The 70,269-nt window shown below is 36.4% G+C and overlaps 7 protein-coding genes across 14 annotated transcripts in view; 2 read left to right on the top strand and 5 right to left on the bottom strand.

Moving 5' to 3' along the window:
• Nucleotides 1-5,774: 5,774 nt before the first annotated feature.
• Nucleotides 5,775-7,845, bottom strand: LOC128019087 (vasotocin-neurophysin VT 1-like). Its single transcript, XM_052605084.1, has 3 exons — nucleotides 7,547-7,845; nucleotides 6,094-6,295; nucleotides 5,775-5,985 (listed from the first exon to the last, which is right to left on the bottom strand). The coding sequence occupies exons 1-3, from the start codon at nucleotides 7,670-7,672 to the stop codon at nucleotides 5,846-5,848; spliced, it is 468 nt and encodes a 155-aa protein (XP_052461044.1). The 5' UTR covers nucleotides 7,673-7,845; the 3' UTR covers nucleotides 5,775-5,845.
• Nucleotides 7,846-10,799: 2,954 nt separating this feature from the next.
• Nucleotides 10,800-16,434, bottom strand: ubox5 (U-box domain containing 5). Of its 3 annotated transcripts, none has more exons than XM_052605082.1 (5): nucleotides 16,370-16,434; nucleotides 15,533-15,617; nucleotides 13,405-14,494; nucleotides 11,239-11,358; nucleotides 10,800-11,059 (listed from the first exon to the last, which is right to left on the bottom strand). In XM_052605082.1, the coding sequence occupies exons 2-5, from the start codon at nucleotides 15,584-15,586 to the stop codon at nucleotides 10,857-10,859; spliced, it is 1,467 nt and encodes a 488-aa protein (XP_052461042.1). In that variant the 5' UTR covers nucleotides 15,587-15,617; nucleotides 16,370-16,434; the 3' UTR covers nucleotides 10,800-10,856. The 3 variants fall into 3 exon arrangements, with proteins under 3 accessions (XP_052461042.1, XP_052461041.1, XP_052461043.1); XM_052605081.1 differs by lacking the exon at nucleotides 16,370-16,434 and adding an exon at nucleotides 16,258-16,365; XM_052605083.1 differs by lacking the exon at nucleotides 16,370-16,434 and adding an exon at nucleotides 14,647-14,704 and having other exon boundaries at nucleotides 15,533-15,619.
• Nucleotides 16,435-16,845: 411 nt separating this feature from the next.
• LOC128019085 (leucine zipper putative tumor suppressor 3-like) lies at nucleotides 16,846-27,612 on the bottom strand. Of its 3 annotated transcripts, none has more exons than XM_052605080.1 (6): nucleotides 27,409-27,612; nucleotides 23,292-23,803; nucleotides 21,786-22,304; nucleotides 20,629-20,949; nucleotides 20,149-20,379; nucleotides 16,846-18,873 (listed from the first exon to the last, which is right to left on the bottom strand). In XM_052605080.1, exons 2-6 carry the CDS (start codon nucleotides 23,730-23,732, stop codon nucleotides 18,259-18,261), a joined length of 2,127 nt encoding a protein of 708 aa, XP_052461040.1. In that variant the 5' UTR covers nucleotides 23,733-23,803; nucleotides 27,409-27,612; the 3' UTR covers nucleotides 16,846-18,258. The 3 variants fall into 3 exon arrangements, with proteins under 3 accessions (XP_052461040.1, XP_052461037.1, XP_052461038.1); XM_052605077.1 differs by having other exon boundaries at nucleotides 27,413-27,612; XM_052605078.1 differs by lacking the exon at nucleotides 27,409-27,612 and adding an exon at nucleotides 27,187-27,394.
• A 1,926-nt stretch (nucleotides 27,613-29,538) lies between these two features.
• LOC128018079 (sepiapterin reductase) lies at nucleotides 29,539-33,220 on the bottom strand. Of its 2 annotated transcripts, XM_052603460.1 has the most exons (4): nucleotides 32,857-33,220; nucleotides 31,204-31,494; nucleotides 29,795-30,025; nucleotides 29,539-29,675 (listed from the first exon to the last, which is right to left on the bottom strand). In XM_052603460.1, exons 1-3 carry the CDS (start codon nucleotides 33,185-33,187, stop codon nucleotides 29,835-29,837), a joined length of 813 nt encoding a protein of 270 aa, XP_052459420.1. In that variant the 5' UTR covers nucleotides 33,188-33,220; the 3' UTR covers nucleotides 29,539-29,675; nucleotides 29,795-29,834. The 2 variants fall into 2 exon arrangements, with proteins under 2 accessions (XP_052459420.1, XP_052459419.1); XM_052603459.1 differs by having other exon boundaries at nucleotides 29,539-30,025.
• Nucleotides 33,221-41,914: 8,694 nt separating this feature from the next.
• Nucleotides 41,915-43,076, bottom strand: LOC128018078 (fatty acid binding protein 1-B.1). The gene is made up of 4 exons (XM_052603457.1): nucleotides 42,929-43,076; nucleotides 42,311-42,483; nucleotides 42,132-42,224; nucleotides 41,915-42,055 (listed from the first exon to the last, which is right to left on the bottom strand). Exons 1-4 carry the CDS (start codon nucleotides 43,029-43,031, stop codon nucleotides 42,002-42,004), a joined length of 423 nt encoding a protein of 140 aa, XP_052459417.1. The 5' UTR covers nucleotides 43,032-43,076; the 3' UTR covers nucleotides 41,915-42,001.
• A 3,400-nt stretch (nucleotides 43,077-46,476) lies between these two features.
• LOC128019082 (zinc finger protein 366) lies at nucleotides 46,477-57,963 on the top strand. 3 transcript variants are annotated; one of them, XM_052605076.1, is made up of 5 exons: nucleotides 46,477-46,674; nucleotides 48,243-49,293; nucleotides 50,855-51,046; nucleotides 56,903-57,012; nucleotides 57,109-57,365. In XM_052605076.1, exons 2-5 carry the CDS (start codon nucleotides 48,283-48,285, stop codon nucleotides 57,224-57,226), a joined length of 1,431 nt encoding a protein of 476 aa, XP_052461036.1. In that variant the 5' UTR covers nucleotides 46,477-46,674; nucleotides 48,243-48,282; the 3' UTR covers nucleotides 57,227-57,365. The 3 variants fall into 3 exon arrangements, with proteins under 3 accessions (XP_052461036.1, XP_052461034.1, XP_052461035.1); XM_052605074.1 differs by having other exon boundaries at nucleotides 46,499-46,674; nucleotides 56,838-57,012; nucleotides 57,109-57,963; XM_052605075.1 differs by lacking the exon at nucleotides 46,477-46,674 and adding an exon at nucleotides 47,308-47,482 and having other exon boundaries at nucleotides 56,838-57,012; nucleotides 57,109-57,963.
• An 11,868-nt stretch (nucleotides 57,964-69,831) lies between these two features.
• The window catches only part of LOC128019071 (prostaglandin E2 receptor EP4 subtype-like), a 2,547-nt gene continuing 2,109 nt past the window's right edge, over nucleotides 69,832-70,269 (top strand). The window contains exon 1 of the mRNA XM_052605042.1: nucleotides 69,832-70,269. This exon is cut by the window's right edge and continues 538 nt beyond it. Coding sequence (XP_052461002.1) covers nucleotides 70,031-70,269 — 239 coding nt within the window. The 5' untranslated portion in view covers nucleotides 69,832-70,030.

Below are 70,269 nucleotides of genomic sequence, written 5' to 3'. Positions count from 1 at the left end.
TGAAGGAAACCTAATAACACAATATAATTACATCCACCTGAGAAAATGTCTTCAAACAGGACACGAGAGGAAGTTACCTGACGAGGGGGCGGGGTCTCGGGGTGGGCGGGTCTTGGCGGCGCGGAAACTGTCTCTGATTGGTCGAGTTGAATGCGGGTAGTTTTAATATTCAAGGGGAGTGAATTTACTCACAAACCCATGGAGGCTTTACAAATGCATCACGAAATGAGAAAACATGGAGCATAAGAGAATCATGAATCAATTATTTTCAAATGAGATATTAACTAAATTAGCCACAAAGCAACTTTAACTTCTCTAACATAAATATATTATAATTATATTTTTAAACCTTAAATATGTCTGCCTTTGGTTTAATATATTAGAAATTTTTTGTACCAAAGGTTTTAACCCATTCAATCCCACTGGTCACAAAAAGTGACCACAGAGAAGTTTTTAATTTATAAAGCTCTAAAAATGTTAATGACTGGTGTTATAGTGCATTTTCTACAAATATGGTAAAAAAAAAAAAAGAAGATTCTCAGTTAAATATGTGCAGTGTCACGTGACCAGAGCAGTGTACTTCCGGTTTGCTGCCTCATAGCTCTTAAACAAAAGCTAGGAAAGTATGTTAACATAAAGTTTCGACAGAGATGTTTGGTGCATGTTATCTTTAAAGTGTCTAGCATTAATAAATGAATTCACAATAATTCAGCTTTGTTGCGTGTGCAGAATGAGTAAATGTTGATGGTCACAGTATTGACCGCTGGGATAACATTGCATTTATGGAAACATATAAATCCAGATGCAGTTGTTAGTGAAGGCTGCACTAAAATGTTAACAATATTGCACTTAATTAAAACGATCCCTCCACTAGATAGCGCTCGATGGCCTTCTCCTTCTTCTGTAGAGGACTTTATACTTTACTGAGTTTATTTCTGAGTTTCTGTTCAGGGCTTCTCAGAGATCTCAGATGTTTGGAGGTTTGATCAGAAACATTTCCTCTCCTCGGGCTTTAAATATGACTGATATTGACAGAATGACCATTCTTATGGAAATATGACAATGTTTTGTAATTATCATTTAAATCTGGATAATTTTCAGATTGTTTGTGGTAAATAAACATCTCATAAAAATGACTTTATGTTACATTATAAGTTATAAGTTATTACTCCCATTATTACACTTCTTTTTTATTATGGTTTGCCCCAAGAACACATTAATATTCAAATTAGTTGATATGTAAAACAAATGTGTTACTTGAAAGTAATACAGTAATTTTGTTCAGTTGTGCAGTTCATGAAAAGTGCAAGTGTGGCCAAGACAAACCAGTGTGTAAAAAGATGTTTTCAATATAGTTTCTGAAAAGTGTTCAGAATATACAAGTCCAGTGCTGCAATATCATTCAAAAGCACTGTAATAAAAAATTTATACAGGTTTATTTATTTATTTATTTATGTGTATGCATGGATTTTATATATTTGTATATGCATGCATTTCATTTATTTATTTGTGTATGCATGCTTTTTTATTTATTTATTTATGCATGCATTTTATTTATATATTTGTGTATGCATTTTTATTTATTTATGTATATGCATGGATTTTATTTAAATATTTATGTGTATGCATGCATTTTATTTATATATTTGTGTATGCATTTTTATTTATTTATGTATATGCATGGATTTTATTTAAATATTCATGTGTATACATGAATGTTTTATATATTTATGTGTATGCTTGCTTTTTTTAATTTGTGTTTATGCATGCATTTTATTTAAATATTTATTTATTTATGTGTATGCATTTTTATTTATTTATGTGTATGCATGGATTTTATATATTTGTGTATGCATGCATTTCATTTATTTATTTGTGTATGCACGCTTTTTTATTTATTTATTTATGAATGCATTTTATTTATATATTTGTGTATGCATTTTTATTTATTTATTGCAGTTTGCCATTGGGTTTTATACCTTCTTTCCCAATTCCTTATCAAATCATGTAAAACTAATTCAATCCACATTATTTCTATTAAATCATGGAGCCATTTAATTCGTTGGGGTTCATGTGAAAAATCAACCAACTTATAGCCAAATATTAAGGGGGTGGGGGGGTATCATACAGAGCATACAAAGCAGATCAAGCATACAAAGAATATATAAAGTATATTGTTGTAAAAAACTGTAAAAAGGAGTTTTAATACATGCAATGCAAGAAATACTGAAACTGCCGATAGATTAATGCATTATAAGTCAGATGATGATGTTCATTCAGTCCTGGCTAGAGTCCGCTTGGGTTTGTGATTGTTCAACTTCTTGAGTTTCTCCAATTTTTCTAGGACTTTGAGATCAGCACAGATCCGCTTATTTCCGATGTATAATCTGTGGAGCAGTAAACACAGTCAACACAGGAGCACAGGACTGATTTGTGTTTGTGTTTGTGTGTTTAACACTCACACCAATGCATCAATGTCACAGCCTCCAGATCTGTCCTGGATCTTGTGTCTTGAGACCAATCGCAGCATGCGTTTAGGGATCCTTTTAGTATTCAAACAGCAACTGCGAATGGCATCCACTGCAACAAAACAACATCTGCCACTGAATAAGAGTTAAATTCTCTCCTAACAAAACCACACAATGTTGCAGGATGTTTTCAGAATAGAAGAATGTCAGAAACAGAAAGACCTGTTTAATTATAAAGGGCATGTTTGATGTTCTGATAGAGCAGAGCGATGCATGTCACGACAAATGTTCCTGCTGTCCATCTATTCAAGCTGCTTTATAGGAATGTGTCTCTGGGAATCAAACAAACACAACTCTACTGACGCTCTTCTGAATTACTGATGATATATGCAATGCTATAGGTTTGATTCCCAGGGAATGCATGAGAGATAAAATTTCTCTCTTTGATACTGATTTATCTGACCCTATGCGTCTCAGTTTTGGAGTGAAAAAGCATTATTTGAGGATCATTTTGGCTCAAAACTGAGGTGCATGAACTCAGATCAATGAAGCGTATTAGAGTTAAATTGACCTGCAGAACACTTGGAAACTTAAAAGTTTAAAAAACAATTTTTTTAACTATAATATACATTTTGTTCTGATATATAAAATATAAAATGCAGAATCGCAAGATGCAAACTCAGAATTATGAGAAAAAAAGTTTATTCCTTACAGTTATGACTTTTTACTCTGAATTATGAACTAGATTTTTTTGGTTTGTTTGTTTGTTTCTGGCATAAAAACATTTATTTTTTATTTTTATTTTATTTTTTCTTGTTTGCAATTCTAAGTTTATATCTCACGATTCTGAGAAGAAGAAAAAAGGTCACAATTGAGATATATAAATGCACAATTGCAAAAAAAAAAAAAAAAAAAAGTTGCAAGGGTTAATAAAAATGTGCACATTGCGTTAATGTAATCAACACCGAACTGATCTTGTGTTTCCGAGCTTCTGGAGAACAGAATCTGTATCGTGTGAAGCGTTGGAGAAATAAATGTGACTGCAGTCGCTTTAGGAGAAAGAAACAGATGCATAACCCTAAACATAAAGTTATAAATATTACATTTACAAGATGCATCAACAACCTATCTTACTTAGTATTTATATCTGGTTTCTAGTCAAAAGATCTTAGAATTCGTAAATCAAGATACTTTTACTAGACAAGCCAAATGCCTGTTTTTTAAGCATAATTTTACTTGTTTTAAGCAAAATGCTCTTCATTTAGTTTTCTTTCTCTTGAAAACAAGACTAAATATCTTAAGTCATTTGGCTTGTCCAGTAAAAGTATCTTAATTTAATAAGTGCAAGCTATTTTGAATAGTAACCAGACATAAATAATAAGTAAGAGAAAGCATGGAAGAGCATCATGACTCTGACCTTCATTGCTGGTGAGGATGACGATGGCGAAGCACACGAGAATCAGGACAGATGTTGCTTTGAGCTCCATGGTTGAACAGCATCGAGTGTGAATGAACACAACACAGAAGCACGTATTTAAACCCATGCATGCCAGTCCTGTTCCGCCCTCGTCGCCCGGCCTGCCCCAACTCATCACCCATCTCACCAAAGAAAACAATCCTCCACATCGCTTGTGAAATCTCTTTTGTAGCAGATGAAATGTTCCCCGCAGCGCCTCATTCAGGTGCACGTCAGTGTGAACGCAGGTTATGCGTGACATTAGCAGGCTTTCTCAGGGGTGTGTTGATTTATGTTTGCTCGTTACGGTCAGTTGCGTGTCACCGGGTGTGTTCAAGCTTGTCTGTTTGAGTCTGTTTTCGGATACAGTTACAGGAGCAGAGCTGCACTTATTAGAATAAGATCATCATTTCAGTGCCACAGAAGAGTGAGTCATCTGAAGGATCCTTTCATTCATTTAAGAACAAGGGTTACATTAAAGGGATCATTTAAGTTAATAGAAGATTAATAATAATAATAATAATTGTTTTAAAAATGTATTTACTATAGCAATTCTTGAGTGAAGATTGTTCTACACAATTTTTTTCATTGTATAATTAACTTTATATATATCAATATTTTATAATGGTTTAAAAAATATATATATATATATGTAATAAATAATAATTATATATAATATGATATAAGAAAAGATAGAATATTATTTGTTTTTTTCCAATTATATGTACATCATAATTACATGTAATATAATTAAAAAAAGAAAGATGTAAAATAAAAAAATAAAAAGTTTTTGATTTATTAATAATATTTATCATCAGCATTATTATTATTATTATTATTTTATTTACTATAGCAATTCTTGAGTGAAGATTGGTTCTAAACATTTTTTTTTCATTGTATAATTAACTTTATATATATATAAATATTTTATAATGGTTTAAATTATATATATATATACATGTAATAAATAATAATTATATATAATATGATATAAGAAAAGATAGAATATTATTTATTTTTTCCAATTATATATACATCATAATAACATGTAATATAATAAAAAAAGAAAGATGTAAAAATATTTTTTTATTTATTTATTAATAATATTTTTCATCAGCATTATTATTATTATGATTATTATTATTATTTTTTTATTTACTATAGCAATTCTTGAGTGAAGGTTGGCTAAACAAATGTTTTCATTGTATAACTAACTTTATACATATATATATATATAAATATTTTATAATGGTTTTAAATTATATACATGTAATAAATAATAATTATATGTAATATGCTATCAGAAAAGATAGAATATTATTAATTTTTTCCAATTATATATACATAATAATTACATGTAATATAATAAAAAAGGAATATGTATTTTCTTTTGATTTAGTAATAATATTTATCATCAGCATTATTATTATTATGATTATTGTCATTGACCTAAAGAATATCGTGTCATATACTAAAACAGACGGCACATGTTTGGCTTCAGTTCTTTCATGTGCTTCTGTCGTTTTTTCTTTTCTTTTGTGTGCAGCTCTTTCTTCTGTTTTTTCACATCTGTGGTTAATCATCGGAATGACTTTGTTTTCCAGACGTTCCAGTGATTAAAGCGTAAACTATAAATACCATGTGTGCTAGATGCGTCTGGAACCTGATCAGCAGGATCTGTCAGAAAACAGAAACAGTTGGAGCGTCGAGAAGGGCAGATTACATGTTAGATGGATAATAATTACTCTTATGAATCTCTGAATTATCATCGCACACAGGCAGGAACAAATCAGACAGCTTCTGGGACAATGAACTCAAAGCACTTGAAATAACAAACGAGACAAACACGATCACTTTCACATCCGTTTACTACATATTTACACAGCGCTGAGCAACATGTGTGTGTGAATGAAAGACCGGATCAGAAGGGTCTTTGTCTCCGAGACGCCAGATTGAGCAAACGCAGGAGCATTTCTCCAGAAAAGCCCTTCAGAGCCTCGCCGTCCTCAGTCTGATGAGATCCCAGGTCTTCAGGACAGTCTGGATCCAGAACACATCTCTCTGAGAGACACAACACACGCGTTACACACACACACACACGTCTGTCAGAGAGTCTTCAGGAGCTTCTGGTCACGTTCATTAACGTATCGAAGGAGATGTTCTTCTCACCCGAGTCGCAGCAGACTCCAGGAGCGGCGCATCGGCCCCGGGCCCCGCAGGACGCCCCGAATGTGTCACAGGGACCCGGCTGCAGATTCTCCTCCACACAGCTCAGAGTCTCTGGAGATCCAAGCAGACAACCCAGAGCGGCCCCGCAGCAGATCCTGGGGCCGAAACAACGGCCCTGACTCCCCGGACCACACGCCGGACACTACACACACACACACACAGACACACACACACACACACACACGCACATAGACATAGACACACACACACACACACACGCACATAGACATAGACACACACACACACACACACACACACACACATGCACATAGACATAGACACACACACTTCAGTACAGACTGTTCATTGTCATATAGAGATGATTCAATGGATGATGTTAATAATAATATAATATAATATAACTGTAAAAAATATATGAACATTTATTATACATATAATAATATTTATATTTAAAATTACTAATTTAATTCTAAAATTTTAACATCTAAATTGACCATAATATAAATTCCAGTTGTATTCTGTATATATGACTAGTTATTTTATTTTCAGTAATCTATTATTTAAATTTTATTAATGTTAGTTTGCTCAAATAGCTGGTAAATTAAATGGAAAAAACGACTTTTTTTCGAAAACAGTGTTATTTAAAGTATCATTTAGATATCAATAGATTTTATTTTTAATTATCTGTTATTTCTATATTTTATATGATTGAGTTAAAGTTTTGGTAATTTTGGTGTGTTGTTTTTTTAAGTCTAGTTTTTGTTATTTTTTATTACAGTTTTTAAGTTTTTGTTATTTTAGTAAATCAAATCAAATTAAACTAAATTAAAATTAAGTAATAATTTTTTTTTTCACTTAACGGTTATTTAATTTCAAGTACTAAATTTTCTTTTTTTTTACATTTTGAATTTGTTTTTATATAGTTTTTTAATAATTTGTATTCATTTTTAAAATAACTACAGTTTTATTTCAGTTTTCAAGTTTTACTTATTTAAGTGTGTCAAGTTAAACTAAATGAAAATTAAGTATAATATCTTTTTCACTTTACGATTATTTAATTTCAAATACTGAAAAATATATACATATACTTTTTGAATTTGTTTTTATAAATATATTTTTAAGTAATTTCTATTTAATATTCTGTTTTTAAAATGTCATATCATTTTTATTTTTTCAGTTTTAGTTATTATATGCATCAAGTTAATCTAAATATATATGAGAAATGTTCCCCGTGCAACTAGCTGAACTAAAATAAGTTTAGAAAAAATGTTTAAATTAAATATTTCACTGCACACAGCACAAATGTTTAGCAGATGAACTTTAAAACAGAGAAATTCTGGAAGTTGCTGATGTAGATGATGAAAACGAAGCTCCTGCTGATGAAGATGCTGATGAAGCTTAAGCTGCTGCTGATGAAGATGCTGGTCTGTACCTGTCTGACGGGCTCTGGCGGGGATCTCTTGCCTCCTCGAGGGCAGTTCTGGATGTAGCAGGCGGAGGAGAGCGCTGAGAGCGCCAGCAGACAGAGGACACAGGCGGGCAGCAGAGAGTCGGACATCTCGACACACACTGATGCTCTGATGCTCTCGGACGCTTATATAGAGCTGCAGCATCAGCACCAGAAGAGCTCCTCCTCATCCTCCACAGCATCACACCATCATTTTGTTTCAGGCAGTGAAAACACGTATTTTTCCAAATATTTTGTATCTTTCATTTTTATTTTTATTAAGGTTTATATATATATATATATATATATATATATATAGAGAGAGAGAGAGAGAGAGAGAGAGAGAGAGAGTTACTTTACTTTTTTATTTATACCTGTATTGTTTTAGTTACTTTAGTATTTTCAAATTAAACTAATTAAAAAATAAAGTAATTGCATCTAATTAAAATCTAATTATTTAAATAAGTTCTTTTTATTTTTATTTTACTTCACATTTATTTTGTTTCAAGTAATTCATATGGTTTTATTTATATTTTTATTAGTTTTTCATTTTTTTTCTTTTTGTATATCCCATTTTCATTTTAATTAGAGTTAAAGTTGAAGGCAATTTTGTTGTTTCTTGGGTAAAATAAATGAAAATAAGAAAAATATTGTAAGTTTTATTTTATATTATTTACTATATATATATATATATATATATATATATATATATATATATATATATATATATATATATACACATACATAAATTTTTTCCATTTCCATTTGATTTTGGTTAAACTTTTAATAATTTTTTTGTCATTTTTGTTAGTTTTATTTTTTACATATTTATTTTTATATGTCTCATGAGTTTTAACTAAATGTAGTACATCATTAAACTAAATAAAAATTTGAAATGTAAATAAAAAAGTTTTTATAATGTTTTCATATTTTTTTTCAGTTTATGTTTATTTTATTTAAAGTAACAGTTTTTAGTTTACTTTTAGTTAATCATAATAGTAACCCTGTTCAGAACATCATTGTTTCTGCTTGAGAACTCATGAAGAGTGACGTTTAATAAAAATTCAGTTCATCTGACAAACTATGACTGACAGAATAAATCACACCTTCACTTTAAAGAACACGTTGCAGCAAAAACAACCTTCTGATGCACATGAATTATTAAATTATAAAGTAAGTCTGAAACGTTTGTTATTACCTTAAAACTGGAATATAATTACTCTCAATCTTTTTGTTCCAACATGAGTTACACATCCATACACAAGGTCAAAGGTCATGGTTTGAACATTCATTCCTCAGAGGGTTAATATTATACTGTACTGCCACGAAAGAGACGTCAAATTCAAAAATATACTTTGTGGTTTGATTTTAAAACTAAAAAGTTACACACACATTTATTTAATATAATAATTAAAAAAATGCACATTCTTTATTTTATATAAATAAATAAAAAATAGCCTAGACATTTATTTTAAATAAATTGAATTCTATAAATGTTATTTTAATATATTATAAATTATTCTTAGTCAACTGAATTAAGAAACACAACTAAACTACGGAACAAACAGTTCAGTTAGTCTGAGGACTGAAGGGGTTAATGTGTAATACGAGCGGGTGAGGAAGGTCAAAGCTGAGAAATACGCAGGAATAAACAGCAGAAATGCCTGATCGGTATTCTCAGCTCACAAACACTAATAAAAACCAGCATTTCCATATTGTTTATGCGCATGCAGGCCAACAAAAGAACAATTTCATCCAATAACAGCATGAGAAGTCAGTCGTGCTTTGAGGAACATCATGCACAAAAATATGAGTGATAATAAACTCATCAGCATCCCGACACGAATCAGTTTAATCACCTCATTTAGAATCAGCACATCAGTAATCGTCATAATGAAATGCTGCACGTACAGTAAAAGGTCAGAAAGACTTTCAAAGTTCCTCATGAGAACATCGTGCATTCGCATTTTACAAAAGCACACTTTCTATATTTGCTTCGAAATATTTCGTGACACCTAGAATAGATTTTTACGTTGTTGAGCATCTGTACATTAATGATTTGACACGTTTAGACGGGTCTGATGATGTTGCAGTCGGTGTGCATCAGTGTGTGTGTCCTTCAGGAGTGTGTGTGTGTGTGTGTGTGGAAGACTTGTGTTTAGCGTAACAATAGAGCTGTTCAAACACACACACAAAGAGAGTTCAGCCTTGCGCCGCTTTATCAGCCTTCTCTCATTCAATCTCACCGAACACAACGAGCTCAAGGATCCTTCTTTCACCCAACAGCAGAATCACCGGAGCGAAACAATTCACCGACTTCAGATGGGAAAATAAAATGTGCAAAATTAATACTTTTATCCATCGATTGATTAAAAGTGAGGAATCTCTTCTGCTCAAGGCTGCATTTATTCAATCAAAAATACAGTAAAAATTGGTAAATATTATTAGAATCTATAATAAGAGTTTCTGTGTGAATCTGTGTTAAAGTGTAATTTATTTCTGTGATGCACAGCTGTATTTTCAGCATCATTCCTCCAGTCTTCAGAATTGGTGGAAAGTATGTAATTAATTACTGTATTTTGCTACTTGAAATTTTTACTGCGATATTATCAGCTTTTACTCTCTGCTTACTTAATTTGTTAATCGGTATATGTACACTTTACTATTACTTTTTTTTTTTGATAGTTCATGCAATTACTCATATTTTCTATGTTGTGAGTTCACTGGGGTCTAGTGCATAAAACCATTGACTTCTTCATTTTACTGTACTTTATTGTGTTTATCCGTCATATGGAAGAGAGCTTTTTGAAGGAAATTAATACTTTTATTCATTAAGTCTGCATTCAATTGCTCAAAAGTGAGAGTCAAGACATTTATAACATTATAAAAGTGTTCTGAGTTCTATTTCAGATAAATGCTGTTCTTTTGAACTTTCTGTTCATCTGTGAATCCTGAAAAACAAAAATGTAGCAGTTTCATACAGTTTTCATATTTTCATGATTTCTGAAGATCATGTGACACTGAAGACTGGAGGAATGATGCTGAAAATACAGCGGAGCATCACAGAAATAAATTACACTTTAACACAGATTCACACAGAAAACAGTTATTTTATATTATAAAAATATTTCAGAATTTTTACTGTATTTCTAGTGAAGGCTTTCAGAAATGTAAAAAAAATCTTACCCACCCCAAACACAAAGTGCTTTAGATATGTGCATATTACTACAAAACAAAGTCCTTTTTCACAAACTTTAATGAAAGCTATACACAAAATCTGCCATGATGAACGTGTTCAGTGATGCACTCGAGTGACGTCTCTGCTGAAGGCCTTCGTGCCGCACGCTGGGCATTCGATCTCCAGTCTCCGGGAATCAGACGGATGTTTCTTCCTCAAACACGCTCCACACATGAGATGAGCGCAGGGCAGAGAGTACGACGCCACGCTCGACGAGTAAACCGTCAGAGAACAAGAGCAGAACGCACACATGTGCCCAGCTGGAAAACACAGGATACAAAAGAACTCATTCATCTTTATTCGGTACACTTTTGAGATTAATATCACATACCGTAACATTCATAACTCAAACCACACATTGCTAGCGCTGAGACACTGCTTCCGAAGTGAAATATATTCAAACATGACCTGCAGTAATAAGTGAAGGTGCTTTATTTACCAGAGGAAGGGACACAGGAAGTGGTTTCGCTCGGCGAGGTGAACACGGGCAACCCGTGAAGAGCAGCGGTCAGAGCCTCGTCTAAACTGTTGGCTAACCGCCGCTCGTGTGAGTCCAGCTCTGAAACACAACAGACCCAAACGTGAGCAAGAAATGCACCAGAAACCAATCCGACACCATTAGAGGAATTATAAAGAAAGAGACGTATCCCAAATAGCACAGCGATAGCACAGAAACCTCTGATAGTTGTCTTTAAAATGCTAGTTTTACATGCAATTTTATTTTACGGTAAGACACAGTTTTTGGAAATGAAAAAAAAAAAAATTTACAGCAGAAAACGTAAATTGACATTCCCAGAATTCTGTTACATTTCACATTTGATCTAAAATGATTTTTCTTGTTGAAAAAACTGTTTCTAATTAGGTTTAATTCTAACCATTGTATGTCACATCTAATGTTGTTTAATTAATGTTTATTGCATATTTCAGCATAAGAGTATTAAACAAATCCTAAACAGATTTCAGTAGGTTGGTATATTAACATTGTATCAATAAGGTTTTAAATGTAAATTTAAGTAAAATTTGTAAAATGCTGCTACCGTATTTTTAACGGTAGAATTCTGGCTACCACAACTATAAATTTTACGGATTATTTTTTACAGTGCGCTCGAGTTCGGTAAATCCCACTTTTTTAATTATATTGTCAAAAAACTAGATTGTTAACCTTTTATCCTAAAAACAAAGCAGAACATTACATAATAGAAAAGCATCTTCAATAATGGTGAATATTATTGAGTGATTTTTAAGCTGCCCAGTCAAAAACAATAAAGTTTAGTGGGAGATTCAAACAGTTTTTTTCTTCTTTTTTTTTTAAAGCAAGTTTATATTTTCCCCAATTTATGAAACATTCAGTAAATAGCTACTAAGTAATGCATGTTTCTTGAAACCACATAAAAACCCAGTTCTTGATGTTTAAGTGTTGAGACTTAAGTCCTACCGTGTGTTCAACCATCCAAAAACTAACTTTTACCATGATTGTTCATTTCCAACCTAGTTCACTTATGACTACCGTATTTTTCGGACTATAAGTCGCACCTGAGTATAGGTCGCATAAGTCCAAAAATACGTCATGATGAGGAAAAAAACATATATAAGTCACACTGGACTATAAGTCGCATTTATTTAGACCAAGAACCAAGAGAAAACATTACCATCTACAGCCACGAGAGGGCGCTCTGGGGTAAACTACAGGAGAACTGAGCAGCATAGAGCGCCCTCTCGTGGCTGGAGAAGGTAATGTTTTCTCTTGGTTCATTTCTCTTGGTTCATGTCAAATTAATTTGGATAAATAAGTCGCACCTGACTATAAGTCGCAGGACCAGCCAAACTATGAATAAAAGTGTGACCTATAGTCCAGAAAATACGGTAATAAAAAAAATATCGTATTTTGGTACTAAATGAAAATTTGTTGAACAAGACAACTGAAGTTTTCTTTATGAATATATTGGCTGAATGATGCATTTAGTAAACAAACTAAATTAAACTGACAAATCAAAGTACCGTATTTTTTGGACTATAAGTCGCACCTGAGTATAAGTCGCATCAGTCCAAAAATACATCATGATGAGGAAAAAAACATATTTAAGTCGCACTGGACTATAAGTCGAAATTATTTAGAACCATGAACCAAGAGAAAACATTATCGTCTACAGCCAGGAGAGGGCGCTCTATGTTTTCAGTGTAGGCTACAGGAGCACAGAGCAGCATTAGAGCACCCTCTGGCGGCTGGAGACGGTAATGTTTTTTATTGGTTCATTTCTCTCTGAACATGTCAAATTAATTTTGAAAAATAAGTCGCACCTGACTATAAGTCGCAGGACCAGCCAAACTATGAATAAAAGTGCGACTTATAGTTCGGAAAATACGGTAATAAAAAATATATCGTATTTTGGTACTAAATTAAAATTTGTTGAATAAGACAACTGAAGTACAACTGAAGAACTATTGGCTGAATGATGCATTAAGTAATAAAAAAAATATAGAAAGAAGTTTTCTTTATGAATATATTGGCTGAATGATGCATTTAGTAAACACACAAAATTAAACTGACAAATCAAAGTACTGTTATTAATACAGCTTTTAATTATGTGGCAGCTTCCGTACAAACCTGAGGGAGTTTCGGGCGCTTTCCTTTGAGCAGGATCATTGCTGGTGGAAGGAAAATTGCAGTCGTACTTCCTTTTAGCAGAATGCCTCGGTGTCGGTCCAGTTTTAGACTCTGAAGCCGATGCGAAGGACTGTGCTTGTGAAGTGTCTGTTTGATCACAGTTTGTACGAGAGTCTGTGACTGAATTATTAGGCTCCACTGTGAGTCTGGATGGCTGTGGTTTGGCTGTAATGTTATTCCTGCTCCTGACTCCGGTGCATCCCGTCTGTAGAGACATGCGGTCAATGCGGCCTTTGAGCAGAGGGTTAGGAATTGGCTTTGCGTTCTGTGTAAAAGGGACGCCGGTGAACGGGTCGTTGGGCAAACGCCCCCATGTGGCTTCTCTCTTCTGGTACTCTTCTAACGTGCTGTTATCGATCACCATTCCACTGGGCAAGATCATTGGGAAAACCATGAGCTCTTGTGTTAAGGGATCGAGAAACTCCTCTGGAATTGGGATGTCGTTTGGGACGGGATCTAGTTTGGGAGGTACGACCGTCAGGTGGACTGTTTTATTCAAGCTGTTTAGATGTGCATCCCAAATCTTCTCCAGTTCTGATGCAGGACAGCAGCGAGAAGGCAAAGCCCAGATGGCGAGGGTTTTGATCCCGAGCGCCGATGCCGCGCCGCTGTAAGGAATACTGACTCTAAGCTGCGCGACTGATCCGAGCGACCCGCGCCTCCAAAGCTCCTGCGTTCTCGCACAATCCGGCGTCCGCGGCGGAGCATCGGAAAACGGCGCTCGGGGTTTAAAACCAGGGTTGAGGAAACACACCTGCAGCTCCTCTTGCAAATCACTACGAGACACGAGTTCGAACCGATCGCCGTCTCGCTCCGAACACGTCAGGATCTCCAGCCTTCGCGAGCTTCGTCCCTGATCCATTCCCCACGGCCAAAGCTCGACGTCCAGCCGACACAACTCCATCTTGACCTGGAAGCTCAGTGTGACGTGGACTGGAGGCCGGAGGAAGTATTCCAGCTTGAAACCCCTCCGGCGTGCGACCGGATCCACGGAGACAAGGTTGGAGACATCGTAACCGTCAGCACACAGCTGTCAGCACAACAACAAAAAGATGTTGAAGGACCAATGGCGATATTAAAATACATATCGAATAGTCACAGACGCGTGTTGTTGGTAGAGAACATTGCAAGGTCGGCTCAGACGCACACAAAGCAGTCAGAGCTGAATCCTCTGTTACTCACCTTCAGGTCTTTCAAAGGAGTCTCCGAGAGGGGTTTTAAAGGAAAAGTTCACTGAAAACTGAGAAAAACTGTCTATGGCTGTCTTTCTTTCTTGCATGGAACATTCTGTGCTCCTTTTCATGCCAATAATTATACATTGAGTCTGGAGGATTTTGTTTCAGGAGAGACCAGGCTTTTTAAAGATAAGATATAGAAAATAAAATGTTTGCATATAAGAAAACAATTCATTTCTGTTTAGTTTAACTTGATGCATTAAAATAGCTAGCATTTAAACTAGAACTAATAAATATGCAAAAAAAAAATACGTTTGACATATTCAAGTCAAAGCAGAAAATAAATTTAGTTCAAAATATTATCAATGTACAACCATTTTTTTTAGCAATGCTTGCTAGTTGCTGCTGTCATTTTATCTCATGATTGTGGGGTTTCATGGAATATTATATGGGATATGGGATATCTCTTAATTTTTCTAGAAAGGTTTCATGGGATTTTGTTGTGTAGCAGTTTAATAGAACGATACATGTTGCAACTGTTTAAAATACAGTTAAAATACTGGTTTTAGAGACCAGACAAAATTTAATACAATTTAATCTAACATTTTTTTTTTACTCAAAAGCACTATTTGCTTTCTAAAGACTTTGAATGAAGCATATTTAAATTGCTTTTACTGGTAATCATGCCAATGGTCTCCTATTGTGTTAAAAATAAGAAAACAATACAAAGTTGACAGAATTTATCTTTTTGTTTTCTTAAAAATTTCACTTTTCAGAAAAACAAAAACTGTATTATTTGCGGTACTGATGTTCAGAACAGCTCGTGTTGTTGTGATAATGTCTCATTTCCGTCTGTATATTAACATGAGGTCGGGTTGTGATTTATGTGGTACCTTGTTGCATTGAACGGCGGTCTGAAAGTGAGGCGAGCACAGGTTGAGCACCATGACCCCTGCATCTACAGCACTGACCGAGAACCTGTGGATATCAGAGAGTCAGAGACATTCAGCACTACAAATTCAAGAGATCTTGAAACTAAAGCTTTAAAGTAAATATACACTCCTGTATATGCACACTGTACATGCATACAGCTCATTGTTGTACATAATACAAAAATGCACAAGTATTGTATGTGTGTGTGTTTGTGCATTTGTGTGTTTGTGCGCGTGTGAGACCCTGGAGCACAAAAACCAGACTTAAGTGTTTGCATCATCTGAAAGCTGAATAAATAATCTATCAATTGATGAATGGCTTGTTCGGAGGACAATATTTAAAAATCTTGAATCTGAGGGACTAAATATTGAGAAAATCATCTTTAAAGTTGTTCAAATGAAGTTCTTAGCAATGCATATTACTAATTAAAAAAAACGAGTTTTGATATATTAACAGTAGGAAATGAAAAAAAAAACATTTTGACCCATGCAATGTATTGTTGTCCATTGCTATAAATATACCCGTTCTACTTATGACTGCTTTTGTGTTCTATGGACACAGAAATATGTATGTATATGACTGATTAACAAATTGATGTAATAAATAATTTACGAAATAGAATTGGAAAAATACAAGAGCAGTTTCAGTGCAAAAAATAGCCTACAGTCGTGTGTTTGTTACTGACCAAACTGACATCAAACAAGCCGAGCGATCATACAGACAGAAAGCGTTTGTTAGCTCGAGAAATGCGTGAATAAAGCAAATAAGATTCACGCGCTGATCAAAACAAAACTCACCTAGAGTCGCGGCGCTGACGTCACAGTTGCGTCCGGGATCAAATGCGCATGCGTCTCACTGCTGCCACCTGCTGGCGGGAAACCACTAGATTTTTTTTATTTGAATTTTTGCGTCATTTCCGTACATGAGCTCATTAGTATTGGCTTACGTAAAATATTTTATATATTTATAAATTAATTTTTTTTATCTAATCACTTAAATTGTTAACACCAAAACAATAGTGCTGACAGTGTCGTGCAAGAGGAACAGACGAACCGATTCAATTGAGTGAGTCATTTGAACAGCTCTGATTGATTCAAATCCAAACTCGATTCACTAGCAGCAAATGCCAGATCAAAAGAGCCACTGATTTCGACATCACTTGCAATGATTTTAATGGTGAAACAGATCTTGTCCGATGCCAAAATCAAACCTACATCCTTAGACACACCAAATGTTTTTTTTTAATTAATCATCTCGAAGAAGACTTTGCCGATTGATTTGTGTCTTTATCATTTAATGTGTTTTTGATCAGATATGCTTTTACGCAAGTCATTACAGTAACATAAATACAAACAACAGAGGTATAAAAACATAGCATTTGATCTCTAACTTAATTACATCATCAAATCACATAATTACATCAGAACTACATCAAAAGGAATATGGTTTTTGGAAACTGTTGATGCATTTGAACAGTGAAAAGTGTTACATGTCCTGTTACAGAAAAACAAAGCTAAAATATCGTCTTTATTCACAATAACCATCATATTCACAGTCTGCCTGTCTACCCACAACACACCAGAACATAGCAGCATCTCTCAGAGTCTCCCTTCCAGAAACAGAGATGGAGGAGAAGGAAAGCAAGTTTGGTTTGGGTTTTAATTTAAGAACTGGGACAAAAACAGGTTTTCTTCTTTTCAAATAATTCTACCTGAAGATAGGAGCCCTCTGTTTGTCGTCTAATGACCTCTGGTGTTCACGTTTAGTCACCGCAGACCGTAGCAGTGATGGGGAACATTAAAACATCACTGAACCAACACCAGATTCCTTCAGGTACAAAACACCCCCCTCTGTGATGCACACCACCGCACAGAAGTGAGGAGTAGTTTTCGAAAGAAGTCTCTTCCGCTCACTAATGCTGCATTTATTTGATTAAAATACAGTAAAAATTCTGAAATATTATTCTAATGTAAATCAGCTGTTTTCTGTGTGAATCTCTGTTAAAGTGTAATTTATTTCTGTGATGCTCCGCTGTATTTTCAGCGTCATTCGTCCAGCCTTCAGTGTCACATGATCTTCAGAAATCATGAAAATATGATGATTTACTGCTCGAGAAACATTTCTGATTATAAGCAATGTTGAAAACAGTTAAGCTGCACAATAATTTAGTGAAAACTGTAAAATTAATAATAAAAATAAGAATCTTATTTATCAAGGATGCATTAACTTTCTATTCATCTGTGAATCCTGAAAAATGAAATGCATCACAGTTTCCGCAAAAAATTAATGTTTTCAAAATTTGAGATGTTTCTTGAGCAGTAAATCATCATATTTTCATGATTTCTGAAGATCATGTGACACTGAAGACTGGAGGAATGATGCAGAAAATACAGCGGAGCATCACAGAAATAAATTACACTTTTTCACACAGAAAACATTCATTTAAAATCTTAATAACATGCCACAATTTTTACTGTACAAATGCAGCTTTGCTTAGACTCTTTCGAAACAGTATCAAATCCTAATTTTTTTAACTTTTGGCCTAGATGGACTGATGAAACATTTCCCTCCATATAACCAAAAGAGATCTCAAAAGTCAGTAGACGGTTTAAAAGCTTCTTTCATTTGTTGCGGTAACAGCCTGATCTCAGCCCTCTTTAGTGCGTTTAAGTCGATTGTCTCACGTCTAGATCTCTGTGGACTCGATCCGCTCCAAGCGAGACGGTCCCGGCCACGGAGGCGCCAGCTGATGTTTGGGATCGTCCGCGGCCGGGGACAGAGTGAGGGTCACTGGGACGGGGATGGAGAGGGTCACGGGCGATCCGGGCGATCCGGGCGTGGTGCCCTGTTTGGCTCCGAGCTGTCCGACCCGTTCCTCCAGCGCCTGGTTCTTCTGCAGCGTCTCCACGTAGCTGATCTGAAGCTGCGCCTGGTATTTCAGCACGCGCTCCTTCTCGTCCTGCCAGGTGTGTCTCTCCTGAGCGAAGGTGAGCGCCTGCCTCTCTCTCTGCTGTCGCTCCAGGTGCAGCTCGCCCTGCAGTCGCTCCAGCTGTCTCCGCAGCTCTCCGGCCTCCTGCCGCTGCGCTTTGGCCTCGTCGCTCTGCAGGCTGAGGAAGCTGTCGATGGACATGGGTTCGGGCGTTCGGGGCGAGTGCAGGCCGGCCCACGGTAAGCTGCTGCTACCGCTGATGTCCCTCAGACACACGGCGTGATCGCTCCGGCAGCTCAGCTCGCTCAGAGCCCGCTTCAGACCCAGAACCTCGGCCTCGAACACCACCAGCTTGTCACGCAACATCGACACCTGCGGAGAAACCCAACCAGCATCTTTGAGGAATCTGTTCACTAGCAGTCAAATTGTACAGTAAAAATCTTAAATATTTTTACGATTTAAAATAACTGTTTTCTGTGTGAATCTGTGTCAAACTGTAATTTATTTTTCTGATGCTCCGCTGTATTTCCAGCATCATTCCTCCAGTCTTCAGTGTCACATGATCTTCAGAAATCATGAAAATATGATGATTTACCGCTTAGGAAACATTTCTGATTATTAGCAGTGTTTAACACAGTTGTGCTTTTCGTGGAAACCAGGATACATTACTATTCTAAGGTAAGATTTAATACTTTTATTCATTAAGGACACATTAAATTGGTCAAAAGTGACGGTGAAGATGTTTCTAATGTAAGAAGTGTTGTGGGTGACTCTTTATAATTAAAGCATGTTAAATAAATAGATTACTTTTTTAAGTAACCACTGAAGTAATGCATTTCTTCTAAATTTACAATGAAATATCTGATGAATGAAATATACTTTTTCAAATAAGTAACACATTTTCACATATTCATCTCTCTTGTCACAGTTATTCATCTGTGAATCTTGTAAAATAAAGTGCATCACATTTTCCACAAAAATATTAACTGTTTTTAACACTGATAATAATCAGAAATGTTTCTTGAGCAGTAAATCATCATATTTTCATGATTTCTGAAGATCATGTGACACTGAAGACTGGAGGAATGATGCTGAAAATACAGCAGAGCATCACAGAAATACATTATAGTTTAATATATATTCAGATAGAAAACAGCTATTTTAGATTGTAGTAATATTTCACAATTTTACTGTATTTTATTTATTTATTTGACTGAATAAATGCAGCCTTGATCAGCAAGAAAGTCTTCTTTCAAATATACCGTATTTTCCAAACTATAAGTCACACTTTTTTTCATAGTTTGGCTGGTCCTGCGACTTATAGTCAGGTGCGACTTATCAAAATTAATTTGACATGAACCGAGAGAAATGAACCAAGAGAAAACATTACCATCTCCAGCCACCAGAGGGCGCTCTATACTGCTCAGTGCCCAGAGCGCCCTCTCGTGGCTGTAGATGGTAATGTTTTCTCTTGGTTCTTGGTAAATGTGACTTATAGTCCAGTGCGACTTATGTTTTTCTCCTCATCATGACGTATTTTTGGACTGATGCGACCCACTCAGGTGCGACTTATAGTCCGAAAAATACTGTATGTGAAATGTGTAAAATATATGCAGAGATATATGAGTGTGTGTGTTTGTTGCGCACCTCTGTCAGCGTTCTCTTCAGTTCTCCTTCACATCTGTCCAGCTCGTGGCTCTTGTTGGTGTACGAGTCCTTCAGGCCGATCATGGTCTCCTCACGCTCCTTCATCTGGCCCTTGAGCTCCTTCAGCTGACCCCTGAGGGCCACCATCTCTCCGGCGCGCTGCGTCACCTCGTTCTGACTCTCTCGCAGCTGCTGCTTCAGCAGAGAGATCTCGCCCGCCTTCTGACACAGCTGATCAACGCAGAGCAAACCAAAGCCGTCACACAACTGTGTGTTCAGTCTGCTGCATGCTACAGTTCTTAGACTTAAATGTCTTGCATGAAACTCTCCCGGAAATTACGGTCAGTTTAATGAATGATATACACTTCCACAAAATTGCTAGAAAAAACTACACTGGTTTTGTTCTCCAGGGTCACGTGTAATTCTTCTATAGCATCATTGTGAATAAACACCTTTCGGGCTGATCTGTGCTCCTCTCACCTCCCACTTGGTCTCCTCCAGGCGAGGCAGGATATCGGCCTGCTCCTTTCGGTAATCCAGACACCTCCTCTCCAGCTCCTCTCTCTGAGCGAGCAGGGTGCTGATCTCCTCCTGGAGCCGGCCCTTGTCCTGCTGCAGACGGGCGATGTGTGTCTGCAGAGCCTGCTGTGTGCGCTGGGCTCGGTGGGTCACCTGCTGCAGACGCCTGCCGTAGTTCTGCCTCAGCTCCTCCATCTCTCGCTCCCAGACGTGCTGCTTCTCCTCGAACACCTGCACGATGGCCGCCTCGCTCTGGTCCAGGTTACGCCGCATGTGGATCACCTGAGGAACAGTCACAGAATTCAGAATACATTCCTCGTGTTTCCTTTTATGTTTTACTGAAGGAAGACAATTGTGTGTTTGAAATGGCATGGAGCTTAGCAAATGATCACAGATGCTTCATGTTTGAATTAAATATTAGTTTAAAACAGAGGGACCCAAACTTTTTATTACAGAGGGACAAAAATATATATTTTTAACTTCATTGAGGACCATGGGCCAAAAGTGAATGTTGCATTTTATCATACTATATTATTATAAAATGTATTAATTTGTATAAAATTCAATAAGTAAAAAAAAATTAAAATTTAACTTTTAATATTAATGATTTTTTAATATAAATACTCTTCTGAATTAATTTTTTTTTAAATCAAATTCACTTACTGTTTTTCAAATAATGTAGAAAAAGTGCTAGAAAAAAAGAATAATTTCTAATTAAAAACTCACTTATTGTTTTTTAAATAGGTTTCTGAATTTTAAAGTATTTTTTTAATCAATTTTAATCAAAATCACTTATTGATTTTTAAATAATAAATAAAAAATACCTTTGATATTGATATTTTTACATATATATTTGTTTAGAAATGTTAATTACTTCTAATTAAATTCACTGATATCATATTCATATTTTTCCACACACATATGTATATTATAGCTCATATAATCGTATAAAGTGTGAGAATATGGAGGAAAAACATGATTGACGGAGAATCTATTAAAGCTGAGCTGCTTAAGTCCAGGAGAAGTTATTCTGACCTCTACTTGATCACAATCAGGAAAGATTCGAGCTGAAGCTAGACGTTTGTACAATATTAGTGAAAATAGGGGGTGCGCCTCACCTCCTGCTCTTTCTCCCAGAGTCGGTCCTCCAGGTCCTGGATGATGTCATCAGTGGAGGGCGATGGCTGGATGGTGGCGAGTCTCTGATATGATAAACAGCTCTTCCCGGACGAGGACTGACCGCTGTCAGACACGCTCAGGCCGTTCTGGTACTTGGGTTTGTCTGGTTTCTCCAGCGGCGCCGCTGTGCTGCTCAGTCTGTTGATGTGGCTGGTGGAGGCACTGAGGGGTCCGAGCGATTGGGAGGGACCGTAGCTCATGCCGGGCCCCGTGTAGGTGGGAAGGCTGGTCAGAGAGTTCCTCCCAGAGTCGGACATGCCGCCCTGGCCGTCGTTTCCACTCGAAGGGTCCCGATCCGGACTGTCCTGCTCACAGAGGGACTGTGGGGCGTCAGATCCTCCGCCGCTTCCGGCAGATCGTCCTCCAGCTCCAGACTGAGCCAGCAGGTTCTGCATGGAGTGAAAACTCTTGGGAACCACGGGCTTGAAGGCAGACGGACGGACCAGAGCGGAATTATTCTGAACGAGGAAAACATCATTTAATGCATCATTAAACAGCCTTCATTAATGATCGCACCATCTCGATAAATAGATAGATGTAATACATTCTAGAGGTAAGAAAAAAATTAACACCTTATCAAGGATGCGTTAAACTGATCAAAAGGGCCAGTAAAGGCATTTATTTATAAGGGGACAAAAGATTTATATTTCAATATGCTGTTCTGAACTTTCTATTCATCTGTGAATCCTGAGAAATAAAATATATCACAGTTTCCATAAAAATAAAACTGTTTTCAACACTGATAATAATCAGAAGTGTTTCTTGAGCGGCAAATAATGTTAATTATGAACTAATAATATTTCATAATTTTACTGTAGTTTTTATGCATTATTGCAGCCTTGGTGAGCAGAAGAGACGAGTAGTGTAGTGAAAGTAGTTTGATAATATAATTCGATTATGCTGTACACAATGCTTCATGGGAATGGATAGTCATCTCTAATCTCTTTTGTCTTTTATGGAAGCAGAAATCATCACCAAATTATTATGTAAAAAACATAAACATTTATTATAATGCAGAGAGTTCTGGTCCTTGATTCTGATTGGCTAAGCCACATTCTACGACTCTACAAAGTAACACACACCTTTGTTTACTTCCGTCTGTTGCTCGGCAACCACTTTGTTGCAACCATAACTGATTCCGAGCAGCTACATTGTTTCCTGGAAGAATACTGTTTTTATTAATATCATTAGACTTTATTTGCTGTTTTATTTTGTGGAACCTTACTACTGTACGTGTATGGAATAACCGTTTTATAAACTGTGGTTTACAGTGAATTTATAACAGCTAAAGGGGTTTTTTATTCACTCTGCATCACATCGTACCTAATAACGTTGTTATAAATTTGATTTTTACTTCCAGAACCCAACTTTTCCACTTTATACTACAACCAGAGCAGTCATTAATGGAGTACCGTCAGCAGTTAGAGGAAGCGCGTCAGTCGTACCTGCTCGAGTTTCCCAGACACAGTGAGGATCTTGGGCGGCGTGCGACTGTCTCTCTTGCCGTTGTTCCCGTCTCTGCTCTTAACCGCTGTCGCACCGTCGTGGTTCTTCTCCACGTTTCCACAAGCCTCCAGAGACACTCCTCCTCCGGTTCTGTGTGTGTCCCGGCGGCCCGCGGCGGCCCCCTCCAGCTCGCCCCTGTTAGTGAGACGAGACGCAGCGATGGTGAGCTGGCCTCGATCCGTGGTGGTGCTGCTCCCGCCTCGCTCATCACTCGAGCCCTCGGAGGTGGAGGGAGGTGCGTGGAGGCGCTCAGCGCTGCAGCTGCGGTCGGAGGGTCCACGGCGGGACAGAGGAGGGCCACGAGGAAGGGTGGTGCGCGTGCCCACGCTCTTCATGGCAAACTCCTGCTCACCGGCCACCCCGCTGCCCACACTGCCCATGCTGGGGAACCAGAGCGTCACTCAACGCTGCTACTCTCCGCATGGGTCATCATGTGACCTCCAGACACACACTGCAGTCAGAACACAATCAGAATTACACACGAGAACAACTTTTTGTTGTGTGATATATTCCCCCAGAAATAATAGCGATAAGTGATATTATTGTCATTTTAGTGACCATTTTATGCCACTGAATATAAAATCATTATGTAACAGCATAATCATGCAAGAAGGCCTAAAATATCTTCCAAATGACAACAAACTTTTAATTTTTGAGAATATGTAGATCATGGAAATTAAGTATCCAAATATTAGATACCATAAAAACCAGAATAAATTATATATAAATAAATAAATATATATATATATATATATATATATATATATATATATATATATATATATATATATATATATATATATATATATATATATTAGTGCTGTCAATCGATTAAAAAAAATTAACTAATTAATCGCAAATTTTTTTAAAATTAATCGCGATTAATCGCGATTAATCGCAATTAAAAGACTGAAACTTTTTGGATATGTAAATGTAAAATGTAAATAATTAATGTAAACTCAAGACAAAGAAATTATTTAAATTCAAAATATGATTGTTTATTGGAATTTTTGTTTAACTTGTAACTTGATTTTCTCATGTAAACAACATACCTGCAATAAACCATCAATTTCCTCCAAATTAACTGTTGGCTTGAAAGCCATATTTATTACAGAAATAAAAACACAGGCATGTAAGTACCATTTGAATTTCAAAACAATCAATGCCAATAAAAAACAAAAATGATTTCCATGTTGAATTCTAAGTGGACTGCAAAAAAATTCCAAAGTATAGTCATTGCCAGTGCTTTAAGTGGCCAGTATGCACCGGTACTCAGTACCGCCACCTCTTGAGCGTACCGCCACCTCTCCGTGCGCCCAGAACGTGCTTGTAGCGTACCGGTACGCTCATTTGGACATCTGTTTTAATAGAGGTTTTAATCTTTTACCTGCACTGCCGATTTTCAGAGCGCCCTTCACAATGCAAGCTTCCTAATTCATCCCACCCAGAGCAGAAACTACATTACCCATTCACCCGTAAGTTACACAAGTGAATAGCGCATGTGTCGCTTTTCCCACTGTTAAGTGTCAACAACTCAACGTGGCCGGAGAAGGTGTGTGAAACTCGTTGTGAGTTATACTAAAGCAAAATCTTGAGTATTTATTGTCTGATAAACATTAAAAACTGTCTGTGGAGGAGTCGTCCTGCAGCCCCCGCCGGCTGTTCATTGGCTGCAGCATCTTTTTTCTAAGTTCTAAAAAAATACCTTAGACGGCAAGGCACAAATTTAGATATTCATTTATCTAATTAATCTATAGCCTATGCACAAAGACAATATGATCTTTTCGTCCCCTTTTTGTTTTAAAGCTTGATGAAGAGAGAGAGCGCAAGTTGCTGCAGCTGCGAGGAGGACAGTGATGCACGCGTACAGGAGTGATTGACAGTTCGCGGCACTGTGTACAAAAAAATACTCCGCTACACAATTATTTGTTATTTTCGTTTAAGCTTATTAACGTTAGCGTTACAGAAAGGTCTGATTTACGCACTGTTACAGTCATTGTTTTTTAGTTTTTTTTTAAACAATGACATTTGAGTTCATGATTTTAATGTTGCTGTTTCTTGTGGCAGACTGAATGAAGAGTAATGTTTCTTGTGGCAGACTGAAGAGTAATCCGGCAGAGTTTTATACTGAAACTTTCCGTCTAAAAGTCCTTCCTTGGTCTTATCCATATTTCTTTGCACGTTGAACACACATAGGCCACAACTGAAAATTAAAAAAAACTGCAACCGCGTTAATTGCGTTAATTTTTTTTAACGCGTTAAATATTTCAAATTAATCGAATGCGTTAACGCGCTAATTTTGACAGCACTAATATATATATATATAGATATATATATATATATATTTTTTTTTTTTTTTTTTTTTTTTTCAAGAAGTGCAAAGTAATGAGTAGAATAAAAGAAAAATGCACAACAAACTCATGTATCTACAGAAGGGAGCACACTAAAGTTGACAAACACAGTCACTACTCAGCGGGAAGATGTCAATATGCACAAAGACACAAATCCATAAACAAGACCAAATCTGCAGATGAAACTTTTTTTGTGGAAGCATGTTTTAAATTTGAACTAGCACTGACTACACCACGTTATGTTCTAGAAGCTGCAAAAAACATGGTGATATCGCACGACAAGTTGATATATTTATTATTGCGACAGGCCTAAACACACAAGGAAATTGTTGTGGTTTTTAACGTGCTCCTGGTACATGCATACGTACATATTTTACAGAAGAATCTGTTTTGAATAACTTGTTGTTTTGAACTTTTCTATTCACCAAAGAATCCTGAACAAACGCGATGCTTCAGAAATCAATAATATGCTGATTTATTATCAATGTTGAAAACAGTTGTGCTGCACAATATTTTTTTATTTATATATTTTTTAATGTAACTAACCCCACGCTTTACACAAAAACAATAATTCTGCTAATTATCAGAAACATTTCTCAAGCAGCAAATTCATATTTTCATGAATTCTGAAGATCATGTGACTCTGAAGACTGGAGGAATGATGCTGAAAATACAGCGGAGCATCACAGAAATAAATTACAGTTGAACAGATATTAACATAGAATACATCTGTTATAAATTATAATAATATTTCACAATATTACAGTTTTTCTAAAAATTATATCAACCCCAAACCTCAAATATGCAAGTACTGTAGTCTGATTGCATTGCATTGTAGCATTGCAAATTGCTCAGAAAGGACCAAGAATTGTAGCTGAGTCAACAGCAAAACAATGGAGAGCTTCAGTGCACGATCCCCAACCATAAACAGACGCACTTACTATAACCAAACCTTACTGTGAGCTTGTGTTTGACACGAGTAACGTGACATCCACGTGCACGAAACACACCATCAAAGACAGAAGCTGTTTGATCTCACAACGAGCTGCAGCACCATGAGCAGCCAACAGGGGCTTCACACTCCAGCGCTTCGCCATTACCTCATCTGTTCTCGCACTTACACATCTCACACACAGTCGCATTGGCACCTCGGCTTGTTACGGGCCACGAGGTCACCGTGTGTGGCTTTGTGTGGAAAGAGAGAAATGGTTAAACTTTTATTGGCTCCACAAGGCCTGGAACCGTCATGAAATCCAATGCACAACAAGTTGCACGATCATCTCCAACCTCAGATTACCAAACTCTCTCCAAACCCTGAGCCTGTGCGTCCGGCACAAAAGATAGCACGCGCTGTTGTTATCTAACAGCTGAACGGAGATCTGCAGCACCTTCTGTGCGCGCGAGTCCCTTTGAGCATCAAAACACTGCATCTTAAAATAGACACACTCTCCATTTCCGGCTCTCCACGCAAACAAAGACGCACCACGGAGATGGAAACCAGAAGATGGGTTGCTTTCTCCGTCCTTTATATTATCAGTGCATTACATAATGCGTCCTCGCTGAGAGAATGGAGATCTGTTCACTGGTTTACTTCCAGTCGAGTGAGTCGCAGTGATAGTGCAGCCTTTCTCTCTCTCTCTAGCTCTCTCTCTATTCTTCTGTAATCAGTCGTTTCACACATCGACACCGTTGACTGCGATCGTACTCACTGTTTCAGCACCGCGGACAGCGACGCGCGTCACATCAGCCGCGTTCATTCACCGAGCCGGTCGCGTCGCGTCCATGAAACCGAGCGGTGTGTATCTTGACAGGATTAGGTCTCTGGTGATGATGAGGAGGATGATGATGATGATGATAGGCAGCGGATGCGTGTATCAGCTGAGCCACACACCCACCTTCGCCCCGCCCCTCTGCCGCACGCCAGCAACGCCCCCCGAAACGCCGACGGCACTGCGCGTGCGCGTAGTATATGTCACTAATCAGTCAGATCCTCGCATACTACGCGCATGCGCACTTCGTGATCCTCATAAGGGAGATGCAAAAGGACGTGCGATATTTTTTCAGTAAGAACATTTATGTTTTTCCACAAACATATTGTTGAGGAGCATTAGAATTATTTCTACCCCAAAATAATAGTTATTGCCCACTATAATATTGTATTTAATAATCAACTGACGTAGATTGTGGATAACAGAGCTGTAACTGAGGACGCAGTGGCGTTTCTGAATGAATCGGAGCTTTGGAATGACTCGGTTATGTAAATGATTCAAATGACTCGCTCCTTCTGGTGGAACGATGTAAGTGCAGAAAGAGTCGAAGCGAAACAGTAAAGACGCCCGACTGTTTGATATGAGTAGTATGTGTAGTATGTAACGTGAGTTACATAATCAGATTACTTTTTCAAGTAACTAGTAAAGTAACGCATTACTTTTTAATTCACAAGGAAATATCTGTTATTTACTGATCTCACTACACAAACAGCTTCAGTATTCCTCAAAAATGAAGAAAAACAGTGAAATGCAAACTCAGAATATAAAGCAAACCTGTAATAATTAAATATGATAAATAAAACAAATATCCTTTATGCATTTAATCTCATTTTATTAACCGGTATCTTTGCTGCTGACATTCAATGATCCAATTCAACCATAATAATAAGCAAAAATTAATAGAACGTTCAATATTCAAACCCAGCAGTGACGATGGGATATTTGCATACTGATGTGTGATTGGTCTTGTCGTCCTTGCATATAATTAACCATTTCTATTCATCTTCACTCTTGGCATTGATTGACTTAATTGCCTAATATGTGTTTTAAGCCTTACTTACTAGTATGTGTGTGTATTTGAGCTAAAGTATTGCCGTGTACATAAATCATTATTATACAGGTTATTTCAGCTCTTGGTCTCCATTCACAAATTCACTGATGACGTCAACGCATAGCTGTTACCATGGGAACAGTCTTCATCAAAGAGTCGCGCGTCACGTGACGATGATTCGGAGGAAGACGTGTCATAATCATATTACATTGATCATATTACTCAAAACTGTGGATATTTAGATGGCATATATATAATTTTAATTATATTTTTAATGTTATGTTTGTTTAATATAATGGTTTCATTATAAATATGGTGTTTATGTAAATTGTATTCTATTATTATATATTCAAATTAAACACCCAAATTAATAAACAATATTAACTTTAATAATTATGATTATCTAACATCAGTTAATGAAAAAAACTAAATAATTGAACATATGTTTAACATATAATTTTCAGTTATTGAATAAACTGTTTAGTTAATTGAATAATTATTTAATTGTCTTAATGCAATAAAACTTAAAATATATATTTTTAAATAAAACTCTGTTCACTTAAAAAAATACAGAACTATAAAATAATGTAATATTTTGCTTTAAAAATGCAGAACTATATAATATATATTTTTTATTTAAAAATATAAAATAATTTAATATTTTGCTTTAAAAAATACAGAAATTTATGATAATTTAATATTTCAATTTTCAAAAATACAGAAATATATAATAATTTAATATTTCACTTAAAAAACAGAAATAAATAATAATGTATTCTTGCTTTACATTAAGAATTTTTTTATTTATCATATTTAAATAATATTATTATATGAATGTATTTTTTTTTTTTTTTAAATAAAATGATTTCATTGTAAATATGGTAAGCATATTATATATTATATTAGGTGGACAGCCAAATAAATTAATGATATTATCTGAATCTAACCATATCATGTCAAATGAAAAAAGCAAAATTACGTCACATCTTTCTCAGTACAAATAAAACAGCAGATGTTTATAAAAGCGCTGTGGAGTTTAATAATATATACATCTCTTAATATGATTTGATTAATTTTTTTCTTCTGTTTCTTTGTGCAGGTCTTCTCTTCCACCACTAGATGTCCTCAGCTGCTTCATCAAACTCCACACATCTGGAGCAGAAGAATGCCTGACAATTTATTCATTTATTCCTTTAATAAAAAACACTGTATTTCTAAACATAATTACAGATTTTTAAGACCTAAAAATAACACAAATCTATCAAAAATACCAGGAACGTCTGTGAGCATGCAGTGTGAGAGCTGTAAGCGCTAGAGCTCATAAAAGTCCAGATGAGCACCGGACAGGAAGTCATCGTCCAGCAGGAGCTTGATGAGTTTGGCCCCGGACTCCTCGCAGGAGATCAGCTGGCCCTCGGAGAACATGGAGCAGAAGGAGCGCCGCAGCTGCAGATCTCCGGAGGAACGCCGCGCCTGCAGCTGCATGTCTGTGTCCAGAGGACCTGAGGCACACACAGATCAGAAAACACTCACTTCATCTGTCTGCTATCAGCCGTGTGTTTCTGACAGGGTCATGTTGTCCCCCAAACCTTTTCTTCCTTGTATAAGCTCAAATATTTACTTGAAGTTGAGATGTTATACTGAGAGTCAATATTTCAATCATTTATCAACACATTTAAATGTTCATGGTTCTCTGATGTTGATTAATAGTCACATGACATTCAGGTGAACAAATGCAATATTTCAATACTTTATTTTGATTGTGTGTATTTAAAGAATTATTCATTTATTGTAAATGTAATGATTTTTTTTTTATTAAAATTGTTTAATCGTTTTACATTTTATGCCATTTTTAGTACATTCATATGTTTATTTATTTTAATTTTACTTTTTTATTTCAATAGGTTTTGTTTGTTTATTTGTGACGTTACATTTATATACGTTTTATTTAATTGTTTTATTTTATTTTTAACGTAGTTCATTCATTTTTATTGTGTGATTTTTACCACGTTTTATATTTTAATTATTATTTTATTTTAATTATTTATTACGCTTCAATTTAAATTTTTTAAGTGTTATATTTATTTCTTTATTTATTGTGACATTAAATTCAATTAATTTTTCTATTTGAATTTTATTTGTAAATAATGTTCTTGTTTACATCATTTTTACATCATGATTGAATTTTTATTAAGTGTTTTTATCCATTTTTTATTATTTAATTTAATTGGCTTTTTTTCTTTTTCTTATTTTTTCTAGTTTCATGGTTAAATCAATATATTTGTAATTTTACATTTTAATGATTTAATTAGTAGCAAGTGTTTTATTTCAATTGTTTATATATATATATATATATATATATATATATATATATATATATATATATATATATATAAAACAAAAATAAAGAAATTAATATATATATATATATATATATATATATATATATATATATATATATATATATATATATATATATATTAATTTCTTTATTTTTGTTTTACATTTTATGATTTCTATCTATCTATCTATCTATCTATCTATCTATCTATCTATCTATCTATCTATCTATCTATCTATCTATCTATCTATCTATCTATCTATCTATCTATCTATCTATCTATCTATCTATCTATCTATCTATCTATCTAATGATAAAGCAGCGCTCTGCGTCACTCACCAGGTGCGTAACTGAGCACTCTTACATCCGGCTCCTCTGCGGCTAACACGCGGAACATCATGTCGCGGGCGGCTTTCCCGGTGCAGTACAGGACCCACGACGGGAAGGGCTTCAGCGCACACAGAGAGCTGATGTTGACCACCGACCGCCGCAGACCCAGACGGCGAGGAAACGCTTGCAGGACGCCGGCCGTCAGACTCAGCGCTCCGCTGACGTTCAGAGACAGATACCGATTGACTTCCGCCGGATCCGTGAACGTCAGAGCGAAGCGAGACACGTCACCCAGAGACGCTGAAACCAAATGTTCTTCACATCAAAGATCAGCTTTATCTGCAAACAACCTCATTACTCGGGATTTCTGTCTTGTGAATCGACCGTATGACATACATTTACTGGAGACTAAAATAAAGTCTTGTTTTCTGAGAAGTTTATTAAAATTAAGCCAATTTCTCTCCTCTTTGAGTCGTTAATTTTTCTGACCTCATTAGTAGATATTTGTTTCTGTTTCAAGCATAACTCACATCATTTTAATGCATTTTTCAGAAAACAAACATGATAAAGTCAAAGTAAATGTGTCTTTATTTAAGAAAGTTAAAAAATGTGTACTAGAAAACTAGACAAAAAAATAAGAAAATCATATTTTGTAAATCAATAATAAAAATAAGATAAAAATAAATGTAAGTCAATATATATATATATTTTTATTTAAAAAAAAATACAATTTAAATAAAATGTTTTAAAATTAGATTTAAATTAATGCATAATACATCTAAAAGTATAGTAGTAAAATTTCTATATTTCAATATTTAGGTAAGACTGGAAAACAAGATGAATATACTAAATCAATAATAAAAAAGATGAAAATGTATTTTTTTAATTCAATAAAAAAAAATGTTTTTTTTTCAATTATAATTTTTTTATTTTACATTTTACATTGAGCATTTTTATTTGTAGATTTTTTAATGTGTTTTATTTAATAATTTTATTTTTCAATTATTTATTTAAAGTATCTTTTTTATTACTTAATTTTTTAGTTAGTTTTTATCTTTATTCTTTTTATTTTAAAGTTGTGCTTTTATTTTACTTTAGGATTTATTTCTAGTGTATTATCTTTACTGTTACTATTTATTTTATATTTAGGTAGGACTGGAAAACAAGACAAAAATACTAAATCAATAATAAAACAAGATTAAAATAAATTGCTAAAAATTCTATAACCCCTCCCCCCAAAAAAAAATTATATATAATTTTTAATTATTTATTTATTTTTAATTGCACATTTTAATGATTTAATTTGTAGATTTTTTTATGTTTTATTTAATTGTATTTTTCGATTATTTATTTAAAAAAATATTTGAATCACTTACTTTTTTATCTTTCTTCTTTTTATTTTAAAGTTTGTGGTTCGATTTTACATTAGGATTTATTTCTAACTTATTATCTTTTCTATTACAAAATTTACTATTACTATTCAAAAATGTAATAACAAAGAGTAAATAAAAAGTAGATTTAAATCAATTAATATATAATACATCTAACAGTAGAGTCCTATAATAGTTTTTATAATTATTTAGATTTTGCACTTGAAAACAAGACAAAAATGCAGAGATATATACCTTTTTTTTTGCAGTGCAATGACAAAATCAAGCGCACCTGCGTTATTGATCAGGAGTAAGTGGTCCATGTCGGACACTGAAGTCTCTTTCGCTGCCTGAACCATTTTTTCCACGCCATCTTTCTTCTCCAGATCGGCCTGCACGCAGCGGACTTCCAGTTGGTTCTGTCCACCGTACAGGGTTATGATGTCCTCCTTCACCTGGTTGAGCTGCTCTGTGGTTCGAGCCACCAGCATCAGGACGGATCTGGGCTTCAGGAGGCAGCTGAGCTGAAACGCAAGCGTCCGGCCGAAGCCTTTCGACGCTCCTGTGATGATGCACAGAGCTCTGCCCAGATCCCTGGACTCTGGAGAGATCTCGTCTTCCATCGCAGGCCTTCAGAGACGCTGGGGGTCAGATGATGAGGAATATCAGCAGCGAGTGGTGCTTTATATCAAGTGACTGCGAGAGAAACTAATCTATTTCACGCAGCTTCACAAAAGCCCATTCATAAAGAGAGAGTTAATGCCATTAAATAAAGTATGAGAGTGTTAAATATGATGTAATGCAACCTTTACAATTTGTTAGTATTTTTTATGAAGTCTCTTCTGCTCACCAAGGCTGCGTTTATTTTATCAAAAATACAGTAAAAATTTTTAAATATTATTGTAACGTAAAACATCTGTTTTCTGTGTGAATCTGTGTTAAAGTGTAATGTATTTCTGTGATGCTCCGCTGTATTTTCAGCATCATTCCTCCAGTCTTCAGTGTCACATGATCTTCAGAAATCATGAAAATATGTTGATTTACTGCTCAAGAAACATTTCTGATTATTATCAGTGTTAAAAAAAACTGTATTTTTGTGGAAACTGTTATATTATAATTTTTTCAGGATTCACAGATAATAATAAGAAATGTTGTGCATCGCAGAAATAAATGACAGTTTAACAGAGATTCACATATAAAACAGCTGTTTTACATTATAATACTATTTCGCAATTTTTACTGTATTTTTTAAATCAAATTAACACAGCCTTGGTGAGCAAAAGAGACTTAAAAAAAAACATTAAGAAATCATAATGTTTCCAAAATGTTTACCAGCAGCGGTTTAGGAGTTTAATCTAAAACACTTACTAACGAGAAAGACAAGCATTTTATTATACAGGAACCCACAAAAAGAGTGAAGCAGAATAATAGCCAGAGCAGAAGTGTAAATGCGGAACAGGACAGAAAAGAGATTCTCTTTCATATGATGCACAAGCAGAACTATATTAATTATGATATATAAAGCATATGTGTTTAAACTAGTGCAACAAGCACTGAAGATGGTGACCTGTGTCATATATTTAGCATCCATCACTAATCATCAGAACAGCAGATCTTCATGTGTCCTCATGCAACGGTCAGGAGGACACAGAATACGGTCACATATCAATCTCTGAATTAAAAATCAGGCTCTGGATGATGAAGTAAACAGACTTCACAAGCGAAACAATTTTAGTTGGTTGTCTGGGTTTATAAAAATGCACAGTGAAAGAAAAATCATTAGGAAAACAGAAACTGGTAATTTTCTGCCTGCTAGTTTCAGGCATAAACCGTTAATTCTGATATATACATATGTGTGTATATATATATATATATATATATATATATATATATATATATATATATATATATATATATATATATATATATATATATATATGCACGCACACACACACACACGCACACACACACACACACACACACACACAGCGTGGCAAAAAATAAATAAAAACTCCACACGATCTAATATTTAATTAGACTGTCTTTAATTTTCATTGCAGTGTGCATTGTTACAATACAGTGAATTTAACACTTAAAAACTCTAAAAAAGTGGTTTTGAAATGATTTAGATTTTTGTTTTTATTGATAAATATATATTTTTTGTCATTTGCGTCTAATAAAAGAGAGCTTCATTGGGGGTCCCTCAGGGCTCTGTTCTATCTCCCACACTTTTTTCTTTATTCTTCCATTTTGAAGTACAAAAATACTTGGGTTTTTCTCAATTGTTATTTTAGCTTTAGCAATTACATTTAAACTAAACTTTTAAGTTTAGTTTTAATGAACACTCATCCACTTATCAAAAAAGAGTTTTTCTCTGTCACTTGATCATGACATGATTCCCAAACTTACATTTGTGCTTTTTCCGAGTTTTCATCACAATATTAGTATATTCTGAAACTGAGTAGATGTGCCCAAACGTTTGACTAGTTGTGTACATTAGGCTCAGCTCAGGTCATAAAGTCAGTTTTTCATCACAATGTTTAAGATCATTTGTGCGCTGGGTCCTGACTCAAACCCGTCTAAAAAAAAGTCTGTGAAATCAAGTTTAGATTCTAGCAACTCAGGATGAGAGGCGAAGGATCCTAATCGCTCCCCGTGAAGAATGAACTAATAAAAGATTAAGCTCAGATCAGTGAGGCCAGAAACAAAGTCGGGACTGTGAGATAAATAGTCGCAGCTACCTTTTTATTTATTTATTCTGTGCCAGAAACAGGTTTCCACGTGATTGGGTGATTTTGACCCGGATTTTCTCTTTCTCGAAATTCTCGTAATAATCATATTTGACAAAAGCTTTGCCTACAAATAGTACAAAACAAACTTGTGTTCTTTTTAGGGATTTTGTTCTTACCTTGTTTATGTTTAAAAATTACCGGCCTACAAAAAAATCTCTTCAAAATCTCTCATCATACTATAGTTTGATCAAATCTTGGATTCAAACTTGTTTTCTCTCCATCATCAATGGTTTTGTGTTTCTTATTAAAGCTGATTGATCACAGGCCTCACTGATTATTCACAAATAATGCCTTTTCACTTAAAAACTCATCAATCAATCAGAAACATAAAACCAGTGCTGATTAAGAGAAAACAAGTTGATTAAAAGATTCAGTCCATTATTAGGTAAAAACATAACATGATGAGAGACCAACCAGACAATTTTGAAAGATGAGGTCATTTTTGACTGGGAAGAAACATTTACTTGAAGCAAATGACTTGAAAAATCAAAGAAAAATAATCTTAATTCAAAGTGAAAACAAGATTCGTCTGACCCCATTTAATCATAAACACTTCATTTTGCTTCTCAAGTAAAAACATCATGATTTAAAGATGTTTGTACTTGGAAAACAAGACAAAAATACTAAGGAAGAGCATTCGCATTTATGCTGGTGTTTTCAGCTCAGCGAGTCTCTTTCATTTTATGTAATGTTTGAACATTGCTCATGTTCCCTTCACGGTCAGGATTAACCCTCTGCACGTAGTATTCACGCTCAAATGATGTGTAAATCTGATGTTGTGTGTGTTAGTCTCGCCGCTGTTTCTGACCGCACTGGAGGACCACATCTACAACATCGACGAGGACGACCTCAAGGACTTCAAAGTCAACATACACAACTTCCTCGTTAGTAAGTGGAGAAACCCTGGTCTTCACATCCTCTGGAGGAGCGTGAGAGCAGACAGGTGAAAGTACGGTGGGTGGGAGAGGAATCAGAGAGAAGATGGCAGAGGAAGTGAGAGTCTGAACCGAAAGAGTCCCCGCAGCTCATGTGATTCAGGGTTTTCAATGAAAAGCGTGCATTAACCGAAATACTGTGGCCTGTGTGTGCCTCAGAGATCAGTAGAGATTGCTATGTACATGCATTTTTGTCTAATCACGTTTGTGAAATGTCACATTCAACTCATGATGTGCAGAAAAGAGCTTCTCGTTAGATCGGTGCAACTGAATGAGAGCACTGAGAAAGCCTTCTGATAATTATTTTTTTTTAAAATCATAGATACACTAGTATTCAAAAGTTTTTTTTTTTTAATGAAAATAATATTTTTGCACAACCACGATGCATTAAATTGATCAAAACTTACAGAAAATACATAATGTTAAAAAAGAATGTAATGTACACCAAAAAAGAAAAAAGATAAATAATTATACTTTTTTTTAAGGTAAGTGGTTTCAATCAATTTATTTTACAAATTTAGTTGACAAACTTTCAAAATTTATTAAAATGTAGCTATGCTGTTCTTTTGAACTTTCTATTCACCAAGTATCCTGAAATAAGTTGTTATATAATATTTCAATGTAATATATATATATTTTTTTTTAATTCCAACTTGAGTAAATCTTACGATTCAGATTTTTTTTCTTCAGAAGAGATGTTCTTTTTTTTTCATTTATATAAATCAAAATCTTGATTTATTTTAATGTAATTTTTATTTATTTTTATCATAAAAAATAATATATGTATATGTATATATTAATTATAATAATATTTAATCCTTTGATTACATTATATACACTGCAAAATATTTTTGTCTTGTTTTCCAGTATTAATAGCTAAACCTAACTAATATCTAAACATAAATAACATATTTGCAAGATGTAAACTCAGAATCATTTATAACTTTTTGTGACTAAGATATAAACTCAAGACAAAAAGTCGCCACATTTTTGAATATTTTCAGTTTGTGGTGTAAATAAGATTCCATTCACATCACAGAAATACTAAGGACAATAAAAATAACAAAATAAAAGTCCTATGAAAGCAGATACGCTTCTAAAGGGATTTGGGACGGAGTGAAGGTTACTAATGATGACGCAGTAGACAGTCTAGTGTCGTGTCTGTGGCTCACACGAATGAAATGAAGAGATATGAGTGTGTCTTTGCTCTGGACAGATTAGTGCTGGTAAATATAGCGGTCCTTCAGTCATTCAGTCCACTAGATAAAGAGCAGAGACCCTTTAAACACAGAGAGAGATTATACAGAGACATGAGAGAACAGACCTCGTCATCACCATAGAACTTGGGCATTCTATTCCCTGGGCAGGTCACTTGGCTTTTATGAAGACGTTAATGCGAATTGCAAAAAGATTTTACTAGCTAAAGATTTACAGCGAGGTTAAGGAGTTCTGTAAATCTTGTCCTGGTCATAATCCTGCCTACGCACCCATTATACCACTTCCTGTTGTTGACATTCCTTTTAAGAAAATAGGAGTTGACATAGTTGGTCCTGTAGAAAAGAGTCAAAGAGGGAACTGAATTATTTTGGTTATTTGAGATTACGCTACCAGTACCCTCAGGCATACCCACTAAGAGAGGTCACAGCTAAGCAAATAGCCACTGTACTCCTACGTTTTTTCTTGCAGGTAGGCATACCTCAGGAAGAGCTCACAGATCAGGGCCCAAACTTCACAAGCCACACCCTACAAAAAGTATATCATTTGCTGGGCATAAAGAGAGTAAGAACCACCCCGTACCATCCACAAACTGATGGTCTTGTTGAACGTTTCAACCAGACCTTGGAAACGATGCTGAGGAAATTTTGTGTTTCGGACACGTGCAAGGACTGGGACAAGTGGCTTCCATTCCTCCTGTTTGCATTTAGAGAGGTGCCTCATGCATCTACAGGGTTCTCGCCATTTTAAGTTGGGAAAAAGAGAAAAATATTCTCTCCTACGTGCTAAAGATGAGAGAGCATCTACAGAAGACAACAACCCTTGCACGAGAAAATATCCTGCAGTGTCAAAAAAGGCAAAAAAGAATGTTACGACTGATCAGCCAGATCACGTACATTTGAACCAGGTGAAAAGGTTTTGTTGTTGTTACCAACGAGTGAGCATAAACTGCTGGTGAAGTGGCAGGGCCCCTACAAAAATAAAGCGGGAAGTGGGTCCTGTGACCTTTGAGATTGAGATCTCCTCCAGGACCCAGCCCTTGCAAATCTTCCATGTTAACATGTTGAAGAAGTGGTATGCTCGTTCCACACCACTAGAACCTATGTCTGAGGAAGAAGCGGGAACCTCAACTGCTTTGTTTGTGAGATCCGTGGAGGGAGAGGAGGAAATAGGGGAACAATACCTGCCTGGTTGTCAGCTGAATTTTGAGCACCTGGAAGATAGTAAAAGGCAGGAACTTCTACAATGTATCCCAGCCCAACTCTTTATGGACACACCTGGCAGAACAAGTGTTATCCACCACCACATAACTCTCAAGGATCCCAAACACATTTATCAGCCAGTATACCGGGTCCCAGAAAGACTTCTGCCACTTATGAAGGAGGAGTTGGAGACCATGCAAAACCTTGGTGTGACTGAACCTTCATCCAGTGAATGGAGCAATCCCATTGTCCTAGTGCCCATGAAGGATGGCAGTCTTAGATTCTGTCTGGATTTCTGCAAACTCAATAGTGTGAGAAAATTTAACCCGTATCCCATGCCAAGAGTGGATGAGGTAGTAGAGTCTTGTAAGAGCAAAATATCTCACCACAATTGACCTATGCAAGGGATATTGGCAGGTTCCACTAAGTTCGGAGAGCAAGGAGATAACTGCATTTAAAACCCCCTTTGGACATTTTCAGTTCTGTGTCCTTCACTTTGGCCTTCATGGAGCTCCAGATACTTTCCAAAGGATGGACCAGATTCAGGAGGACTGAGAAGTTTTGCAGCTGCATACTTAGATGACATAATCATCTATAGTCAAACTTGGCAGGAGCATATGTGTCATCTGAAGGACGTACTACTGAGAATTAAAAATGCTGGTTTAACCATCCGCCCAGACAAATGCACCCTAGCCAGAACTGAGACACAGTGCTGGGTCATTGAGTAATACGTCCCCAGGTGGGAAAAGTGAAGGCCATCATGAATGCTGAACGGCCAGTGACCAAGAAACAGGTCCGTTCTTTCCTTACACTTGTGGGGTGGAACAGGCATTTCATCCCCAGCTTCTCTGAATGAGCCTTTACCCTAACTTGATTTAACTAAAAAAGACAAACCGAATAAAGTTAACTGGACGCAGGACTGTGAAAGGGCTTTCCAGGACTTAAAGAACTCCTAATGCACAGAGCCTGTTTTACAGATTCCCGACTTTGAAAAGCCTTTCACTGTACAGACGATGTTTCTGAGCGTGGCCTTGGGGCTGTACTGCTTCAGGAAGGTCAAGGGCAGCTCCAACCGATTGCCTTTATCTGCAGAAAGCTCCTTCCCCGTGAATACAGGTGTTATACAGTGGAGAAGGAGTGTCTGGTAATTGCATGGTCATTGGACTCATTAAGATACTACCTGGTGGGACGCAAATTCACACTTGAGACGGATAACAGGGCATTGGCCTGGTTGGGTCGTATGAGAAACACAAATGCTCGTATCACCAGATGGGGGGCGGGGGGGGGTTAAATATCACAGGTTAGCCTGGTGACTCTATAATCTTTGATTTACAAACATAAACCCATTTCACTGATACTGTGCATTGCTGGCATTATTAACATCTGTGTACACTTCAGGAAAGATTTATGGAGTTGTTGTTTTGTTTAGTCTAAAGTTTGTTGCTGCTATGTTTATAACTCTTGATAGTTTTCCTTAAAGTTTGCTATTATTTTTCTTAAAATTACAGAATGCCATAACACATAATAATTCATATGATAATTACCTTTATTTTTTCAGATATTTTCCACGAACCTTTTTGCAGTTAAACTTCCCGGTTCACACTCTGTACAACCAAAACCATAATCTTCTTCTTCTTCTTCTTCTTCTTCTTCTTTGATGTTTAATGGCAGTTGGCATCCAACTTCAATGGTGCATTACTGCCACCTACTGTACTGGAGTGTGAACCGGAGCTAGACAGAGAAAAACTATAACTAAAATGGAGACTTCCAACTCTCTTCCCCCACCTTTAAATAATAAATATTTCCAAAATTGTGTTCTACTGTATATTCTCTTTGCTATCCCTGTGTCCTTCAGGAAGGTAAATATATGTGTACTAATATCATTTGAAGAGAATCCCAGAAGTTTCTTGAGTGAATTCCCTTGCACCCCCAAATTCATTATGTTCTCTTTCATCTTTATCCTTTCTCTATAATATTTTTGGCATTCAAGTACCACATGTTCAACAGATTCAATACTACCACAAAATTCACATTGCCCTGTTACATGCTTACCTAAAATATGTAAGCACTCATTCAAACCCATAATCCAGGCCAAGCTGTCTTTTTAAAGCAATAGCCACATCACTTCCTGTGGAAGATACCATTTTGGTGTGATTTCAGAGGGGGAGGGGATTTAGAAAAACTTGCTTTTGCCTTGAATTAGTTGTTAAGCTCCTTATCTGTTAATGGTTGTTGTTTTACCAATTTGGAAGGTTTAAGTGTTGTGTTGGGTGTTTATATTATTTAATTTGATCATTGCAAACTAAAATGTTTGTACCTAGTTGGTATGCTCTATAGGTGTGGCTTCAGCCTATAAATTGGCTGTATGGCTAAAATAATTTCAGTTCTGATTGTGAACTCTAATAGTGAGCAGCATTTGGTTTAGCCAGAATTAACACATTGTTGCTGTTTTAATTTCGTTTTGTACAGTTTTTGTTTATTTTTGTTTTCTCCTGCACTGTAAATGTTTTAGCACCTTCCAATAAAACACAATTTTTGGATTTTGCACAAACTTTTTGTACAGCGCGTCATTTCCCTTTTCCACTCCAACTGGTTGGCCCCCTACAATTACTGTAAAGAAGTAGGATGTCTTCCTTCAGAAAATCAATTATCCAGTATATTTCACTGCATTAATTTATGCAAAAATATATCATTCTGAAAATAATTTAGTTTAATATATTTTTCTATTATCTAAAAATATAACATTTATTAATACTGTGGTTTATCTGGTTTTCGTTTTATTATTGCAAATTTATCCTAATTTAATGGTGCAACTATCTCAATGTAATTGAGAAGGTAATTAATGATTTATCAACAATTTATGAAATTTTTTGTGCTGCATTTCAATAATCCATTATGTATAAACAACTAATTTATTTTCATTCTTTTATGATTTTCCTAATGCAAAATGTATGATTTTCTTAATGAGATAATGTGAATAAATCTGTGTTAAACTTATTCACTTTTTATAATAAACAGCATAATTGAGGTTCTCATTGTTTTGTGCAGCACTGATGGCAAAAATTAATCATCTGATATTTGTTTAAAGTAGATATTTTCCCCTTTAGTTTAATGTAGTTAAATATAATTTTATTAAGTAACTTGTAGTCTAACTACCACATGCACAACACAAAGCTTCTTTCAAATAATGCAAATAAATCCACGGATCAGATTTTGAGAAATCTTTAATAAAAAAAAAAACAAATCCAGTCATATTGTTGTTTTTCTCAGATCATGGAGAGAGTGGACTGCTTTTACGCCAGGCGTTTGCTGATCCTCTTGTAGACGAGGCTGCCGAGAGTCAGAGTCTGAAACACAACATCAGTCAGATCAGTTTAATGTAAAACCTCACATGTGCTGATGAGAACCGCGGATCTCACTCACATTGACCAGTGTGTTTTCATCCACCAGCTCTGTAATGGATGTGATTTTGTTCAGGACGACCTTCAGCTTGTTTCCATCTTTATTCACGACAGCCTGAAACACAAACGACAGCATGATTATCACCAGTGCAATCAGACACTCATTAAATCCTGCATGCAGGTCTGTGAGCGCAGCGCCACCTTGACTTTCTCTCCGGTCAGGGTTTCGATCTCAGTCTCCTGTCCGAGGGTGAAGCTGTTGGTCAAGACTTTGGGTCCGGTCGTGACGGTCACTTTGAACTGATCTCCGTTCTGCTCAATCTCAGACACGCTCTTGATTTCTTTACCTTTCTCAATCATATCATCAGGAAGACCTGAAACGATAAACAGGTGATTAACCAGTGCAATGCATGCAACACTCAAGCCAACAGTCAGTGCAATACATGCTACGGTCAATGCAATGCATGCAAACACTCAGTGCAATGCATGCAACACTCAGTGCAATGCATTAAACACTCAGTGCAATGCATGCAACACTCAGTGCAATGCATGCAACACTCAGTGCAATGCATTAAACACTCAGTGCAATGCATTAAACACTCAGTGCAATGCATTAAACACTCAGTGCAATGCATTAAACACTCAGTGCAATGCATTAAACACTCAGTGCAATGCGTGCAACACTCAGTGCAATGCATGCAACACTCAGTGCAATGCATGCAACACTCAGTGCAATGCATGCAGCTGGTCAGTTTATCAGCAGTTCATTCAGATCCAGCATAGATCAGATCCATGCAATAATGTTAGATTTTGACTCACCGACGGCCTTCATGAACTCCACGAATCCCTCTTGACTCTCCAGCTGATATTTCCCACTGAACGACATGGTGACCGGTGAATGTGTTGAGTAACTCCAGAGCATTTGAAAGACGCTTTTATATCGTCAGACACAGAGATTAATAATTATTAACCCTGACCTGATGGTCCTGATTGGCCAGTTACTGTGAAATCAGTGGGGTAAAAGAGTACAGATCTATAGATGGTTTGGTCTGATCAGATCACAGCCTTTGACCTTTGCCCTCAGCACCATGACATCATCACTTTACTACTACTTTTATAACCGCTGTAGCTTTTGTTTATTCTTTAAATTAGATTGTAATTTTATATTTTCTGTTTTCACATTAATTTTTAAAAGTTTTAGCACTTATTTTAGTGTCTATATATATTTTATGTATTGTTTTATATATATAGTTCATATATATTCTATATGTGTTTTGTCCATTTGTATTTATTAGCTTTAGTTATTTTAGTACTTCAAGTTGAACTAAATAAAAAGTTTTATTTTATTTCAGTTAGCATTTAATTAATTAAACTAATCAAAAGTGAAAAAAATGTTGCATTGGCAACTAAGTAAAATCTTTTTTTTATTTTGTTGCAACAGTTTTTTTGTTCAGTTTTGTAAAGGTTTTCCTGAATATGTCTCTATTTGGTTTTAGTTATTTAAGTGTTTCGAATCAAATTAATCAAAATGTGTTTTTCATATACAATGTTTTATTTCAGGTAACATTTGTATTTTTATTTATCTTTTATGTTTTAGTTGTTAGTTTAAACCATAATAACCCTGATCATCACACTCAGCTTGAATAACTGTAGGATTATTAATAGCTACATACAAATAAACAGTTGTAATTTTATTGCTAAATATCTGTTCCGGATGTTTGTCAGATGTTAAAATCAGGACGATTCACTGGAAATGATTTCATGCATAAGCGCCTGTGCTTTTTTCAGATCAGGGATCAGTCATGAGTCTGATTAAAATAGCTTTCATAATGGTGTGGTTATAAGGACAGAGCTGTGTTTCTGTGGCCGCTCCACACGTCAAACGTCGTGCGAATGATTCGTAACTGCAGCATAATCGAGTCTTTCAGTGGCTTTGATACGGATCAGAAAACAGGCTTGTGGGATTTCTCACGGGACCAAACTTTCATCCCACATCAGAGGAGATGAGGAGCAGCACAAATGCATCGTAAGCTTGATTTACAAGCACTGAACTGATTTGTGAGCGTCTCTGTGTCTCATTAGCAGCATCACAGACGATGCTCAGTTCCTCTGATGAAATACTCAGCGTTAGTTCGTTTGTACTCTGGACTGCATCTTTCAGAGCTGAATGATTATCAGTGTTTTATCAGAGCGACACCACACTTCAAACACTGATGTAGAGAACACTGTGTCAGCAATAAAACCATAAACCAGCTTTCACAGATTGTGCTTCACCCAGTTTATCTGTTTAAACCGGTATGATGTCAACTTTAAAATATAGATATTTAAAAAATATGTTATTTCTGTTCATGTGTGTTTTATTTTGAGTAGTGAAAACATCTTAGTTAATGATATCAACCCTGCGTAGAGTGCCGTGTGAGGTCCAAACCACCTCGATGACCTTTGACCCTTACCTAGATTTCTACATAGTGACATAGTTTGTTTATCTGCTAGTTTTTTTTTTTTTTTTTTTTTTACATGGTATTATTTTCATATTTTTCATTTTAATTTAATGGTTTTGTCAGTTTTGCAAGTTTGTTTTTGTGATAAGTGTGTTCATCCCACAGGTGTAATGGTTTTTATTATGTACAATCTGTATATTCTATGGCCCTTCACCAACCCTACACCTAACCCTAATCCTCACAGGAAACTTTGTGCATTTTTACTTTCTCAAAAAAACTCATTCTGTATGATTTATAAGTGTTTTGAAAAATGGGGACATGGGTTATGTCCTCATAAGTCACCCTCTCCTTGTAATACCTGTGTCATACCCATGTCATTATACACACACACACAAACACACACTAATGCCCCCCCCCCACACACACACACATTTAGTAAATCTATTTGTTTATACAAATATGAGAAATGTTGCCTTGGCAACTAGCTGAAATAAAATGTTATTTATTTTTATTTATATATATATATATATATATATATATATATATATATATATATATATTTTTTTTTTTTTTTTTTTTTTTCAGGTAACATTTATTTCAAGGTATAAAAATGTTCCAAGGCTTATAGAATAATAAACAAGCTTAGGACAAACCTATATTGTGACATAACAGAGAATATTTAGCAAAAAGTAGTAAATCAGTGTTATTTCAGTATCAGTAATATACTATTATAGTTTTTATATAAAAAAAAATATATATATATATATATGTCTTTTTTTGTCTTTTTTATTTGTATTTTTAGTTTCTATATAGATTTTATTAATAATAATAAACAAATTTGAACGTTTGCCTTGGCAAATAAGTTTTATCTTTCAACCCTGTTGTAAATAATTCTGAATTTAATGAAATGCTTTTATTCTTTAGTGTTTAATGATGAATTCATCATGAGCTGGACTCACTGAGAGCTCGTCTGCCCCCTGCAGGACAGCTGGAGATACAGCAGGAGCACACACACACACACACACACACACACGCGCGCATTGATAAAGACACTTACGGATCAGGACAGTCAATCAGAGGCTTTATTTCTCACCTCTGCTCTGACGAGGCTGTAATTAACCAGTGTTGTCTGATTAGGACACAAACATCTAACACAGATGAACTGAGGTTATGATGTGATAGAGGAACACTGAAGGTCACTGGAGTCTAAAGCTGCTGGACTCTCATTAGATCCACACACACACCAGGTCTAGATATATATATATATATATATATATATATATATATATATATATAATTACAAACACACACACACACACACACACACACACACACACGCGTATATATATATATATATATATATATACGTGTGTGTGTGTGTGTGTGTGTGTGTGTAAATAAATATATAGATTTAATTATATATATGCATAAAAATATTAATAAAAAAAATCAAGTATGTATTTGTATTCATATAAATATATTTTAGGTTTAGTTATTTATATTTACTTTTATATTGTTAAAAAAACAATTTACATAATGTAATCCAAAATATATTTTTGTTTTGTTTAGTTTTTGGTTTGTTTTTGTCTTTAACCAAGCCATATACTTCTATACATTATAGCTTTTTGCTATTTTTTGCAGAACGTCTGCACTCATTGTATGTTTGATTTGCGTACACATGAATATATTATCATCTGCTTACGTGTTAAACTGACGCTGTCCTCAATAAAACACAGTGACTTTTAAATAGGACAGTGGTAGAGAGTTATGGCTAGGGGTCAAAGGTCATCAGTCGGCGTGGGTGGCTGGTAACATTACACCTTAAATCAGTGCAGAGATGGAGAAATCAGAAGCAGTGCGGCTCAGATCTCGTCTGTTTGGTGTGTGATCTCCAGTGTAAATGCGTTTCGGAGAGGAATGGAGATGTGTATCTAGTGTTTCCTTATTTTTGAGCAGGAAAGCACAGGCTTGTTGACTTCCTCTCCCTCCCTTCCTTCCTTCTCTGCGAAGGTACTCATCTGAAAAATGAGAACAAAGTGATTGTTCCTGTTCTCTTTCTTAAGTCACTTCAAATGCTGTTTGTGCGGCTGGAGCTCATTGTGAGGAGAGCAGAGCAGGAGACAGGTAAGACACACACACACACACACACCGATGCACTTTACAGGTGCAGGTGTTCAGTTATGGATCTTGTAATAATCAAATGTTCACATGATCTGCTAACATGCTGAAAATGATGTTCTTCTCCACTATTTTTGTCTTGTTTTCCAATGCAAATGTCAAAAGATTCTTAAATCAAGATATATCAGCTAACAAATGCAAAATTAAGTGAATGCACTTGAAATTAAAACGTTTTATATTTTTTGTCCATCGGTAGATGTTTGTTCTTGTTTAAGGCAGAAACTCACTTCATTTTGATGCATTTTTCAGCAAATGACTTCATATCATATGTTAAGAATTTAGCGATATCTGACAAAAATAAAAATTTTCCGAATGCAACACAAATGCACAACTCGATCATAATGTTTTTGCAAAAGGAAAACGTTCAGTGCATGTAGTTTTTAGTACATAATCTGCATGTTTAGTCTGAAATGTATGATTATGCATGTGAATTCTTCATTTGAGGACAAGTTCTGTGTGCTGTCTGTGTTTGTGTCAGTAAGATGCCCTTCGTCTGTTTAAGGCAGAAGTATTTGGTGTTGTTTGCATTAGTCGGACTGTATTTCCTCGCTGAGATATGATTGTATTCTCGAATGACAGCACCGGCGAATGGCTTGTAATGAAAAAGAGAAGTTCCAGTCGTAATGCAGTGAAAATGAAACTCAGAGGAAGAGCAGAGACCGTTCAGTTCTGAGAGTTCAGATCCAACGAAAACCAGCAGATCTTGAGTTTGACTCAATCTGTCTTTACGATAAGAGCACGAAGGGAAGATACTGTAAGTAACTAGTGTTTTTCAGTACAAAAACAATCTTAAATCAAGGTACATTTAAGGTAAATTAGTAAAATTTGAAAAGAAAACGCTTAAGAATGAAGTGAGTAAAACACAGAAACATCAGCCGGAGAAGTCAGAAAATGAAACTAAATTCAAAGTGAAAATTATTATTTTTCTGACCCATTGGCAGATATTTTTCTTGTTTTATGCAAAAGCTCACCTAAGTTGGATACACTAAAGTATCCAAGTATCTGGGGAAGAACAAACATTTTTTGCAGCAGTGCTTGCAACGTCAAGGTCAAGGGTTCGATTCCCTGCAAATGCGTGAACTGATCAAATGTGACCCTGGAGCACAAAAGCAGTCTTGAGCCTCTGGGGTATATTTGTAGCAATAGCCAAAAATACATTGGATGAGTCAAAATTATCGATTTTTCTTTTATGCCAAAAATCATTAGGATATTAAGTACAGATTATATTCCTTGAAGATATTTAGTAAATTTTCTACCATAAATATATCAAAAATTCATTTTTGTTTAGTAATATGCATTGCTAAGAATTCATTTGGACAACTTTAAAGGCGAATTTCTCGATGTTTAGATGTTTTTGCACACAAATATCGTCCTCCTAACCAACCATACATCAATGGAAAGATGATTTAAAATTGACACTTAAGTCTGGTTTTGTGCTCCAGGGTCACATTTCTGTCAACGTTTCTGTCAGATGCATGAACGCAGTAACTCATTCCACATGTTTTGAATGGCAGGTGATGGAGGATTTGATATGAAGGTGTAGAAATCTCCAGCATGGATTCGAACGAGAGCGAATGCAAGCGTCCAGAGGACTTCGCCAGCAGAAGCGTCGACCTTTCTCTTCTTCCCTATCCTCTTCCTCGCCCCGTCATGCCTCAGCCGCGCCGATACATCCCAGACATGATCGATCTGAACCGGCTGCGTCTCCATCGTGTCGTCCAGGTGAAGCAGGAGTGTCCTCCACTGTGGCCTCCGTCGCCTCCGTTACTCCTGCGCTCTCCTGCTCCCTACTTGCCTTCTTTCCATCCCAGTCTGGTCCCGTTCCCGTTCCTCCTGCCCGGCTCCATCCCACACCTCTCTCCGAACCCCTTCTACCCTACAGAGGCCGCACGGTTCCGCCGCAGGAGCCAAGAAGCCAGCAAAGCCGAAAAGCTGAACGTGCACGTGGACGACAGCTACTATATAGACGTGGGCGGCGATCAGAAGCGCTGGAAGTGCCGCATGTGCGAGAAATCCTACACGTCCAAATACAACCTGATCACACACATCCTGGGCCACAGCGGCATCAAGCCGCACGGATGCAAGCTCTGCGGGAAACTCTTCAAGCAGCTGAGCCACCTGCACACACACATGCTGACGCACCAGGGCTCACGGCCGCACAAGTGCCAGGTGTGCCACAAAGCCTTCACGCAGACCAGCCACCTGAAGAGACACATGATGCAGCACAGCGACGTCAAGCCGTACAGCTGCGGCGTCTGCGGCCGGGGCTTCGCGTATCCCAGCGAGCTGCGCGCGCACGAGCTCAAGCACGAGAGAGGACAGGAGAACGTGTGTGTGGAGTGTGGACTCGACTTCCCAACGCTGGCGCAGCTCAAACGCCACCTGACAGCGCACCGCGGCCCCGTGCAGTACGACTGCAGCGAATGTGGCAAGAGCTTCCAGTATCCCAGCCAGCTGCAGAACCACATGATGAAGCACAAGGACATCCGGCCGTTCATCTGCAGCGAGTGCGGGATGGAGTTCGTCCAGTCACACCATCTCAAGCAGCACGCGCTCACGCACAAGGTACGAGGAGGGACTGTGATCAAGGCTATGCTTTAGAAAATATTTTTGCAGTTTAAAATAGTTCCGGTCTTTAAAAAAAAAAAACTAAAAAAAAAAAAAAAAAAACGGAAATTAAATTAAATTTTTTTTACTGTACTTTTTTTTTACTGTAATTTTTTTTTTTAGGATAATTGCAGTAGAACATGCAATTTCAGTCTTTAATATTTATAAAGAAGGAAAATTAATAAAAAAAAAAGGCAAAAAGACAACAAAATCACAAACATTTACTAAAATTAAAAAGAGAATGGAAAATCTAAAATTAAAAAATATATATTTTTCAATGCAATTTTTTTTTTATATAATTGCAGTAGAAAATATAATTTCAGTCTTTAATATTTAAAAAGACTTTAATAAATATATATCAATATGGCAAAACACTACAAGATTATTAAAACTTTAACCAAAATAAAATGAGAATATAAATATTAAAAAACTACACAGTAAAAATTTATTTTTCAAGCTTTTGAAAATACAGTTTTAGTCTTTCTATTTCAAAATTCCATTTTAATTCAATATGTTTCTTTGTCTTTATTTGTGAAATTTCTGACTGAAAATAGTTTCAAAGAAAATCCTACACCAACTTTTACAGCGTAATTCAAAATATGACAAAAAAAATTCAAAACTGTTCTTGAGAAGTACAGTGTACTTTTGACAAATGTACTTGAAAATTGCATCAAATATCTAAAAATGCATTTTTTGAAAAGCAAAATTACTTTATAATAAAATATTAAGTCTTGTTTAAAAAAAAATGCTATAGGATTCAGAAAAGTCAACTTGTTTTTCCATTTGAATTACAGTACGTTGATTTTCTGAGACCAGTTGCAGATATTTGTTCTTGTTTAATCATAAACTCACTTCATTTCAGTCAGCTCTCTGAAAACAAGACTGCGTATTGTTTTATTTTGCTTCTCAGGTAAAACAAAACAAGAATAAATCCCGCACATTATCCATACTTGCAAATCTATCAAAAATAGACTTATTCACTTGCAACCTTTCAGTCCTTTAGATACATGGATAACAACAAACAAGACTAAAATATAGATTCAATCACAACTCAATACAAAGAACAACTAACCATAAATGAATAAATGCAGACTTACTTTGAATAGGAAGAAGAAAGCACTTCTCATTTCTCCTGTTGCTAATATCAAAAGTTGAGCACCAATTAAAATCAAACTGTAACATGCAGATGAAACACGAACAGGGTGTGATGCCCTCATCCTGCAATAATCATAAACAAAACTGCACAAGACACAAGAAAATACAACCAAGACTCAAATAAACATGCATAAAAATGGTTTGTGAGCACATAAAAACTCCCAAAATACAAGACACATTTGGAAACCATTGATGAACCAATTTCAGTGTTTGCTTTTAAGTATATTTTCTTAATAAGATTGTATCACTACTAGATGTCCAGTGTAAAATCAGTGAATGCATGAACTGATCAAACGTCTGTAACATGTAATCTAAAGACCACTGGCTTCTCATGGACTGTTGTTTCTACTCTAATGTGTTTCAGGGAGTGAAGGAGCACAAGTGTCGCATCTGTGGCCGTGAGTTCACGCTTCTGGCGAACATGAAGCGACACGTTCTGATTCACACCAACATCCGAGCGTATCAGTGCCAGCTGTGCTACAAGAGCTTCGTCCAGAAGCAGACGCTCAAGGCTCACATGATCGTCCACTCCGACATCAAGCCCTACAAGTGCAAGGTGCGTCGCCGACTCAATGGCATTTGTTCAGGCTTTCTGCAGGTTTGGAAGGAATCAATCAAAGGCAATATGGTCTCTAAAAGTAAATGTCTTCAAAGTTTGAAAATAAGCTTCCAATAGATCTCCCATTTCTTCAAAACTTAAGGTTTGAATAGCTCTGCCCTAGAAAATTGAAATAATTTTTACTGTACATTCTGATCACGCTGCTAAAGAAAGTGTATTGTTTTACAGTGAAGATTCTTAACTCAAGACACATTTACTTGAGAAGCAAAACGACTTTTCGAAGATGATCAAAGTGAAAAATCAACTGAATTCTAAGGGCAAAACATTTTCATTCACCGCTGACAGATATTTGTTCGTGTTTTAATCTTGAACTCACTTCATTTTGTTCAGTTTCTCAGAAAACAAGACTTAATTTCTTCAGTTTGCTTCTGGAAAATGACAGAAATACTGAGGAAGAGCATAATTTTTGCATTGCATGCAACATTTAATTCCACGACCTTATGACTTTATGACTTTATGCTCTGGCTTTAATTTGTGCCTTTTTTAGACCTGCAGAAACCCTTTTAATTTAATACCTAGAAGCAATGCAAAGCTGCTTGTGTTGTTAACAGATTAGATTAAAGTGTAAAAGTGGAGGGATGCATGATGAATATACAGTATAACTTCAGTTCTTCAGTGACTGTAGTGTAATAAGGATGCACAGACGTCCAGCTCTTATTGGGTTCTTGGTTGTTCTGGAATGCATGTGACCTTGGGCTGGTCCCAATGATGACTAGATACGTTTTTGGCAGTTGAGTGTCTCCTCGTCTATAGGAAGGATATCGCTGCACAAACTGACTGTGTAACAATGGCTTTCTCGTCCCCTGAGAACAAGCCCCACAAATAGATTTCATCTCGCTTTCTCTTGTGCTCAGGAGCACTTCCTGTTTTCTCACGGTCCATTCGGACAGTTTACAGTCCCTCTATCCTCCTGAAGGAAAGGAAAGGACCACCCTAAAAAAAAAAAATAAAGAGTGCAGAGGATAAATGGCCCTGCCCTCTGTAAACTCCTTCATGTTCCTGAGAGAAACTCTCAGCTGTTTACTGTAACTCTCTGAAATGCTTTCAGATATGTGGCTTTACCTTTGGTGAAGGGGTCTGTAGACTTTAATACAGTAACAACCAATTTAAGACATCAGTCGCTCCACTGCTCTGTTTTTGCTGCGTTGAATTGCACAACAGAATACATTTTGCTGGCAGAGCAAAAATAAACAAAATATCTGTCCATATTATGTAAGAAATCCCAGTTACTCAATAACATGAACTTCTTGTTTACACTGCAAAAAAAAAAAAAAAAAGTCGTCCTTCCTCAGTGTTTTTGTCTTTGAAATATCGAAATAGTCTTAAATCGAGATACATTAAATTGATACTTTAAATGAGTCTTGTTTTTTGAGAAACTGGTCCAAATCAAGTGACTTTATATGCATAAAACGAGAAAAAGAACTGCAGATGGGGTGAGACATGTTTGAAAATCACGCAAACCTTGATTGTTAAGATAGTTGTACCTGAAAAGTAAAAATAAATAAATAAATAGGTTACTGTGACTTTTTTCTCACAATTGTAAGATATAAAATTCTGAGGGAAAAATAACTCAGAATTGCAAGATATAAGCTTAAAATCTTTAAGAATTGTGAGATAAAGTAGCAATTATCTTTTATTTTTTATTCAGTGGTGGAGACGGGCTTTCATAGCTTTGCGATTTAAAAAGCACAAAACAAGCGGTTTTCTGACGAATCCACGCGACCAGCTTAGCCGCGAAAATGTGTTTGCGGAAGTTCCCTTTTGATACTACAGTCGTACTACGTCTTGCTAGATGCATATTGGAAAAAATATTTTTTCTCCTGAACTGAATCAAGCTCACGCCGACACTAAGCCTCGCTCCTCTCTTCGCTTTGCTCTGCGAGCTTCGAGTACTCGCTCTCCCTGCTGCGCCTCGATCCACGTCTCAAACTTATGATCAACGACCCTCCTACTTCGAGTGGCTCTATCCTCCTAATTAGATCGGAGCAGAGAAAGAAGTCTGCCCCTGTTCGTTCGTGGAAGGCAGCCTCCCCATGCCCATCTTTCTCTCCTCTCTGTTACCATCAGAGGAACCAATAACGAGTTCGTTGGGTGAACGATCAGACTGTAGCAATCTTGCTTGTTACCAGACTGCCCTTCTGAGCCCAGTTATGTTGAGGTATAAACTGCAAAACTCACAGGTATGAAGCGGATCTCAAGAGAATTTGTGCAGCATTATTGATCTACCAGAGTGTTTACTGAAAGTGAAAGTGAATGTCATACAGCCAAGTATGGTGACCCATACTCAGAATTGGTGTTGTGCATTTAACCCATCTAAAGTACACACACACATACACCGTAAACACACACCCGGACCAGTGGGCATCATTTATGCTACAGCGCCCAGGGAACAATTGGGCAAACTCTCTAACCACTAGGCCACGACTTCCCCACTCTTTAAGATCATCAAAGCCACAACTTCCGTTGCATGTGTGGCGTCACGGAACAGGGGATGTCTTGCAGAAGGTCACTGGTCGAAGGCGGAAAAAGGGCTTCCACATTAACTGCCTGGAGATGCTAGCAGTATGTCAACCCTATCAGTTCTTCCTGCCAGTCCTGAAAGTATGCCAATCCGATTGGACAACATGTCTGTGGTGTCCTACATAAATCACCAGGGAGGATGAACAAGTTATCAAGGAGTAATGCCCCCTCAGGGGAGTGGATGCTCCATCCACAAACGGTTCAGAGAATCTGGGAGACCTTCGCCCTTAGAAGACAACTCTCACTGCCCAGTTCATTTCTTAAAAACCATGAATGCATTGGCCCAACCTCCTACTTTATGCTTTCCCCATGATCACTCTATCCCACAGGTAATCAGGCAAGTAAGGTTCTCCTGGTGGACCCGTTTGGATGAACCAGCTGTGGCTATCAGAGCTAACTCAGCTGTTGATAGCGGCCCCTTGGCCTGTTCCACTGAGATGGTATCACGGCGCGGTAGAAACGGCGCCGTGTAAAATAACAAGATCTGGGTCCAAGTGCAGGGAAGAGACACTTTATTATAACAAGAACAAACGAGAACTAAAAGGCCAACACGGCAAAAACAAAACCAAAACGAATCACAGGGACAAGCCGGAACACGAGCACGAGAAACACAGGTAATCCACATAGACATTACAATATAGCCAGGCAAAGTGGTAGGTGAGATGAAACTATATACTCGTGAACAAAAGGAAACAGCTGTGTGAGTGATTATGTGCACGGGTGTACAGAGTGAGTCGATGCAACAGGTGTACAGAGTGAATAAGGTAATGAGTCAGGGAGCCAGGGAGAAACACAGGTGGAGCAACTAAACAGTAATGAGGTGACAAGCTGGGCGGGGTCAGAAAAGGAAAGAAGAGAGCACATGGCACCAAAAAAACACAACACAAGCCATGTGCTCACAGAAAGACAAAGACAGAAAGACAGAAGACTGTGACAGACGGATTCTCCTTTCTCAAGCAGAGGGGACAATATGGCACCCTCGGCCTAACTAAGCCCCTCCACCTTTGGCCGCTCAACCGGAGCCTTCCAGCCTCCCAGAACAAGTTTTGAAAACAATTTCGGAGGCTAGAGCCCCGTATACGAGATGCCACTACATCTTGATGTGATCTGCTTGGTGGCTAAACCGCGGCAAAGACCCTCAGACTACCGATTTGACAGAGATGTTATCTGCCCTTCGAGCCACTACAGTCTGCCAGCATTCGTTCGCTATCACTGAAGACTGCCTTGCTCCTAGCACTGGCATCAGTAAAGCAAATAGGGGACCTGCAGGCGCCCTTTTTAAGCCCTGCCTGCCTGGAATATGGGCCTAATTACAAAGTCGTCCTGAAACCAAGGCCTGGTTACATACTCCACTCTGTACTTCCTCCCTCTGAAGAGGACAGAGTAGTAGACAACATCTCGCTGGCATACTCTTCCTTTGGCCTTCAATGCCCCATTGGAGTACAGGCTCACATGACTAGAGGCATTGCCTCATCTTGGGCATGGTCCAGTGGTGTGTCCATTGTGGATATTTGTGAGGCAGCCGGCTGGGCCTCACTGACCACATTTGCAAGGTTTTATAACCTGGAAGTCCCACCAAGACTCAGTACTCGTCGCTTATCTCAGGGAACCAAGGTTACATTTTTCACCCACATGCAAAACTCTCAATCGCGTGGTTCCCAGGTCCGTGGTTTTCCCATGGAATTGTGCTACTTTTACACTGTTGCAGGTTTTTTTGTGGTTTAACCTCTTAACTGTCACTCACGTTTTTGAAGATAGACTTGAATGTGCATGATACAAACCTAAATTTTTATAATTCATGACTGAAAACATTTTGTAACATGATTTTGATGTGCCATTTACATAGTAATGCAATGTCTGATTTTAAAATGGGTTTTAAAGGATGAATTTTGAGATTTTGTGTTTTCAAGTGATATATAGCTTCTGATGATTTCTAAAATGTGATAGAGAAAAAGGCAACAAGGAAGTCTTTTTTTTAAACGAAGGTCAAAGCTCCTTTTGTAATGTAGATTTCTGAGGGTACACTCTTGTCATAAATTGATCTATTACTTTTGCTACATAATTTTTAACAAAAAATATTAGTATAATATATATTTGGGAGTCTTAGACCTTTCCAACGATATATAGTTTGTCAAGATTAGATTAAATTTGATTGTAATATAGTATAGTCAACGTAGGCGTCCCGTATACGGGACGGGGGGACATTTAACAGGTAAAAGCAATCTCCCCAGAATGCATAGAATTCTTTTGGAATGACTGGATTTCGTCCGCGAAATTTCACTGAGCAACGATAAACACATTTAGAAAATCATTATTGTTCTTGGTATCAGGTGACCACCTGCGATCTCATCGCATTGATATTCGGTTAATAATGATGAGTGATTTGTCGGGTAGTTCACAACAAGAATGAATGCATATTTTGAGTGGAAGATTGTTTCTGCCAAGGAATAAAAAAAGTAATTTAAATGCGACTTTTTAGCTCACAATTATGACTTTGTTCCTTGCAATTTAGAGTTCATATGTGGCAATTCCAATGCTATCTCACGACCAATTCGTACGTATTTTACGAGGTGGCTTATTTGTACGAATTTGTACGACCTCATTCGTACGATTTTATATGATTTGTCTAACGGTTAGGTTTAGGTGAGGGGTTAGGTGTAGGTCATTCGTACAAATTCATACGAATCATACAACTCGTAAAATACGTACGATTTGGCAAAAATCATATGAAATTGTACGAGTGTGGTCGTACGAATTCGTACGAATAAGCCACCTTGTAAAATATGTACGAATTGCCGTGAGATCGGGTTGGGAAATTCTGAATTGTTGTTTGGTTTCGGTTTGTTTGAGTTTGCATCTCACAATTCAGTTTCAAATGTTCTGTTTCCGTCACAGAATAAAAATAAATAAAAAGGTAATTGCGACTTTTTAATCTTAGTTAATTTTTGAATTTTTTGTTTCAGTCACAGAATATAAATTAATTAATTAATTAAAAGAAGGTAATTGCGACTTTTTATCCAGTTCTGAATTCATATCTCACAATTCTGGCCTTGTTTCTTAGTCATAACTGTGGGATGCAAACTCAAAAATGTGAAAAAAAAGGACATACATCCTTTTCATTGTTTTATTCCATGACAAGATTCCATACATTTGTCTTTAAACGTGATTGACCAGGTCAAAGATTTCTGAAGAGTTACTCTCTTTACAGCTGTGTGGAAAGGAGTTTAACAGAATGCATAATCTGATGGGCCACATGCACTTGCATTCTGACAGCAAACCCTTCAAATGTCTTTACTGCGCCAGCAAGTTCACCCTGAAGGGAAACCTGACGCGCCACATGAAGGTCAAACACGGGATCATGGACCAAGGCCTGGACGCTCGCGGTGAGAAGCTTTATATATATATAGATCAGTCTTCTGAAGCTGTTCTCTCTGTTGTTGGTCTTGTATGATGTTGATGGTGTCTCTGGATGCTCTCAGTCTTCAGGAGACGAGGACGGCTGTGTCTCTCCGGTCCTCTGCGGATCCTGTCCCGCATCGGTCAGGAAGAGCCCTTCGATCTGTCCCAGAAGAAGCAGCTGCGTCTGTCTCAGTCTGACGGCGGGAGCTCGGGCCGAGAAGAAGACGAGGACAGTCTGTACCGAATGAGCCAGGACAGTCCTGACCCTTACAAGGCCCGAGAAGAGGAGGAGGACGAGGAGGAAGAGAAGAAGAAACCGGACGACACGCACTTCTACAGCGATAAAGACGACGAGTTCTGAGGGACAACGAGACAAACACTTCTCGTGTGAAAGATGTACAGAAATCTACTAACACTGCAATATCTACTAACAATATTTTTGTATCGTGTTCAAATGTCTAAGCATTTTCTTAAATTAAGATGCATTTACTTGAGAAGCGAAAATATCTGCCAATAGACTTTTAAGCAAATTAATTTTTACATTAAAAAGTCATTTCACTTTTCATGTAAATGCATATTGATTTAAGAATGCTTCTAATTTTGTTATGTAAAACAATGTTTATTTTTTTTAAGTGAAAGTATCTTGATTTTCAGAAGAAGTGTAGCATTGTTTAGTCTTCCTTGGTAATATTTCGTAATGTTTATTAGAATTAATATAATTGAGAGAAGAAAACTGATATTTTTCTGACCGTTGCCTTCAATGGAGGTGTTCTTGCTTTGCTCTGACTTTGATAAATTAATGATTTTTGATAGTTTTGTATTTTTGTAAACACATGGATAATTTTATTTGCCTGTCAATCAACTGCAGTGTGAACGCTGATCAATATTTATGTACAATAAATTCATTTAAAGATTAAACTCGACCTGAATTTTGACCTTTAAAGTCAAGTCACCTTTATTTATATAGTGCTTTAAACAAAATACATTGCGTCGAAGCAACTGAACTGAATATTAATTAGAAAAACAGTGTGTCAATAATGCAAAATGATAGTTAAAGGCAGTTCATCATTGAATTCAGTGATGTCATCTCTGTTCATCACTATACAATCCTCATGAATTAATATTCACAAACTATAAATATATGTTTACACATCACTGGAAAAATGATTTCCTTTGTATTTTTTCTTGTTTTCCGGTAAAAAAAAACTGAAGATACTTTACTCAAGATATATTTACCGAAGATGCAAAATGATTTTTTTTTTCAGGAAAAATGCATCAAAATTAATTTAATTTAAGCTTAAAATAAGAGATGGGGTCAGAAAAACAATTCAAAGGGAAAACAAGTGGATTTCTCTGACCCCATTTCTTGTTTTAAACATAACCACTTCATTTTAATAATATTTTTATAAAACAAGTTAATGTATCTTGATTAAAGAATGCACTGGAAAACAAGGTAAAAAAACACGTTGCAATATCAGAGCAGCCAGCCACGCAAATACATTCTGAAGCAAACTTAAATGTAGTCTATTTTTACTCTACAACCTTTTGGACAGGTTTTCTTCCTTAAAAAGAGTAACACACTTCCTCAGCAGAGAAAAGGAAGTATTGGAGAATAAGCAGCAGTTCTGATCAAACACGCTGCAGGAGTCCGAACCCTTTACACAAGATAACGCACTTCTCATTGTTGATGCCTGTTGTTTCCCAGAAAAAGAACAAAAAATACAATCTGACTTGTACAACAATGCAAGCAGAGTTTGGCAGCATCCACCAGTCTAACCACATACACACTTCTGTTTTGGAATAATTCTGTTTTTTTTTTTTTTTAATAAACCCCATAATTATTCCAAAAATAAATGTAAATTTAGAATGATTTCTGAAGATCATGTGACACTGAAGACTGGAGGAATGATGTTGAAAATACAGCAGTGCATCACAGAAATAAATTATATTTTAACAGATATTCACATTGAAAACAGCTGTTTTACATTGCAATATTATTTCACATTTTTACTGTATGTTTGATCAGATTCGGATTAAAAATAAATAAATAAACACTTAAAATTTCAAAATATTTGACCTGGACTGTACAGTTTGCTGCATTTGTAATTTTAAAAGAAAATGTATTTCAAATCCCTGTGCAAGAATATTCAACTCTCAAGCCTTTTTTAGGCATCACACCTTCTGGGTATTTGTCCTGATGAAACTGAGAGCAAAGAGGAAGTGCTCAGATCCTCTTCCTGTCTTCCGATCACCTCAATGTTCAGTTTGAAGCCTATGAAAACACACAGAATCAGGTACTGTGAGCCGTCTCTGCTGAACTGAAAGTCCTGGATGAATCAGGACAAAGGGGCTTCTGTAAACACGGCACTGCTGAGAAATCTGTACCACTATGAAGAATAAAAAACCACACCTTGTGTTCAGTTCCACTTCTGTGTGACCAGAGCCAACGGTTAATGACCCGTGTGCCGAATCACATCCGCCCCTGCCTTCAAATAACAGACTGAAGTGACCTTTAACTTGCATTGCTCTATTAAACACAAAAACACTTTTTCCCCTTCGGCAAAATAAATATATTTTACATTTCAAAATATATTATATTTTTAGGATCATTTTGAAAGGACATTTTAAATATATATATATTATTTATATATTAATATATTTTTTTGTTTTTTATATTTTATTTTAGAAGCATTTTGCCATCCATATATTTAAATCCAAGAAAATAAATTCACATCAGGGTTATTATAATTTATTAAAACTATATATATATATATATATATATATATATATATATATATATATATATATCAAACAACAACTTGAAAATAAAATTAATTTGAAATAAAATCAAATAAAAAAAAGTTTAACTTGTTTTATTTCAGTAAGCTTCAGTAAATCTCATTTTCAATTTGATGACTAATAAAACTGAAATAAAAATGTATAAAAAGATATACAGAAATGTTTAAAAATGACAAAAAGCTCAACAACATTACTAAAATATTAATAAACAAAAATGTACATGAAAGCAATATAAAACTAAAATCTAATTAAAAATATTCACAATAACTATACTAAAATAATAACGAAATATTGTAACATCTAGTTCCACACAAAAGACTTGAAGTGTATTTTTTCTTCTGCCTGAAATACATTTAGAAAAAAAAATTGAAATTAAATATATTTTCATGTTCAAGAATATATCTGATAGAGCTTCTCTGTTTATATGTAGGCTGTATTTTAAATATATTTTGGGTTTCTTCAGTCATCTGAGGTCTTTCAGGTCTCTAAAACAGTTGATATGAATGACTGCAGACTTTCACTGTCTCTGTGAAGGGAAAAGCTCTATAGAAGGTTCATTTAGTCTTGATTTTTTAACACACAGAGTTTTCCGGCCGGTCAGTTCGTGTAAATTGTGTGTGTCTTTGGTTTCTGTCTTTTGTAAAAGCAGTCAGTTCCTCTGAGGATGTTTAGACCAAACGTCTGTGCATTTCCAACACGAGACTCTTTTTATTTGTGAAGTCAAGTCAATCAAGTCAAGTTCTTTGTTTTTTCCACACACATATACATATATATATATGTATATATATATATATATATATATTTAAGACCTAATATAATATATAGTTGTATTTGGAATAATTGTCATAAGGAATTAAAAAATATGTTATTCACTTTATAAATGTGAGAACATTTAAAAAAACAAGTTGATTAATAATTTTAACTCAATATGAATAATTTGTGCATGTAATTCTTAAACTACTGTAATGTGTACTTTTGTCTTATGTAACTGTTTGGTTTATCTTGTATGATCAAATTCAGTGAAATAGTGATGCTTATTAGATAAATATGTGTAAAGGGTCTGCAAAATAAGCAATGACACCTTTTTTTGGTAATTATGTATATTTTTATTTACTGTGAAAATATGTCTGTGAGGATTATGGAGTAAATTGAGAAGAATGCTGATTTATTTGATTCCTTTGACCACTGAGAGCAGCAGCTGTCAATCACGTGTCTGTGAGACCAGAGCGCCCTCTGTCGGACTCATCTACAGTCACACCCTGTCACCCGTGGAGAAATAATGTTTCACTTTCCTCAGTTATTCTTGATCGTTAATTTAACTGTTAATTCATAAAAATATAAATTCTGCACTTATATAAATAATAATGTGTTTCATTATGGTTTGTGTCAAAAAGTGGTGATTCTCTGTTAATATAGGATCAGTAAATTAAATTAATCTGTAAATTAGGATCAGTAAGAATTTTTATGTTTTAAAGAGGTCTCCTCTGCTCATCAGAGCTGCATTTATTTGATCAGAAATACAAAAAATACTGTAAAATTGAGAAATATTATTGTAATGTAAAACAGCTGTTTTCTGTGTGAATCTGTATTAAAGTGTAATTTATTCCTGCGATGCTCCGCTGTATTTTCAGCATCATTCCTCCAGTCTTCAGTGTCACATGATCTTCAGAAATCATGAAAATATGATGATTTACTGCTCAAGACACATTTCTGATTATTATCAGTGCTGAACACAGTCAGGGGTAATGTCAGAGAGAGAGAGAGAGAGAGAGAGTGTGTGTGTGTGTGTGTGTGTGTGTGTGTCCAATCTCCTCCAATCTGCCTCTATTCATACTCTTCTGTATTCATGTGTTCCTGGGAATCTGGCTGCTGTTCAATCTTAAAATCACACAAACATCACTCCATAAAGACATTGTGCTTCACGTTTCCCAAATCTTTCTACGTCCAACCTTGATCTGAGTACTTGATGAAGTTCATGGCCTTTTTTGCTGTATGTGAGCATTCAAAAGTTTAGAACAATTCGATGTTTGATGTTTCTGAAGTCTTTTCTGCTCATCAAGGCTGCAAAACTTGTGAAATACTCTTAAGGTGTCAAATTATGCTTGACTTTATGTCTTAAGTTTGGAATAATAATAATTTAAGTGTTTAAGTCTCTTCTGCTCATTAAGGTTGCATTTATATGATAAAAAGTGAAATATTATAATAATGTAAAACAGTTGTTTTCTGTGTGAATCTGTGTTAAAGTGTAATGTATTTCTGTGATGCTCCACTGTATTTCCAGCATCATTCCTCCAGTCTTCAGTGTCACATGATCCTTCATGATCCTTCATATTATAATAGAATGTATCTATTGTAAGTCACTTTGAATGAAAGCGTCCATCTGCTAAATGATTATGTAAATATTAGGGTGTAACAGTTCAACTTTTTCACAGTTTGGTTTGTTTTACGGTTTTATAGTCCGGAAAATACAGTAAGTATGGAACATGAGAGGAGAAAGAGTTACTTGCTAGGGATGATGTTAGGGAGTGATATTCAGGTTGCTACATTTTTAATGATTACAGTAGTTACAGCTAAACTTCAACATTTTAGCTGTAAAATATCACATGTAGTAGATAATATTAAGAAATAAATTGTGCTTTTACTTTTAAAAATGTTGGTAACGTTACAGTTATTGCTTACAAACTTTGAAGATTTTGAATACAGAAGTTACATTTTTATTGGTGTATTTTCAATTAGATGTGTTATTATTATCTGTGCAGTAAGATTAATTACTGCATAAATTAATTAAGATTATTAAGTAATAAATTAATTTTAAGACAGCATGGAATAGATTGTATAATGCTGTTATAACAGCATATTATATAATCTATTCCATGCTATCCTGGAATAAAAAAAATGTTTTTAAAAAAAAATCCATTTCATAATTTGTTTATTCAGGTTGAGCTTAGACCAAGAGCAGAGAAAGACACTCACTCCAGCTCAACTTTAAATTACTTTTAAGCGCCAAAAGTCAGACAAAATACCTGACAGTACAGAGAGTGTTTAAATCAATATACAAAGATGTACCTGCTACGAACTCTCGAATTGATTCAAATTCGCGATCCCCAAACTGACTCCAATGATTCGCGATCCGGCGACGAACTCCCGAACCGATTCAAATAATTTGCGATCCCGCTCCGAACTCTCGAATTGATTCAAATGATTCGCGATCCCCAAACTGACTCCAATGATTCGCGATCCCGCGACGAACTCCCGAACCGATTCAAATAATTTGCGATCCCGCTCCGAACTCTCGAATTGATTCAAATGATTCTTGATCCCCAAACTGACTCCAATGATTCGCGATCCCGCGACGAACTCCCGAGCTGATTCAAATAATTTGCGATCCCGCTCCGAACTCTCGAATTGATTCAAATGATTCGCGATCCCCAAACTGACTCAAATGATTCGCGATCCCGCGACGAACTCCCGAACCGATTCAAATAATTTGCGATCCCGCTCCGAACTCTCGAATTGATTCAAATGATTCTTGATCCCCAAACTGACTCCAATGATTCGCGATCCCGCGACGAACTCCCGAGCTGATTCAAATAATTTGCGATCCCGCTCCGAACTCTCGAATTGATTCAAATGATTCGCGATCCCCAAACTGACTCAAATGATTCGCGATCCCGCGACGAACTCCCGAACCGATTCAAATAATTTGCGATCCCGCTCCGAACTCTCGAATTGATTCAAATGATTCTTGATCCCCAAACTGACTCCAATGATTCGCGATCCCGCGACGAACTCCCGAGCTGATTCAAATAATTTGCGATCCCGCTCCGAACTCTCGAATTGATTCAAATGATTCGCGATCCCCAAACTGACTCAAATGATTCGCGATGCCGCTACAAACTCCCGAACTGAGTCAAATGATTCACGAACCCACTTTGAACTCCCGAACTGACTCAAATGATTCGCGAACGATCTCCGAACTCCCGAACTGATTCAATGATGTGCGATCCCCAAACTGACTCAAATGATTCGTGATCCCGCTCCGAACTCCCAAACTGACTCAAATCATTCGCGAACCCGCTCCGAACTCCCGAATTGACTCAAATGATTCGCGAACCCGCTTCGAACTCTCGAACCGATTCAAATGATTTTGGATTGATTGTATATTTTATTTTTACATTGAAGAGTATCCAGTGCTATTTTACATTTAATTATTCGGTTTCTGTTTGGTAAACAATCTGATGTGATCCAACCACCTCAGAGAAAACTAGTGTTACATTTAAGCTTTCGGTTTCTGTACCTTGACACCTAAAAACTTAAACATTGTGTAAATAGCACAAAAAAAATGAACGAACATACAAATTAAACAATTTCAAACAGGGCCCACTGGTACAACCTTCCGCGGGGCCCCGCAGCCACAGCCCTGACAGTTACCATAAAAATATTAATGTTTTCAACATTGCTAATAATCAGAAATGTTTCTTGAGCAGCAAATCATCATATCATCATATCAGAATGATTTCTGAAGATCACGTGACACTGAAGACTGGAGTACTCATTTAATTAGTAATTATATGAGTATTATATATAAGAATTATATTGCTAGTTACTACTATTGAATCATTCTTATTGGTCTGAGTGGGTCATTTTGTCTTTATTTTCATGCATTTTTGTCATTCTGCCAGAATAGATTTTTAGGATTGTTCTTGTTTTGAACTGAAATCCCAGACTGCTGATTTTGGAATCGGGAATATGAATCATCAATCATATTTCATGCCTGTAGTTGACGTTAATCAGAAGGCTATTTTTCCACCAAATTTGACATGTCAGATTTGATATCATACAGATAGCATAGGAAGTGATTTAATGTGTCATTTCATAATAAATGTCCCGTTTGTGAGTCTGTGACAGCTACTAAACGAATCAAATGTATTCTGGGCCTTTTTATGCAGTAATCGTATTATGATGCAGCATCAGAGTGAGCTTTAATTGGATTGCGTTTCTGGCTTCAAGCTCTGTTTAGGTTTTCATGTTAAAATGATTGGTTTGGTTTTTTTCTGGCATGTAGCCCAAAACCCTCAAACTGATATGAATCTGAGACTGATTCGTATCATATTTTCATCCTGATTAAAGCCTTTCCTCTCATCGATCTGCATGAATCAGGACTTTTAAAAAAGTGTTTAAATTGTTTCCAGGACCAAAACAAAAATTCAATTCTGTCTTCAAATCAGAGCTTTTTAAAATCTTTTTAAAATTTTATATTTTATTATTTTGCTATTATTTGAATTATGGTAAGTGTTGTAGTAATTTTGTTGTGTAGTTTCTAAATTTTTTTTTTGTTTGTTTCATGTTTGTACTTGTATGAATTTTTATTTCGGTTTTAGTCAATTTAAGTACATAAAGTTAATAAAAGTGAGAAATGTTGCAACTAGATTAAATAAAATATAAAAATATATGTTTTTTAATTTATTTATGTTTATTTTATTTCAAGTAGCATTTTACCATTATTGCGATACTCTTATTTTTTTCACTATTTAAAATTCGTTTTTACATTTTCTGTTTTCGTGTAGAAAAAAGTGATGCTCATCATTTCAGTCCAAGCTGATTCCTAACTTTATTTATTTACTTTGCAGCATATGTTAAAATGTGTCTGTCTCTCAAAATAAATCACGTGCAATGAAACAGTGATTTTCCACTGGGTTCCCTGACAAACACGCGTGTCTCTGCTTGTTCCTGCTGTACAGGTAATTATGATTTAACTGTAAGATAGACGTTGTTTAGAAATAAATACAAGAAATGCAGCCGAGATCAACTTATATTTACATACTCTTATCTGAACTCAACACATAGTTGTAGTGGTAATTTATTGATTTGAACAGTGTCTTTGGGATGACACAAGTATAAACTTGAACACTAAGCATGTGTTTGTGTAATGCATTCCTGCTGTTCTTTCTGACTAAGTCCGTCTTAAACAGCTTGTAAAACTGATAGACGAGCATTTGTCATACATTTAGCTATTATTGTTGTCGTTTTTACATATGCATGTTTAATTCAAAGCGTGCATAGCAAAACAACCAACTGAAATAGCAGTACCGAGTCAAAATGTCCATAATTCATCTAAATGCAAATCAGTTTTCTTCTGAAGCTGTTCAGTTTCTTTGAAAGACATTGACTAGAGTTTGTTTTTCAGCACTTTGTCTCCGAATGACACTGGAGAAACCAAGAGACGGGATGTTTGACCTGTCAGTCCGGTTTACATAAAGAGATATGATGTCATGTTATTTCTGTTGACCTATTTATTTATTTATTTTTAGTTTTTTTTAAAGAAGTCTCTTCTGTTCACCAAGCCTGCATTTATTTGATTAAAAAAACTGTAAATATTGTAAAATATTATTCTAATGTAAAACAGCTGTTTTCTGTGTGAATCTGTGTTAAAGTGTAATTTATTTCTGTGATGCTCCGCTGTATTTTCAGCATCATTCCTCATGTCTTCAGTGTCACATGATCTTCAGAAATCATTCTCATATGCTGATTTGCTGCTCAAGAAACATCTCTAGATAAAAAAAAAAAAATCTGTATATGGTCGTGTATATCAAGGGAATTTGGTAGCAAACGTAATGAATACAAGTATTTTAAAAAAGGAAAAAAAATTCAATTCTGTGCTGTGCACACCAAAATATATGTGTATTACAAATAGCAGACTCTGAAACATCTTAAACCAGACTAACATGGCTTACTGGTTTTGGCAGGTCTGAACTCTTCTCAATGCATGATTTAAGGCATAGTTAAACCAAATATGAACAATCTGTCATACTTTACTCAGCCTCATAGCGACTCAAAGCTGTATGTGGTTCTTTCTTCTGCGGAACACGACTGTAATGAAGGGTCGCCATCCATGGTGATGGGAGGGGGACTCTTGTTCACGGCCTCCTCCTGGTACTTCTCTCCTCTCGGACCACCGGCGGGCTTTAGCAGAGAAACATGAAAGGGGTCAGGATGATGAAGAATGGTGAAACGTTCCTTCAACTGTTGGAATGCCATGGTAGCAGACGAAGACCAGAGCAGACAATGTCTGTTTCCTTTTATCATGGAGGTGAGAGGTGTTCCGATGGTGCCGAAGTCAAGAATAAACCATCTGTAGAAATTTGCGATGCCCAAGAAGCGTTTTAGTTCCTTTGGTGTCGTGGGATGAGGCCAGTTGAGCACAGACTGTATCTTTTCATCATCCGTCGCTACCCTCTCTTCACTGATGATGTAACCAAGGAAGGATGTTTCTGTCTGGTGGAACTCACATTTCTCAATTTTAGCGTATAGATGATTATCAGTGAGTCTCTGAAGTACTGCACATACATGTTGCACATGGGAGTCCAGAGTATCCAAATAAATTAAGTCTTCATGTATGTAGGCAAAGACCCAACATTTAAGGTTGTTATATTCAGGGGGTAATCCCGGCACAGGTGAGTTCGCTGTAGATTGGACTGTACGTGAAGAAGGCTGAGATTGAGTGGTAAGTAGACAGTTATATTGGCAGGAATACGACCATTGGATAATTTGTTTAGTTGTCCATGAAATCCGAGGATTGTGTCTCTTTAGCTAGGGCAGACCCAGTATGATGGGATTCTAAGGAGATTTGATGGCGAATAGACAAATGGTTTGAGTATGAAGTATGCCAGTTTTAAGATACAGATGTCACGTTCGGTGATACAGGAAACACAGAGAGAGAACCAATTGCAGCTATGACATTTATTGAAGGGTAATCCAAAGGGGTAAACAGTCCAGGCAGGGTCAAAACCAAACACAATCCAAACATGAAAACAAGACAAGAAGGCAAGGCAAGGCAAGGGCAAGACTGATTTGACAGACATGAATAATCATTAGACATAAAACATGGACTCCGTAACACAGACTCAGACAGACCGGGTATAAATACACAGAAGGTGATGAGGGAACTGGAGACAGGTGGGGAACAATCAATTAACTCAAACAAGGAGGAAGGTGACCAAATAAGGGAACAGGAAGTTGATAAGGTGTCAGACACCGTGGGAAGGAGGACACCTAGTGGAACCCCAGGGAACAGCACCCAGACACTGTGACAACAGATCCTTGGTGACAAATTTGGCTTGTCAGGCTACCACTGCCACCAGTGATTCACACGGAAGAGGAAGATTATGAGTATTGGCAAACTTTGTCGATTAAATTTCCTGCAGCCCCGAATCTATCAGTGCTCCAGTATTAGTACATCTTCCATTACATTTAAGGGTTACTGGAGCTTCTAGGCAGTTTGTAGATTTGAGATTGGAACTCACCGCAGAGAAGCTTCGAGTGGTAGAACGAAAAGGGCAGAAAGCCCTCAGATGGCCGGACAAACCACAGTAGAGGCTTTCTTTCTTCATCAGTGAGATGAGTGAAACCAATCTGCATGGGTTCTGACTCTGTGGAACCTGTGGTTGTTTGAAGGTGCACGGGAATGTTTTGAGGGGCACATCGTCCTCGCATCAGATTGGCAATGTGGATGGAGAGATCAATAAACCATTCAAGGTCTCTCCCCTCATCACGACAGGTGAGCTCAGACTGCAATTCAGCTGTGAGTCTCTTGCATTAAAGCAATTTGGGTGGTTCATCCTCGCATCCTGATTGTGCTGTGAGGGTGTGGAATAAAAGTGACGACAGTGACGGACGAGAGAGGACCAGGCCTGGGTTTTTAGTTGTGTTTTGTTTTTATTTTTGTCATTAAAGTCTTGATTTGATTGTCCACCGGTTCCCGCCTCCTTCTTCCCGATGATTATGAAGTTTTTAATCTGTTACAAAGACATTTAAAGCTGCAGTAGGTAACTTTTGTAAAAATATATTTTCTTACATATTTGTTAAACTTGTCATTATGTCCTGACAGTAGAATATGAGACAGATAATCTGTGAAAAAAATCAAGCTCCTCTGGCTCCTCCCAGTGTCCTATTGCCATTTGCAGAAAGTCAATCGCTCCCGTTAAGAAACAACCAATCAGAGCTGCGGTGCGTAACTTTGTTTGTGTTCAACATGTAGAAAAATGTATATAATAAGCGAGTACACCATGAATCCATTTTCCAAACCGTGTTTTTAGCTTGTCCTGAATCACTAGTGTGCACCTATAATAAGTGTTTATATTCGGACTATTTTAGATTGCTTCGGGGATACCGCGGCGGAGTAACCCAGTACCTTTGTGATTCTTCATAGACATAAACAGAGAGAAGTAGTTCCGGCTACAATGTTCTTCCGCAAGACGCAAGCAGTTCTGTTTATTAATCACTAGAGCGTCAAAAGTTACCGACTGCAGCTTTAAGAGTCCAGAAGCAGTTTGAAAAGGGGAGCTAAGGGGAAACACCTGTGCTAGTGCTAGCAATCAGTCCCAGACACGGTGATTATAGCAAATTAAGTTCATGAACGTTAATACTCAGGAGAGGGATCAGCAACAAATGAAAAATGTCCCAGTGCTTTATTTATTTATTATTTTCTCTAATGAAAGTGAATGGGGTCCAATGTTGTTTGCTCTCCAGCTTTTTTTCAAAATATCTTCTTTTATGTATATAATGTGTTACTTTATTAAAGACAAAAACATTCATACAAAATAAAAAAGATTATGTCATACTATAAATTATACATTTTCTATACCATAAGACTTTTAACATATTTTCATATATTGCCTTTTAACAACAACAGTTTCAGCATGAACAAAAGCTAAATTAGAAACAGGCCCAATATTTAAGTATATCTAAAACAAAACTCTTTAATTAGTTTAGATGCTTTTGTTAAAAAAATGCATCATATTCATAACAAAAACCAAAAACTGAGCTTTTTTTTAACGGGGAGAGTTATTTACTTGTTGACAAAAAAAACGTGTTTCAACCTGTTTGATTTTGGACTAGACGGAAATAAAAGTGCTCTTTAAACTGTTAAACTCTTCTAGACAGTGTTGCATCTGTGTATTGTTAAAGGAAATGCGCGCTTCTTGTTTCCAGCGGATCGCAGTGTGTTATGACTCTTCAGTAGCATCGGAAGCAGCGGGGATTTGACGGGACGCGGTGGTTTTTCGGTAAGGGCGTCCCGTCATGAGTGCGTGATGTGAGGCAGGGGCGGGCTGTTCTCTCAGTCATGACTGTGTTCGCTCCACAGCAGGATGTACTGATCAACTCCTGCAAAATGACTCTTGGAGACGTTTAACGGAGCAGAAGATGGACAACAGCACCGCGACGCGCAGGATGGAGCCCACCATCCCGGCCATCATGTTCATCTTTGGAGTCATCAGCAACCTGATCGCCATCGTGGTGCTCTGCAAGTCCAGGAGGGAGCAGAAGGAGACCACCTTCTACACGCTGGTCTGCGGTCTGGCGGTCACGGATCTCCTGGGAACCGTCCTCGCCAGTCCGGTGACCATCGCCACTTATGTGAAAGGCGCGTGGCCGGATGGAGA

This window comes from Carassius gibelio, chromosome A8, assembly GCF_023724105.1.
Source record: "Carassius gibelio isolate Cgi1373 ecotype wild population from Czech Republic chromosome A8, carGib1.2-hapl.c, whole genome shotgun sequence".
NCBI lineage: Eukaryota > Metazoa > Chordata > Actinopteri > Cypriniformes > Cyprinidae > Carassius > Carassius gibelio.
The sequence above is the reverse complement of the archived record's forward strand: the minus strand, read 5'-3'. Positions and strand labels throughout refer to the sequence as shown.

Excerpts from the sequence above, each read along its gene's own strand:
- LOC128018079 (XM_052603459.1), bottom strand. The coding sequence starts at position 33,187 with ATGGAAGACGAGATCTCTCCAGAGTCCAGGGATCTGGGCAGAGCTCTG. Across the intron at positions 31,495-32,856 it reads ACTCCTGATCAATAACGCAG|CGTCTCTGGGTGACGTGTCT; the intron begins GTGCGCTTGATT and ends ATTTGGTTTCAG. Across the intron at positions 30,026-31,203 it reads AGTGCTCAGTTACGCACCTG|GTCCTCTGGACACAGACATG; the intron begins GTGAGTGACGCA and ends TGTGTGCCTCAG.
- LOC128019087 (XM_052605084.1), bottom strand. The coding sequence starts at position 7,672 with ATGTCCGACTCTCTGCTGCCCGCCTGTGTCCTCTGTCTGCTGGCGCTC. Across the intron at positions 6,296-7,546 it reads CGCCAGAGCCCGTCAGACAG|TGTCCGGCGTGTGGTCCGGG; the intron begins GTACAGACCAGC and ends GTGTGTGTGTAG. Across the intron at positions 5,986-6,093 it reads TGGAGTCTGCTGCGACTCGG|AGAGATGTGTTCTGGATCCA; the intron begins GTGAGAAGAACA and ends TGTGTCTCTCAG.
- LOC128018078 (XM_052603457.1), bottom strand. The coding sequence starts at position 43,031 with ATGCTCTGGAGTTACTCAACACATTCACCGGTCACCATGTCGTTCAGT. Across the intron at positions 42,484-42,928 it reads GGAGTTCATGAAGGCCGTCG|GTCTTCCTGATGATATGATT; the intron begins GTGAGTCAAAAT and ends TTATCGTTTCAG. Across the intron at positions 42,225-42,310 it reads TGACCGGAGAGAAAGTCAAG|GCTGTCGTGAATAAAGATGG; the intron begins GTGGCGCTGCGC and ends TTTGTGTTTCAG.
- LOC128019085 (XM_052605080.1), bottom strand. The coding sequence starts at position 23,732 with ATGGGCAGTGTGGGCAGCGGGGTGGCCGGTGAGCAGGAGTTTGCCATG. Across the intron at positions 22,305-23,291 it reads TGTCTGGGAAACTCGAGCAG|AATAATTCCGCTCTGGTCCG; the intron begins GTACGACTGACG and ends TTCCTCGTTCAG. Across the intron at positions 18,874-20,148 it reads TGAAGAGAACGCTGACAGAG|GTGTCGATGTTGCGTGACAA; the intron begins GTGCGCAACAAA and ends GTTTCTCCGCAG.
- LOC128019082 (XM_052605074.1), top strand. The coding sequence starts at position 48,283 with ATGGATTCGAACGAGAGCGAATGCAAGCGTCCAGAGGACTTCGCCAGC. Across the intron at positions 49,294-50,854 it reads AGCACGCGCTCACGCACAAG|GGAGTGAAGGAGCACAAGTG; the intron begins GTACGAGGAGGG and ends AATGTGTTTCAG. Across the intron at positions 51,047-56,837 it reads TCAAGCCCTACAAGTGCAAG|CTGTGTGGAAAGGAGTTTAA; the intron begins GTGCGTCGCCGA and ends CTCTCTTTACAG.
- ubox5 (XM_052605081.1), bottom strand. Across the intron at positions 11,359-13,404 it reads AGCGCCCGAAACTCCCTCAG|AGCTGGACTCACACGAGCGG; the intron begins GTTTGTACGGAA and ends GTTGTGTTTCAG. Across the intron at positions 11,060-11,238 it reads TTCCTGTGTCCCTTCCTCTG|CTGGGCACATGTGTGCGTTC; the intron begins GTAAATAAAGCA and ends TGTGTTTTCCAG.